A 72089-nucleotide genomic window follows, 5' to 3' on the forward strand; every position below is an offset into this window, starting at 1 on the left:
GCTTGTCTTTGCAGTGGCCTACAAAAGCCTTATATAATCTGCCCTCACTTATCTCCTGCTTCTCTCACTAGTTCAAGCCACCTGAACTCTCTGCTCTTTCTGGAAAGTACCCAACATGCTCAAGGCCTTTGACTTGCAGTCTCTCTACCCTGAAGGCTCTTCTCCAGGTTTCTGCAGGAATCTCTCCAAAATTCTTTCAGATGTCCTCTGCCCTTACTACACAATCAAAAATTGCAAACAGCCCGCTCCAATAGTTCCTGTTCCTCTTCCTTACTTAATTTTTTCCATATCTTCTATTACCATCTAATTTGCTATATTTTTAACTTAGTTTTCACCTGTATTCCCCAAAGGGCCTTAAACTCCATGAGGACTGGAATTTTTGCCTATTTCATTCACTTACATATTTCCAGAACCTATGATAGTGTGTGACACAAACTAGGTGCTCAATAACTTTAGGCAGCACATCAACATATTAACAAATGAATGAATGGTGATTCCACAGAGGCAAGACTGTTCAATGATGTGACGACTGTCCACCCTCCAAGCTGTACCTGGGCCCAAACAGAGACAGCTTATTGTAGCCCCCTTACAGCCTGTCTGATCATGAATCAATTTTTATTCTAACAACAAAAAAAATCAGCACCGCTCCCTTGCCTCCTGGTAGTAGCTAGGTCTGGAAAATGTTTCATTTGTCCTGTTCTGGTCAAGCATGTTAAAGTAACTTTCCATACCTGGTAGCATTCAGATAGTACTACCTGTGACTCTTCCCCCTCACCACTTTACCCTGTATAATTCTTTGGCACCTGCTATATAGCATCGAAATCTATTTCATCTTGCAGCTGCCCAAATCATGTCTTGTATATAAGTTTCCCCTAATAAACTCCATTGGTCATCATCAGACTGGAGTGGTCACACTTTTTCTTTGGTCTTTCCCTGCCCTGTGCTTGTGGGTGGAGAATTTCAGTCTTAGGGCTTTTCCCTGGGTCTGTGTGTACAAACAATTCTCCAATGACACTCTGATATTGCTGGCCTTACTAAATGTCTTTCAGAATTGTGGTGGCTATTATTTCTGGATTGTCAGACATACAATTCATTCATTAAGTATGTGCAATATGCAAACACTCTGTTGGAGACATACATCACAAATATGAAACAAGAGAACCCCTTGTCTCAGCTGTGATTTGATCAAGATTATATGAAATTGGAAAAGTCTCAGAAAGTCCAGAAAGCATGAATTTTCAGAAGAGCAACAAATATAAAGTCTTGCTGCATCTTTATAACCAAGGGACCAGTACAATGATCTATTCAGTGTTTTGAGTTTGGCATATTCAGAGTCTGGAAACGTCCTGAGATGATGGTTAAAGTTCACACTGTGTTAAAATGAACACAACTTAATTTAATAACCAGGTACTCAAAAAAAAACCCAACTGAAAAAACTTGTTCCTTGTTTTTCTTTTTTAACAGCAGTGAATTCCTTCCAGTGTTAGTGTTAATTTTTGCAACTGTATCTTGTTAGCACTTTCCTGTCAACTTTTTCTATGATTGTGTCAGTCTGAGGGAGGAAAGCAATGTGGAAGTCAGTTTTTCAAGTGTTGCATCAACTTCAACAGCATTTTTTTCTCAAAGAGATATGTCCTTCTCTTGCTTAAAGTGTCACTAACAGAATAGGTGATGAGTCACGCATTACTTCCCCACCCAGGGGCTAATTCTAATTTTTACTCCAAATTGAGTGTATTTTAATAGACACTTCACAGAGTGTGTTGTCACAGGCTGTGAAAATACTGAAACTGGTTTATCTGGTCTGGGTGGAGAACAAACTTTCTACCTACAATTTGGTTGAACCCATTTGTGCAATAACTGAGTCCTCCCACAAAATAAAACAAGCATTCACTGCAAGTATCTCACTGCAGCTCACAGTGATTAAGGACAGGGTCCTGAAGATTTATTTTCAGAAGGAAAATTCTTTTCAGTAACCTTCCACCCACCTCTCAACCCCACCCCCCACAGCCTAGGCAGTGTTCCTGTGTTTTATTCTCTGAAAACATTTTTTTACAATGCTCAGCATTTGTGATTGTATCTTTCAGCTCAAGAAGGAACTGGATCTCATTCACTACAGTATCCCAACTGCCTGTCACACAGTTCACTGATCCATAAATACATGTACTGACAACCAACTAATTGACAACCTTCTACATGTAATTAACCTATGGAGAAGTCAAAAAGAGCATCAAATTTAATTGAGCACCTGATTCCCATCTTAACTCTACCTTTCCTACTTCGGTGACTCTGGGAAAGTCTGTCAGACTTTCTGAGTTTCTTCTTCCTCATCTGCAAAATAAGGGTGATAATAATATCCTCCTCCTTCAGAAGAGCAAATGTGATTATGGACATGCTTAGTGAATACTCAAAGCACATTAGCCAGAGTCAGTTAAGTAGTGAAACGTTGGTGGATGCAATAAAAGAATTTTATGGTGTCAGAAAACTAAAAACAAAACTACCTTTGACCCAGTGATTCCACTACTTGGAATTATACCCTAAGAACCCTGAAACACCAATTTAAAAAACCTATGCACCCCAATGTTCATAGCAGCACAACTTACACTAGCCAAGTGCAGGAAGCAACCTAAGTGCCCATCAGTAAATGAATGGATCAAAAAACTATGGTACATTTATACAATGGAATTCTATGCAGCAGCAAGAAAGAAAGAGCCCCTACCCTTAGCGACAGCATGGATGGTGAACTCCTTTAACTTGGCCTTATCTGAGAAGCACTTTATCTGCCCTTCCATTCTAAATGACAGCTTTGCTGGATAGAGCAATCTTGGATGTAGGTCCTTGTCTTTCATGACTTGGAATACTTCTTTCCAGCCCCTTCTTACCTGTAAGGCACCTTCTGAGAAATCAGCGGACAGTCTGACAGGAACTCTTTTGTAGGTGACTGCCTTCTTATCTCTTGCTGTTTCTAGGAATCTCTTCTTCATTTAAATCTTGGGTAATGTAATTATGATGTGCCTTGGTGTGTTCCTTCTTGGGTCCAACTTCTTTGGGACTCTATGAGCTTCCTGGATTTCCTGGAAGTCTGTTTCCTTTGCCAGACTGGGGAAGTTCTCCTTTATTATTTGTTCAAATAAGTTTTCCATTCGTGGCTGTTCCTCTTCCCCTTCTGGTACCCCTATAATTCGAATGTTGGAACATTTAAAGATGTCCTGGAGGTTCCTAAGCCTCTTCTCATTTTTTTGAATTCTTGTTTCTTCATACTTTTCTGTTTGGTTGTTTCTTTCTTCCTTCTTGTCCACTCCATTGATTTGAATCCCAGTTTTCTTCCCATCACTATTGGTTCCCTGTGCATTTCCCTTCATTTCACTTAATTTAGCCTTCATTTGTTCCTCTAATTTGTGACTAAAATCAACCAGTTCTGTGAGCATCCTGATCACCAGTGCTTTGAACTGTGCATCTGATAAGTTGGCTATCTCATTGTTGCTTAATTGTATTTGTTCTGAAGCGTTGATCTGTTCTTTCATTTGGGCCATTTTTCTTGATCTTGATGTGCCTGTTATATAGTGAGAGGTGGAGCCTTAGGTGTTCACCAGGGTGGGCCAACCCAGTTGCCTTGTTGTGACACTGTATGTGGCGCAGGTGTCTCAGAGGGAACAATGGTGCTTGCTCAGCTCTCTGTCAGATTTCAGTCCCTTCTGTTGCTTCCCCCAAGCAAACTGGGCCTTCTGGTTCTGATTTCAGTGTGGGTGGGCTTGTGTGCATTCTAGGACCCTGTGGGTCTCTCCAACAAACTCTCCTGTGAGGCTGAAGTCTCTTTTGGTAATGCAACCCCCACAGGTATTTTCAGTTGGTGTTTTGAGGTTTTATTTCCTCCACTATAGAGCTCTGGGTTGTGTGGTCTATCTTGCTCCCCAGTTTCACCTGGTTTATCTGCGTGGGAATGTGTGATCACCCAGTCAACCAGCCGTCTTTCGTGCCTCACTGGGTCTGCCCATTGCCACCCTGAGCCCAGGGTCTGCCAGCTGCTGCCTGTGTGACCAGGATCAGCCTGTTGCCTTCCTGCATGCCTGGAGTCCATCAGCTGCTGCCTTGCACGCTTGTGCCCAGGGTCCCAAAGCCACTGCTTTTTTTTTTTTTTTGCTGTGACCCCTTTCCACCTGGCCACCCAACTTTACCTCTTCTATTAGTCTGGATGAATGTGTCTATTTTAACTCCTTGGTTGTTGGACTTCTGTCCAGTTCAATTTTCTGTCAGTTCTGGTTGTTTTTTTGTTTCTAAATTTTTGTTGTCCTTATTTTGGTTGTGCAAGGAGGCACAGTGTGTCTACCTACACCTCCATCTTTGCTGGAAGTCTTTGATATTTCTTATTTTATCCCTTTTTATTGAATTTATTGAGGTGACACTGGTTAATTAAATTATATGGGTTTAAGGTATACAATTCCACAACACATCATCTGTGCACTGTATTGTGTGTTCACCTCCCTAAATCAAATCTACTTCAATCACCATTTCCCTCCCCACTATCCTCCTCTCCCACTCTGCATCCCCAGCAATCCCCATTCCATGGTAACTTTTTTTATTGGGTCAGTTTTGTGATGATGGTATCTCCCCTGCCAGGTAAGTATTATAGTTGGGTTAGTTTCTAGAAATTCTGCCTGGTGAGTGTTTTTGACAAAACCCTGAGAAGGCAGAACAGTATGTCATTTGGCTAATCCACAGAATTGGTGATTAGATCTGGTCCTATGCCAGGAGGAAACAAAACTTAGGGGTGGATTCATAAACACTAAAAGGTAGGCAGAGTTTGAATACAGGTAAAGCAGTTTAATCCCCAGGCATTAGTCACAGACTTATGGATAAAGGAAAGGGTAGGTTTAACACCTTGAGGAAATGCAGAAAACAGTTAGGTCAGTTAATATGTTTTGAATATGCCCAGCCCCAACCCTGACCTAGGATTTGGCATTCAATGATGAATAATTTGGGATTCCTGATCTCAGGGACCTTGCAGTCAAATAGTCTGGACAAGGTAAGGCTGATGATAAATGTATTCATTTGCTGCCACTTCCACAAATTCCTCCATGCTATAGATAATTTTTTTGCCTCAAACAAACTGACTACAGATTATAAAGATATTGGTGACCACATCCTCTATTATCACATTACTCATCTTATTTTCCACCACAAAGTTCTTTTTTTTATATTGTTGTTCAAGTACAATTGTCTCCATTTTCACCCCATGACACCCACCTTCCCCACCCATCCCTACCTCCCACTCTCAAACCCACGGCCTTTGGCTTTGTCTGTGTGTCCTTCATACATGTTCCTTGATGGCCCTTCCCGATTATCCCCTATTATCCCTCTCCCTCTTCCTCTCCCTCTTCCACTCCAATGACTGTCAGATTGTTCTCTATTTCAATGTCTCTGGTTGTATTTTGCTTGCTTGTTTGTTTTGTTGATTAGGTTCCACTTATAGGTGAGATCATATGGTATTTGTCTTTCACTGCCTGGTTTATTTCACTTAGCATAATGCTCTCCAGTTCTCCACCTCTCACTATATAACAGGCACATCAAGATCAAGAAAAATGGCCCAAAATGGCCCATAAACCCAAAAATGTTTATGTCATGACTGAAAAAAAAGTTACCATGTAGGTGGTGGCCAGGGTCTGGGAGGAGGAAAACACTGGGAGTTGTTGTTTAATGAGTATAAAGTTTTAGTTTTGCAAGATGAAAAAGTTCTGGAGATTGTTTGCACAAAATGTGAATGTATTTAACACTACTGCACTGTGCCCTTAAAAATGGGCGAGAAAGTCCTGGCCTGGTGGCTCAGTTTCCTAGAACATCATCCCATGGGTGGCTCAGGTGGTTAGTGTCATCTCATACACCAAAAAGTTATGGATTCAATTCCAGTCAGGGCACATACCTAGGTTGTGGGTCTAATCCCCAGTGGGGGCACCCATGGGAGGCAACCCATCAATGTCTGTCTGTCTGTCTCTCTCTCTCCCTTCCACTCCTCTCTCTCTCTAAAATCAATAAAAACATAATCCTCAGGTGAGGATTTTAAAAAATGGGTATGACAGCTTTTCCACCTGCTCCTCCCTCCCCCAAATGCCTTTTCAGCTGCACCTGCACCAAGCTCACTCTGAGCTGCAGGCTCCTGCTAAGCCAGTGCCTCTGTCATCTTTTTCCAGCTGCTGTCAGGATCATCTTCCAAGATCTCATCAGCCATGACAAGACGTTCTCCTCAAGGCTGTGCCTTGAGGGACAAGATGTTCTCCTCAAGGCTGTGCCTTGAGGGCAGGTGAAGAGCATCAGTGGGACAGAGGGTAACATTGATGACTTGGTCATTGCTGGCAATGTCTCCACTGAAGGTCCTGAGGGCAAATTTTCCAAAAGCACAGCCATCACTGGTGTTGATATTGTCATGAACCATCCTTTGCTGGAAACAAGCTTCACAAGAAAAGCCTACAGGAGGTACATCAAAGATGACATGAAATCAATCAAAGGGAAACTTGAAGAAGAGAGACCAGCAAGAGCAAAACTTTTTATGACAGGGGCTACAGAACAAATTGAGCATATCCTTGCTAACTTCAAAACTCTTGATCGATGAAAACCTGAATCCAGATGGCATGGTTGCTCTGCGAGAGTACTATGAGGATGGCGCAACCATCCTTTAAGGATGGTTTAAAGAGGGAAAAGAGTTAAGAATCTGGAATTTTGATGACAGCCACCTGTCATCATAGCTGGCTGCTGCTTTTCAGCCACACAACAGGACTGGAACAAACAGGACTGATGTTATCTTGAGCTCTTCATTTATTTTGACCTTAATTTATTGGGGATGGAGGCATTGTTTTTAAGAAAAAGATGTCATGTAGACTGTCTAAAAATAAAATGCATTTAAACGTAAAAAAATGGGTAAGACAGTACACTTTATGTTGTGTGTCCTTTACAATAATTTAAACACTGTAACCATCAGACATCTCTACCATACACTGAAGAAAGAAGGTGAGAATTCCCATGGGATAAAAACATTGCGTTTCATTTATGACAGATTGTGTGAAAGCCTAGAGGTGTTCTTAGCAACTCCAGAATTCTTAAGCACTGATCTGTAAGAAATAGGAATAAAGTGTCATCCAAATATTTCACATTGCCTGATTGAAAAATGAACTTAGAGAATGGGTGTCTGCACTATGAAGTAGTATGCGAAAATTATTAAATCCACAAAATACGTGGATCCAAATAAATTCTGACATTTTCTATGGAGGCAAATTAAAGTAATTGAAGTGAGATTTGTTTCAGCACTTGAAGGGTTTTTTCCCCAGCTTTACTGAGTGTAATAGACATATAACACATTGCCTAGGTCTAAGGTGTACAACCTATTGATTCGATACACTTAACATTGTATTGATAAAATGATTACCACCTCTATCACCGTTTTGTTGTCGCTATTGTTGTTAGAATATTTAGGACCCACTGTCTTAGCAACTTCCAAGGATATACTACAGTCTTATCAACAGTGCTTTGGTTTGAACAGTCTAGTAATTAGAGATTTCTCTAGCAACAACTAAAGACCTGTGGGGAGGACATACACCTTTGATTTTCAGCTCCTAGATTCCGTAGCTCCAAGTTATTTTGCTGAATTCACATGTCCTTTGTCTTATTGCTCAACAGGGCAAGGTTGCCTAGAGTTACATGCCTAATAGAAATAAAGAGGGTTTTCAATATTCACATTTACCTTCTTTAGAAACCCAGATACTATTTTTATCCAATGGCTTTGTCACTTGTCATATTTAAATCATTGCTTAAATGGCAGCAACATTCTAATCACAGCAAAGTGCAATTAATCTGTACTTTGGGGCTTTGTCATGTTCCTCACTCACTTCTGCTTCTTAAAGCATTCAGCATCACTGACCTCACCTTCTTGTAGGCACCACTGCACTCAGACCAGCCACTGACCTCACCTTCTTTAAGAAAAACTTTCTATTGCTCTCTCTCCAGCTGTGGCTCTCTGTTTTTCTTCTTCCATCTCTGACTCTATCCTTCCTGCTTTTCCCACTTGCTTTTCTTCTCTATTCAATGAATGTTTCTGGAGAGATAGCAATGTGCCTGTTACTGCACTCCCAGCAGGAAATAAAATGGATGTGGAGCCCACTCCCTTGAAGTGCTCTGAAAGTAGAGACATTGTATGGATCAAATCATCAGAGTAGCACATGTGGACTTGCAATGACAATCTGTGACAGGGGCACTGGGCTATGGAGAGATCAGGGAAGGCCACTTGGGCCTGAGATCTGAAGGATGAGTAGATGCCTGTGAACTACATGAAGAGGTGAGGCCAAAACCCCAACAATCAGTCTCAGACAGCTTCATCTCTCCAGCATCCTTGATTTGCAGTTTGCTTATTAGTTTACAACCACTTCCATATACCTCGTATTATGGTGATTCTCTGTAGGGGGAGGAACAGGCATTACTAGCCCTTGTGTAATTGAGGGTACGAGGTTCAGAGTCATTAAATGGCAAACCCACCAGACTGACTTTAGGCCTCCAATTTTAAGTCTTTAAAATATTATTCTCTCTTCCTTAGTGACTCATTTCCTTGCTCATGACCCCAACAGAAAACTCTTAGACTTACCTCTCAGGACCCACCTTCAATTCACAGTCATGTTTCACAGTAGCTACTGGATACACTCCAATAATGTCACCTTAATAAAATAGCTCTTCTGCAAATACGGGTTTTGCTTTTAAACTTTCTTGCATTAATTCCAATAATATTGTTCTGCCAAAATCTCAAATTACTGTAGCTTTAGTTTCCAATTTTCTGAGAAGGCAAGTATCCTCTTGTTTGTATTTATCATAGTTTTCTTAACCTAATATTGGACATTTATTTGTCCCAGTGAACTTTATGATTATTTTGTCCAATTGAAAAGGGCATGGGAATCTTGTTTTTATTCTAATGGAAACTATGTGAAATCAATTTTAGGAGAATTGAATTTTTCATGATATAAGATTTTTAATCCAAAAATATGGCTGATTTTTCCAGCAATTGAAATTTTTTGTGTGTTTTAACAAGACAGTAAGAGACTTTCCCCTATATTTTCTATTATTTTTGTCCCCTATATTTTCTATTGTTTTGTTAGAATTATTCCCAGGTAATTTAGTTTTTGTCATGATTTTTTAAAAGATTTTATTTATTTATCTTTAGAGGGGAAGGGAAAGAGAGAAGGAGAGAAATATCAATGTATGGCTGTCTCTCATTCATCTCCTGCTGGGAACTGGCCTGCAACCCAGGCGTGTGCCTTGACCAGGAATCAAACCACAATTGTTTGGTTCACAGACCCGCGCCAATCCACTGAGCTACACCAGCCAGGGCTATAGTTTTTGTCATGATTATGCATAGAAAAATATGGTCCCACATTTATTTTTAGTTGGCTCTTAGTAGAACAGGAAAAAAGCTATTTAAAAAAGATTTTATTTGTTTATTTTTAAGAAGGGGAAGGGTCAAGTCAAGGAACATGTATAAAGGACCCATGGACAAGGACCACAGGGAGGAGGATTGAATGTAGAAGAGGGGATGGGCAGGGCAGGGGAGAGTAATGAGGGGCTTAAGGGGGGACAGCTGTAACTGAACAACAATAAAAATAAATTAATTAATAAATAATAAAAACAGAGCTGCCTTTTGACCCAGTGATTCCACTGCTGGGAATACAGCCTAAAAATCCCAAAACACCTATTCAAAAAAACATATGCACCCCTATGTTCATAGCAGTGCTACTTACAATAATAGCCAGGTGCTGGAAACAGCCTAACTGCCCATCAGTAAATGAATGGATCAAAAACTATGGAGTAAAAGACAGAAAACTGTACTTGAACAATAATTAAATTAAATGTTTTTAAAAACTATGGTACATTTACACAATGGAATACTACACAGCAGAAGGAAGAAAGGAATTCCTGCCCTTTGCAACAGAATGGATGGAACTGGAAAATATTATGCTAAGTGAAATAAGCCAGTTGGTGAAAGGCAAATACCACATGATCTCACCTATAAGAAGAACCTAATGAACAAAATAAACTAACAAACACAATAGAACCAGAGGCATGGAAAGAAGGAACAGACTGACAGGGACCAGAGAGGAATAGGGGGGAGGGGAATAGGGTGAAAAGAAGGGGAAGGTACTAGGCAAGGATCATATATGAATGACCCATGGACATGGACCACAGTGTGGGGAACGACTGGAAGTGGGAAGCAGGCTGGACAGAGGAGGGCAAAGGGAGAGAAATTGAGACAACTGTAAAAGAATAACAATAAAATATTTAATAAAAAATTAAGTTTTAAAAAAGATTATTTCTTTTGAGATAGGGGGAAGGGAGGGAGAAAGAAAAGGGGAGAAACATCAATATGCAAGAGATACATCAATCAGTTGCCTCTTGCACGCCCCCAACTAGGGACCTTGCTTGCAACCCAGATATGTACTCTGACCAAGAATTGAAGAAGCAACCTTCCAGTTTGCATGCCAGTGTTCAATCTACTGCGCCACACCAGCCACGACAAAAAAAAACCTATTGACTTCTGTATATTTATTTAGAATCAATCCACCTTACTGAACTCAAGCAAAGTAGGTTCAGCTGCCTGTGGCAGCCAAAGCCAAAATCGTGAAACAGGTGCTGATGCAAAAGGAAAGAGGCTTTTATTCAAGTGCTGGGACCTGTGAGAATGGTGGGCTCCAGTCCCAAAGACCATCTTGCCTTCCTGCTTAAGCTGTGGTCCTTACAGGGATAGGTAGAGGAGGGCTTTCTTTCTCTACCCAACCATCCTACTAGCTTTTGGTGTGCTTCAGGCCTATCCATTAATCTTTCTAGCCTTTGGCATACTCAATGTAAGAACCTCCCCCTGTACCATCATGTCCAATGTGGGACACTCCCTGACCCTCCCTGATTATCTACAGCATCAAATCCACCCTCTGCCTTTGTAAACTCTGGACCCTTGTAATCTTACAACAGTAAAAGGATGGAGGACTCATCTTCTGTTCGTTCTTCTTGCTGTCAAAGGAAGTAGTCTTACCTATCTATCCCAGGGTCTAGAGATTCCTGCTCTCTATTAAAGGAAGGGGGTCAAGAACAGAGGGAATCCTTTATGCTAGGGAGAAGGATTCTGTCTTCGAAAGACAGCATATATGGTGTCTCAAGTATGGCACTGCTGAACAAGTGAAACTAGTAGACGGCTTCATGTTTCAAGAGATGGTGTTGCAGGTGGACTTCCATAGTGAAACCTTTGGGAGGCTCTGTTCCTTTCATCAAGGAAGAGACAGTTTAAAGACTGACCAGTGTGGCTCAGCTGATTGGGCAACATCTCACTAAGTGAAAGTTCACCACTTTGATCCCCAGTCAGGACACATGCCTGGGTTGCGGGTTCCGTCCCCAGTCTGGGCGCATACAAGAAGCAACTGATTTATGTTTCTCTTTCACATCAATGTCACTCTCCTTTTCTTTCTCCCTCCTTTCCTCTCCCTAAAAATAAATAAATTGAATCTTTTTTTAAGGGGAATTTAAATCTCTTTCAGGTTCAGGTTTCCCTTGAAGTATCAACAGCAGCAAGATCTGAGTCCTGCTCAGGTGGTGCTCACTTTACCCATGTGTGGTGGATCCACGACTCAATTTCTGAGAGCTTCAGGGAAGAGTGTGCTGTCAGCAGGGCATCATAGGTATTGGTCCATTGCTCGGCTAACTTGTGTTCAGGACCTTGACTCTTCCAGGTCCTTATTAAGACTGGAATGAGCATCAGGGCTGGAACAGGTATAAAGGCTCATCAGATGGGTAGACAGACCTATAATGATCAAATTCGTGCAAAGTTGTTAGTGTTTGCTCTAAATGTTGTATATGCTGTTTGTTTTTTGATTCATGTTCTAAATCTACCTAAAATGGAAACTTGGAAGGGTCACCCACAAACTATTTTAAAAGGGCTTAGTGTAAGCCCATTTCAGGGGCATTACCAGAGCAGAGGAAGAGAGAGTACCTAGTCCCACTTCAAATGTGTTCCCTGGCATATTTTTTGCCAGGATCCTCTTTATTTTGTTGTTCACTTTCTCAGTCTTCCCCATAGGCTAAGGTCTCCAAGATGCATGTAGTTTCCATTGAATCTGTAGTGCTTGCTCTATATTCTAGGAGATTTCAGAAGTGAAATTCTGGCAAGTCCAGGTGGAGAATTAAATCCCAGAGAAGTGGCAACCCCCGGGTGGCCCATCCCAACACCTCCTCAACAGTGCAGCTACCGTGAGAACTGCCTCTCCAACATACAGGTAAGCGTACCATAGCAATCCAGTTCAGTAGATTCCCTGCACCCAGCAACCTCAAAATTCCCTTTGCATGCTTAACACCCTCACTCCCTAAGTCCAATAGCCTTTCCTCCCTGCCATACTCCATGGGTGTGGACTACAATGAAAGCATACCTGGACTCAGTGTAGATGCCAACACTCTCTCCCTGGGACAATCCTAAGTCTCCAGTGAGGGCCACCAGTTCAGCCCCTTGTGCCAAGGGCCAAGGCCTCCATCACCCCATCCATGGTGCTGCTGTGTATGCAACCCTGCACTGATCACCCTCCACGTAGCTGCCCATGTGCATACAATTGCCAGCCAGGCTCCACCAAACACTGACCCAACAGATCTGGCCCACTGGAACAAACCCTGTCATTGATTTCCAAGTAAACATGCCAAAGGTCCGAGCCTCAACCTGAGTCCAGGAGTAGGGTGGCCAGGTTCAAGGTAGTGATGGCCTGCAAGGCAACACTTAGGCTATCCAAAAAAAGTGGCCTTACATTTTCCCAGGTGCCTTGCCACCATTACTCTCCAATACTCTCCTCCCTATTTCAACAGGACCAGGACCTGGAGTGATACAAACACTACAGAATGAACCTCCACACCCCCAGCAAGATGTCCCAGGCAGATGTCACTGCCCAGAGACAAGGCAGTCATTCTTCTGTCATGCAAGCCAGTTTAATTTTTATGGGTTGAATGTCAACCACCCAACCTGGGGTTCTGTCAGCCCAAATGGCCTGATCAACTTGCTAACAGATCTTGGGTGGGAAGAGTCCACCCCAGGTCCCTTCAGGCAAGCCAGAAGCAGCTGAAGAGCATGCTCCAGCAGAATCCCTAAACATAATTGATTCTTCTCAGGTGAAAAGGTTATCCATACAAAGTAAATTAACAAAGTAAATCTCAGAGCAACAGTGGGGCAATCCCCACTGGAAGAAAAAAACATATGTAAGTCCTTGATCCCCCAACTGGCATTTCAGACTAGATCGGGCATGTTCAGGGTGGTATGGCCGTAGACCGAACTGGCATTTCAGAGATCTAAGGAAAGCCTGTTCCTTCAAGTGTCAAGACACTCCAGTAACTGATGCTGCAGCTAATCCCCTGGTTAGTTACATATTGCTGCCCAGTTTGAATGGTAAAACATCCCACTTTGGATAGGGATACTCCCTGGCCAAACTGGGTGCCCTCTTGGGGTCTTTGGTGAGGAATGGCATTCCTTTATCACACAGGAGTTTGAATGTTGCCTCTGTGGGCCCTATTTCAGGGGTATCTAGAAGCAGGGATAGTAGGGGAGGGGTGCCGCTGTCCGCAGCAGCAAGGGTGGTCACGAGGTGAGGCGAGGGACTTAAAAGAATGGAGAGGACCATAAGCTCTGCTGGCAAATGGCAACTTTATTCAAGGAACTGCTGGCTTATATGCAGAACTGCAGTGGCCTGAGAACAATGTTGTTTTACAAAAGTTTGTACACTCCCGAAAGCTATCAAGAGGGCAAGATGTTCTCATATCCTGAGAACATTAGCCCAAAGATAACAGTGTCCTCATGACTATCACTTTCTTGGAACATGACGCATATGCCAAGATCTTGTTCTTTCCTTCAAGGCTGAGAAGGAGAAGGTCCGGAAGATGTCAAGATACCCGCCGGCTCCAGGGACCAGAAACCGAGTCCCGTCACCATTTTCACAGTGGGGGCTCTGTCCTTGGTCCCCTGCGGCCTGGCGGGCTCCCACAGAGGGGGAATCTTCCTGATGCTAATCCTAGGATTCCCAGGTTCAGGGCATTAAAGAGACTCATCTCCTCATTTTCCTTTGCTTCCTGTGTCTCACTATCAGGGAGGGGTTTTGAAGCCAACTCCCTTCTCTGCACCATTAACTTATTCCCTTTCTTTTCCAAATCCTTATTATATAAAGACATAAATGCCTGGACATAAGGGATTTTGTCCCATATCCCTGACCACTGCAGAGTGACCAGATTAACAACTGAAGGAAACTACCATAGACAGTAGATCCCTAGAAGTCTCAGAGCAGGCTGCCTAAGGTCAGATGGGGTTAATATCTGACATCACCAGAGGCAGATCTAGAAAGAAAAAACAGTAGTAAACACTAGAGGCTACTGAGATGAAATCCACTATGGTCTTCTCCATGACTAACAATATTTTCTTTCTTGTATAGCTTCTTAACATTCATTTCTTATCCATCAAGTTTGTGCATATTAAGTCACTAGAATTTATACTATAGTTTATTTCTCTCCTTTCTTATAATAGTCTTAATCTCTTTACACCCTTATTAATAGTGGTTCATTTGTGGTTGATACTGAGATTGTAGGGCAGGTGGAGATATTCTTGTGGCTGTGGGTTTGTTCCCTGGGCTTTGTGGTTTTCTTCTGGCAGCACCTGCACAACAGCACACAAGATGTGGTAGATGGAGTGACCCTCAGTCAACCAGCTGGAGGAAAGGACCCACCAAAGAAAAACCCAACAACAATCAAAACCCAAAGACAAACACAGAGCCCACACAAACAGTAACCCAAGAGCATCAAGTTCAGGTGATCAAGGAGACTGCACCACTGAATCTCACAGGTCTTCTACCATAGAAGTTCACACCATAAATTCAGGGAGTCAGAAAAGATCGATTTAAGAAACAGAGACTAACAAGAAGAGTCTTACAAACAATGGGAAGACAAAGAAACAAATCTCAAACAAAAGGAAAGCAGAAATCCTCAGAAAGAATGCTAAATGAAATAGAGGCAAGTCAACTACCAGATATTGCGTTCAAAACAATAGTTATGAGGAAGCTCAGTGAGCTCACAGAGAATTACCACAAACTATAGGGAATCTATGAGGAACTTGCTGCAAACTATATCAACATGAAAGGAAATAGAAACTATCAACAAGAATCGAGAGGAAATGAAGACTACAATCTCTGAATTGAAGAACACAGCAGAAGGAATCAAAAGCAGGCTCAATGAAGCAGAGGATTGAATCAGTAAGATGGAGGACAAGGTAGAAAAAAACTCTCAAAAAGAGCAAGAAAAGGAAAAAAAGACTAAAAAGAACAAAAAGGGGTTAAGGGAACTGCAGGAAAACATGAGATGTAATAATATCCATATAACAGGGATACCAGAAGGAGGAGAGAAATGGATAGAAAATCTGTTTGAAAAACTCATGATGGAAAACTACCCTAATTTGATGAGAGAAAAAGTCACACATATATAGGAAGCACAGAGGGTCCCAATCGAGAGGAATCCAAAGAGGCCCAAACCAAGACACATCATAATTAATATGGCAAAATTCCAAGACAAAGAGAGAATCTTAATGGCAGCAAGGGAGAAACAGGAAGTAATGTACAAGAGAGCCCAAATAAGACTAGCAGCTGACTTCTCAATGGAAACACTCTAAGCCAGAAGAGAATGGCAAGGAATATACCAAGTAATGAAAACCAGAGGCCTGCAACCAAGACTACTCCATGCAGCAAGGTTCTCAATTATGAAGGAAGGTGAAATAATGAGTTTCCCAGACAAATGATGTCTAAAAGAATACACCTCCACCAAATCAGCAAAGCTAAAGGAACTTTAAGAAAAGAAAGAAAAAGAGTGTGAGAGAGAGAGGAACACAGGTAAGAAGGAAGTAAAATAGCAATCAATAAGTACCTATCAATAATAACCTTAAATGTAAATGGATTAAATGCTCCAATCAAAAGACATAGGGCAGCTGAATGGATGAGAAATCATGACCCATGCATATGCTGCCTACAAGAGACCCACCTGAGAACAAAAGACCTACACAGACTGAAAGTGAAGGGCTGGAAAAAAATATTCCAAGCAAATGGATAGGACAGAAGAGCCAGGAGAGCAATACTCATATCAGACAAAACAGACTTTCAAAACAAAGGCCATAAAAAGAGACCCAGAAGATCACTTCACAATACTCAAGGGAACAACCCATCAAGAAGACATAAACATTGTAAATATATATGTGCCCAAGATAGAAGCACCCAAATATATAAGGAAAATCTTGGAGGACTTCAAGGAAGATATTGACAACAACACAATTATAGTAGGGTATTTTAACACTCCACTGTCAAAAATGGATAGGTCTTCCAAACAAAATATCAACAAGGATATTGTGACATCTTCCAAACAAAATATCAGTAAAGATATTGTGGTATTGAACAATGACCTAGATCAAATGGACTTAACTGATACATAGAGAGCCTTTTATTCCAAAGAAGCAAAACATACATTCTTTTCAAATGCACATGGAACATTTTCAAAGATAGACCACATGATAGGACACAAAACAAGCCTCAACAAATTCAAGAAAATTGAGATCATATCAAGAATTTTCTCCGACCACAAGGGCCTGAAACTAGAACCCAATCTCAAGGAACAAAAACAAAACAAAACAAAACAAAAAACCTCACTCAAATTCATGGAGATTGAATAACATGATATTAAACAATGAATGGGTTAATAATTAGATGAAGGAAGAAATGAAAAAGTTTCTGGAGACAAAGGAAAATGAACTCACAATAGTCCAAAACCTATAGGCACAATAAAAGCAGTTCTGAGAGGAAAATCTTAGTGATACAGGCCTACCTAAAAACGATAGAAACATTTCAAATAAACAACCTAACTTTACATCTACAATAACTGGAGGAACAACAACAAGCAAAGCCCAAAGCAAGTAGAAGGAAGGAAATAACCAAGATCAGAGCAGAATTAAACAACAGAGACTAAAAGAAGAATTCTGAGGATCAATAAATCCAGGACCTGGTTCTTTGAAAAGATAAACAAAATCAACAAGCCTTTAAGCAGACTCATCAAGAAAAAGAGAAAGGACCCAAATAAACACAATCAGAAGTGAAAGAGGAGAGATACAACTGATACCATAAAAATACAAAGATTGTAAAAAATTACTACAAAAAAAACTGTATGCCAAGAAATTTGAAAACCTGGGCAAAATGGACAAATTTATTGAAAAGTGTAATCTTCCAAAACTGAATGAAGAAGATGCAGAAAGCCTGAACTGATAACAGCTGACAAAACTGAAGCAGTAATCAAAAAACTCCTGGCACACAAAATCTCAGGACTGGACAGTTCAGAGAGGAATTTTACAAAATATTTAAGGAAGACCTAACCCCATCCTTCACAGACTATTCCAAAAAATCCAAGAAGAGGGAAGACTCCCAAACTCTTTTAATGATGCCAGCATCATCCTAATCCCCAAAACAGATAAAGACACAACAAAGAAAGAAAAGTACAGGCCAATATTGTTGATGAACATAGATGTTAAAATCCTCAAGAAAATATTGGCAAAACGCATTTGGCAATATGTTAAAAAGATCATATACCATGACCAAGTGGAATTCGTCCCAGGGATGCAAGGATGGTCAATATTCGCAAATCACTAAATGTAATATATCACATAAACAAAATGAAACACAAAAATCACATTTCATATCAATAGATGCAGAAAAAGCATTTGATAAGGTATAGTACCCATTTATGGTAAAAGCACTCAGCAAAGTGGGAATAGAGGGAGCATTCCTCAACAAAATAAAGGCTATATATGAGAGACCTACAGCCAACATCATACTCAATGCACAAAAACTTAGAGCTTTCCCACTAAGATCAGTAACAAAACAAGGATGTCTACTTTCACCATTTCTATCCCATATAGTATTGGAAGTCCTACCCACAGCGATCAGACAAAAAAAAAAAAGAAATAAAAGGCATCCAAATTGGAAAGGAAGAAGCAAAATTGTCACTGTTGGCAGATGACATGATAGTATATATAGAAAATCCTATAGACTCCACCAAAAAACTACTTGAGTTATAAGTGAACTTGTCAAAAACAGTAGGATACAAAGTCACTATTCACAAGTCAAAGGCATTTTTGTACACCAACAATGAAATATCAGAAACAGATATCAGGGGGGAAATCTCATTTGATATAGCAATAAGAAAAATAAAGTACCTAAGAATAAACCTAACCAAGGAGGTTAAAAAAAACTGTACTCAGAAAACTACACACACTGAGGGATGAAATTAAGGAAGACACAAACAAATGGAAACATATACATGTTCATGGATTGGAGGAATTAACATCATCAAAATGTCCATACTACCCAAAGCAATTTATATATTCAACACAATCCTTATTAAAATACCAATAACATATTTTACAGATATAGAACAAGCATTTGAAAAATTTACATGGAACCATAAATGACCCTGAATAGCTTCAGCAATTTTGAGAAAGAAAAACAAAGTAGAAGGGATCACCATATCTGACACCAAACTCTATTACAAGGCCATGGTAATCAAAACAGTCTGGCACTGGCATAAGAACAGACACATAGATCAATGCAACAGAATAGAGAGCCCAGAAATAAACTTATGCCTCTGTGGTCAATTAATGTTTGCCAAAGGGGGCAGAAGCATAAAATGGAGCAAAAGTAGCCTCTTTAACAAATGGTGTTAGGAGATCTGGACAGCTACATGCAAAAAAAAAGAAACTTGATCACCCACATACACCACACACAAAAATACACTCAAGATGAATAAAAGACTTAATTATAAGTCACAACACCATTGAAGTCCTAGAGGAGAACATAAAGAGGAAAATCTCAGATAGTCCACACAGCAATATTTTCACAGATATATCCCCTAGAGCAAGGGACATAAAGGAAAAAATAAACAAATGGGACTTCATCAAAATAAAAACCTGTATGGCTAAAAAAAAATCAGCAAAATGAAAAGGGGACCAGCCACAAGGGAAGATATATTTTTCAATACCTCAGACAAAAGTTTGATCTCCAAAACATATAAAGAACTCACACTACTCCACTCCAGGAAGACAGACAATCTAATTAAAAAATGAGAAAAGGACCTGAACAGACATTTTTCCAGAGGACATACAGAGGGCCCAGAGATATATGAAAGGATACTCAGCATCACTGGCCATCAGAGAGATGCAAATTAAAACCACAATTCGATACTACTTCACACTGGTCAGAATGGCCATCATGATGAAATCAATGAACAACAATTGCTGGCAACCTTATGGAGAAAAAGGAACCCTAGTACACTGTTGGTGGGAATGCAGACTGGTTCAACCACTATGGAAAACAGTATGGAATTTCCTCAGAAAACTAAAAATGGATCTGCTTTTTGATCCAGCAATCTCAGTACTGGAATTACACCCTAAGAATCCTGAAACACCAATTCAAAAGAACCTATGCTCCCCAATGTTCATAGCAGCATAATTTACAATAGCCATGTCCTGGGGGCAACCTAAGTGCCCTTCAGTAAATGAGTGGATCAAAAAATATATATTACATTTACATGATGGAACATTACACAACAAAAAGAAAGAAGGAGCTCCTACCCTTTGCAATAGCATGGATGGAACTGGAGAGCATTCTGCTAAGTGAAATAAGTCAGGTGGTGAAAGACAAATACCATATGATCTCACCTATAAGTGGAACCTAATCAACAAAACAAACAAGCAAGCAAAATATAACCAGAGACATTGAAATTAAGAACAATCTGACAGTAACCAAAGGGGAGGTGGGAGAAGATAATGAAGGGAAAAGGGGGAAGGTTTTTCAGAAACATGTATAAAGGACACATGAACCAAGCCAAAGTAGGGTAAGATCAAAGGTGGGAAGTGGGGATGGCCAGAATGGGGTGGAGGGAAATGGAGACAACTGTACTTGAACAGCAATAAAAAAAAGTGTGGAAAAAAGATTAGATGGAATTTTTGTACTACTTTGTATTTTTACTAAAAGTGAATTTTTATAAAGTAAATAAACAGAACTAATTACAATATAGCTTTTATGTCAATGATTATTAACATAAATAAAACCGAAAAATATTTAAATAGCTGTGCCAAGAGAATAGATAGCCCTCATTATTGGACATTTGATATTGATAGAAAAACCCAAAACCTTAGGTTTGAATTTTGTTTTTTCTATTCAGTGACTTCCAATTTAAGATAATTCCATTGAATACCATGTTTAAATGTGTTGAAATGTAAATGTGTTATTTTATTCCATTAGATTAAAGTTCAACATAGTGGGGGAAAAGCTTTGAATATGGTATATCTTAATCAATGTCTTATATCACTCACAAATTTTGTAACTTTTAAATTGCTCTGTTTCTTCAACTACCAACCCATGATTGTAATAGTGTCTACTTTTGGAGGTTTTCTTGAGTATTAATTAAAACACTTTAAATAGTACCTAACATATTAGTAGCACTCAGCCTTTGTTCATTGCTATTTTTATTTCATTGTTATTATATAGTATCCAAGTATCAGAGGACAATGTATCATTAAGATATTGTATCATTAATAAATTGTTACTATACTGTATCATTAAAATTATATTTTCTATTGTTTTTTGTCTTTTAAATAGTCTTTTGCCATTTAAATAATTTGCTCTTTTATCTATACTTAGAATTATTTTAGAAATAGTAGCTGCTGAATTTTAGTGTTGTTTGAACATCTACTGATATTTTCCTAATTTTATCAATGTAAAGGATTATGTTAATGAATATTGAACCATTCTTACAGTTTTGGAATAAATATTGCTTATTGTTTTTCATTGTTTACATTATAATTGTAATTAAAAATTACAAGTCATCTGGCCCTGGCTGATGTAGCTCAGTGGATTGAGCATGGGCCTGAGAAGCAAAGGGTCGCTGGTTCGATTCCCAGTCAGGGCACATGCCTGGGTTGCAGGCCAGGTCCCCAGTGGGGGACCCATGAGAGGCAACCACACATTGATGTTTCTCTCCCACTCTTTCTCCTTCCTGTCCCCTCTCTCTAAAAATAAGTAAATAAAATATTTTTTTAAAAAATTACAAGTCATCTGAACATTTTTTCTTAAATTTTTGCAGTAAAATTATATTGGCTTGGAAACATAAATTTAGAAGATTTTTCAATGGCTTGGAGTAGCTAAGCCTGTGTTTCTAACCAGCTCCCAGCTGATGGTGATGCTATCAGTCTGTGGACACACTTTGGATAGTAAGGGTTCAAATAACTTAACATTGGAAATATCAGACCTTTAGAGGTAAACTAAAATTCAGCTTCGGGGTCATTTGGCTTTAGAGTCTTCTGATTTTTAACATACAATCGCCTCATCATTGATCTATTAATATTTTCCCTCTCTTCTTGGGTCTTTTTTATTTTTTTTAAGATTTTATTTATTTATTTTTAGCGAGAAGAAGGGAGGAAGAGAGGGAAAGAAACATCAGTGTGTGGTTGCCTCTTGTGTGCCCCAGCCTGAGGACCTGGTCCACAACCCAGGCATGTGCAGGGACTGGGAATCGAACTGACGACCCTTTGGTTTGCAGGGTGGCATTTGATCCACTGAGCCACACTAGTCAGGGCTTCTTAGGTCTTTTTTAATAGTTTGTATTTTGCCAGAAAAATATACATTTCCTGTAGGTTTTCGTAGTCATTGCGGTAGAGTTTTCTATAGTGAGTCTCATAAATCTTTTCTCACGTGCATGGGATTAGGATTCTTTTCTCATTCCTAACCTTTTTTATTTTTTATTTTTCCCTTTTCAACATTGTAAATTATCTATTTTATATAAATATATATAGTTTATTAGTCTATTCAATAAACTTTTAGAGTTATTTTCACTAGATTTTGACTTATTTATCTTTTTTACTATTTTTAAATTATTTTATCATCGTTCAAGTACAATTGTCTGCATTTACCCCCTACTCCACCCCCACCACTCCCTCCCACCCCAACCAGACCCACCTCTCTCCCTTGCTTCCACCCCCACCTCTTGGCTTTGTCCATGTGTCTTTTATAAATGTTCCTGAAAACCCTTCCCCGCATTATTTCCTCCCACCTCCCCTCTGGGTACTGTCAGACTGTTCTTAATTTCAGTGTCTCTGGTAATATTTTGCTTGCTTTTTGCTTTTGTTAATTAGGTTCCACTTATAGGTGAGATCATGTGGTATTTGTTCCTCACCACCTGGCTCATTTATTATTTTCATCCTTTCTGTTACTTTCCTATATCATTAGTTTAAACCTTTACCTCTCTTGGTTTCAATTTCCTGATTCTTTAAAAATGTTTTAAGATGAATAATCAGTTTCTTTAATTTTGGGTTTCTCTTAGAGCTCTAAATATTAATCTTAGTGCCACTTTCAGGGCCCTGTATGTCTCAATGAGATGTGGTTTCCTTTTCATTGGTTTCATGAGAATTATAACTTCCCTTTTACTGCCTCTTTGATCCAAGACTTGCCTAGGAGTTTGTTTCTTAATTTCTAACTATTTATGGGTTTTAGATCACCTCTTATCATGTATTTATAATTTTCCATTTTATGAAAAACTATTTTCTTTATTTGTGGGTCATACAGGTCCTTATATGTACTGTATAAAGTTATTTCATTATGTTATTCAGTTCAACTGAATAATGTTTTGACTTGTACAACTTTTGTATTATTTTTTTGGTCTCAAGATTTTCCCCCTGGTTTTATTAAAATATAATTGTCCTACAATCAGTGTATCGATTTAAAGTGCACAGCACAATTAACGTTTTTTGACTTTACTTCTGGCTAATTGTGAAAAGGTATTTTGAAATCTCTCATTATAATTGTATATTTATAAATTTTCCCTGCCTATGTGTATTTGGCTGCTAAAGTAAACATTTCTCAATATATTTTATTTATTTATTTTTAGGCAGAGGGGAAAGGAAGAAGAAAGAGAGGGAGAGAAATATCAATGTGTGGTTGCCTCTCATATGCCCCCTACTGAGGACCTGGCCCACAACCCAGGCATGCGCCCTGACTGGGAATCAAACCAGCAACCCTGTGGTTCTCAGGCCAGCACTCAATCCACTGAGCCACACCAGCTAAAGTAGACATTTTTTGATGTCCACTTTATAACTGTTACACCTTCTTAATGATTATCTGTGCCTTTTATATAAGGATGTTCCTTAAACTCAAAGTGCCTTTAGCCCGCGTTTCCACCTTGCCTGATAGTGATGTTGCCACACCTGCTTTCACTTGTTTTTCATTTGCTCAATATTTCTTTACCAATCACTTTATTTTTACCCTTTGGTTGTCATCTTGTTTTAAGTACTAATCAATATGTCTAATGAGCCACATCTTCACATTAATGTTTTTCTAACATTTTAAGCCTTAGCTTTCTAACATTGAGTTTATCATTTTATCCCTAAAACTTTCCTATTATTTTCCATCTTAATTGTGATGGGAAACTTGTTTTGCTATTTGTTCTGAATAGAGCATCTAGATATACTTCTGCTAGGTCATCCCCTCTTCTCCACCACACCCCCAAGCCCAGCCTAGGAGCTCTGAGTGGCATTTTCCCCTGTCTTCTTCAGGAAGACATGGGACTGAAGCCTGGTCAGTTAGACACCACATTCTAGCCTTATGGACTCAAACAGGACGAATGCAATGCAACTGGACTCAAAAAGATGGTAGCTCTTTCAGAAGAGGCACATCAGAGCACAGACGTGAAACCAGACTGCCTGAGCAAAAATGCTGGCTCTGTCTCTTATTGGTTACTTTTGGCTAGTTACTTAATATATCTCAGTTTTCCTACCTACCTCATCCTTGTGAGAATTACAAGTGTAAAAATTTAGAACAGTAGTAAGCAAATATGGGTGTTAATTATTGTTAGTTTTTTCTTTTGCCCCAGAATCTGGGAGGAGAAGCCAGGAGCTGTTGGCAACCACTACAGGGCACCTGAAGCCAGAAAAGGGACAACTCAGCATGAAGGAGAGTGGAGCCAAGAGAAGGAAAGACCTGGGCCCTGATCACAGAGCTGAGTCCTGGGGAAAATTGGTCTTCAAGCTGCTTGTACCAAGGATTTTTCAGACATGAGGCAATAAACCCCATTTTTGCCTAACATTCACTTTGGTCAGAAAGAATTGTAAGTGATATGCAACTGTCAAGCAACGTCCTGGGCTAAAAATTTGGAAAACATTTCATTCTTTCCTCTCCCTCACTGTCCACATCCTGTGTGACAAGCTGCACATTCTACTTCTTCAATTTCTTTCCACTTCCGTAACTCAGGAGAGAAAAATGAACATTGATATTTGCTGAGTACTTGTTATATATTTATAGACTGAACTAGGACAGTTCACTTTTCAACCCGGACAACACTCTTATGAAGAACCTGAAACACACAGGCAGCAACTAATTAGTCCAAGGTCATTCAGTGAGGCAGTGGTAATTCCAACTGAAGAGGCCGCAGGACACCACTATGCCATATTGTGTTGATAAACATTTGCTTAGTGTGATAACAGAAGATTACTAGACTCACTGTACTTAGTAAGGTACATAAATGTCTAATAACTGTGTTGGACACAGTTTGAAACTAATGTCATATTGTATGTCAAATGCAATGGAAAAATAAATACATAAATGAAGGCATGCTTGATGAGGGAGAAAAAACAAAAACAAAATTTTAAAAAAGTGTTTGCCGAATGGATAACCTCAGGAACAACACTTAAGAGAACTTGCTCCAGGAAGTACTCCACTTGGCACAGGCTGATGGCTCCTTAGTCCTTTTTGAAAAGGGCAATGTGTTTACAGCCATACCACCCTGAAGGTGCCTGATCATGTCTGAAAAGGGCAATGACCCTAAAGTATTCTGGTCAATGTCAGGAGTCACACATACTAGTCCTGACCACTTTCCTCTGGGAATTGGTCCTCAACCACAATCTCCCACCTTCATAAACAAGTCCTTCTGTACACACATCTAATCAAGGAGAAAATAAAACAGTTTTGGTGATATGAATCATTCAATTTTTTTTTTTTGCAAAGCACTTGGGAGCATTAAATGAACTCCCCTCCATGTGGCTTCAAGCTACCAGGACACAGGCCCCGCCAACACCCTTCATCTTGTCCTCAGCTCTTCTGCTGAAGAATTGGGCCTACATTAGGACACACTGCTTTGGGAGCTTCCCCTTCCCCAGAACTTTGTAGTAGCCTGATCGCACCACATCAGTGGTAGGAGCAGCTCCAGTCTTGGTTTTGGCAGCATTTACCCATCTGCTCACTGACCAAGGGCCACAGTTGATCAAGGTTGAGAGTGGGGCAGAAGCTGTGGTTCCTCTTTAAGTGGTAATATCTCATACCAACTTTCTCAGAGTTACCTGGACAATATTTGCTGAAGTTGATCCTGCAGTAATGCAAGCCACCAGCATTACCTCGGCCTCCCTGTGTTTGCCAATGTGGCTGTGTCCGTGGCTCATGTGGCCCTGAATTTTCCAGATCTTCCTCAGTCTGGATGGCATGTTGGTGGCTGAGATACAAAAGAGCCAGTCATTTAAATGTTGTGTTCCAACACATGAAAGAAAATACAAATTGTTAGAGTCACACTGAAAGAATGACATTTTAAGATCAACTAAACTAACAAATTTTTTGTCAGCAACCAGAAACAATTAAGGTTGTTATATACACTATTGTGAGTCTGTGTGCCTAACGATTCAAGTGACTCATTTCCCTCTGTTCCCTCTGCCCAGTTCCTAAGACCTGCCATTTTCTATCATGGTTTTCTGTTGAACCCATCCTCTTGCTTTCCACCCCTGCTCGGGCCCTCTCCATCCTTCACTCTCTGTGAAATCACTCCTGGAGAGAGCTACTGATTTCAGTCTTGCCTTCTAGAATCCAGGTCCCACAGGCAGGTGGAACCTGGCACCAGGCAGGTGGCTCCAAAATGCCCTTGACCATGTCTCTGCCCTGCCACTAACCTTTCAATATCTTTCCTTGTTTGTGCCACACGGCTCTTTTGAACAGAAACCCCAAAAACCTGGCAAGAGGAAGTTTGCGTATCTCTGTAGCACTTTTGAGAAATAAGACTAGCTTCCCGATTCTTACTTTAAACCTGTCTCAAGAATCTTAAATGCCTTAGGAAGTAAATGAACTATAGAAGAAATCCTAACTAAATGTACAAGTCTTGAACCTTGATAAAATGTTTTGTTTCCCAATCCTGAAGAAATCTTGCTGTCTTTGGGAGCAATATTGTCAGCCAAATGTCACATAAAATAAATGCAATGAGATAAAATGCAGCATCCACATTCTTAAATACAAAAACATTGCCCCCCCCTCCCGCCCCAGGCAGAAAAGATAGCTCTGGCAAGATTTCTTTCCTCCAGTCCCGCCTCCTAACTTTCCCCACCCCTAATCCCACCCTTGGTGGTTAAAACCCTAGGCTGAAGCAACAGAGCAGCTAGTTCAGTGTTCCTGAGCCTTCCAGAGGTTGACCTGGCTACTGCCCTCTGCAGTTAACCTCTGGGTGGTAAGTATTTTTGCAATACAGAATGCCTTTTCCATTTTGCAAATCTTTTGTCTTTCTCTCCTATCCTCTTTCAAAAGAAATTTATTTTAAAAATAATCAGTTATAGAGCCAATAAAATCTTACCATGTAACTAACATAAGCCAAGGCAGAATTCAATGGTAGGGGTTGATCTAGGGTAATCTTTAAAAACCCACATATCTGCAACATGTGATTGTCTGTTAAATTTAATTTGGCAGTAGTGATTATTAAATCTGTGAATATCTGACTTTTTATTTTAAAATGCACCACTAGAATATACATTTTTAAGAAGAAAAACATGTTCTTAATCATTAAAGAAGAAATCATTTGTGTCACCATTATGACTGGCATGTTTAAACAGAATATTCTAAAAGTCCTTCTAGGAAGTTACTCTCTTTTTTTGTAATGAGTTTCAAGATTTTCTGTTGGAATTGGTTTTGCCAGTGGGGAGAAAGCACCATTCCTGTTTCAATCATTTTGAGGTTTATTATTGTTTTATTATCAAAAGTCAATTCTGAATGTCTCTGTTTTTCTATAACAAAAACAATTTTTTTGAAATCATCATGATCTGGCCACTTGTTGTATTTCCTGATTTATAACTGGGTTGCTATTGGCAGTATTACCAAGGCAGCTGTCAGTATTTTCACTGTTGAGGGAATGACTAATTTTTCTCACTTTTATGGTTTAAAGAAAGCGAGGTGGGGGGTGGGGGTTTGGGAGGTAGGAAGAAGCTTCTTTTCCTCCCTTTAACTTCCAGGTCCCTAAGGCAAATGCATTTGTTTAAAATAGCATCTAAAAAGGAGGTGGGGTTGAGAGGTGGCACTTCTAATGTCTGCATATCTAATTTAAAGACTCCAAAATTGTGTGTATGGGATTTACAGTTTCTATGATGTACATTTGTTCATTCATTGTTTTTTAACACCTATTGAGCATCTACTCTGTTCCAGGCACCGTACTATGTTAAAAAGATGAGTGGCCAGCACCTGTAGAGCTCAGACTCAGGTAGAAACCAGGGACCTGAAAACAGCTCACCTTAAAAACCCAGTCCCTGGTTGCAGGAACATGCAAGAAGCAACCGATGGATGTTCCTCTCATTCATCAGTGTTGCTCTCCTTCTCTCTCTCCTTCCTTTCCCCTCCCTCTAAAATTTGTAAATATAAGTAAATACGTATATAACCAGTACCAACTAGACATCTTCAGATGACTTAATTACATGTGATTGCTACACGTGGGTGCTACTGGTCCATAACCCTCAATAAATAAATAAGTGTAAAGAAGTCCAATATCACCATGATTATTTCCATCAAGGATTACATTTATTTGGGGAGGGAGATTAATATTTTTTCAAAATATTTACTACCAGTTTTATCAGTGCCCTAAGTCAGTGCTTGGTTTACCTCCTGAGAGTTAATCAACTCTAAGAGCACTTGAGTATGTTAACAAAATGCAGAGGAAACCTGGAGGCCTGAGCAGGCACCATGGTTGTCCATAAGTTTTACTGAAAAATTAGCACTTAAGACGCATTGAAACTCACTTGAGTTTTACCTGGGGGAGAGAAAATGAAGACAAATATGTATGAATTTACCGGCTGCCCCTCTTACCATATAGACCCTGTTCTGGAAGAGTTCCTCTGGACACTTTTGGGAAAAAGGAATATTTTATAAGCAAGTGTTTGTATAGGCTGCTGCCTTTTTCCTAAATTAAATTTGTCATCACTTTAAGTGTTTTATGGTGACCAGATAATTGTATTTCCGTTGATGTTTTGAGCTTCATTTACATCAACTAGAGCACTCACAAATGGTTTTGCTATCTCTTATGAAATATTGAACGGGAGTTACTCAAGTTACAGACTCCACCCAAATTCAACATTCTGGACATTATGATAATTGATTTTATGGTTAAGGGCTGGCACTGCCTTAACCCTCTTTATTTCCATCACCAGTACAGTTTGGAGACAGGACTAGAAGGGACTCTTTCCCTACACACAATAAAACAGACTTTAAAATCATTTAACACAGTTGACTACTTACATAAAATTAAAATAAAATAAAGCCCTTTTGAGATGTTTTGTACCAAAATGGGTGCAGCCATTAACTATATTAAATCACCAGGTAAGTGTTCTTCAACCCATATGACTCTAAGGACTGGTAATTCCTACTCAAATTTAAGTTAAGCAAAATTTAAAATACAATGCTGTACTTCATTGGTTTTCTGGTTCTTTTACCCAGGATAGTACCTCTGAGACATCTACAGGCCTGCTATATTGTTATTATGACCAGATACCAGATATGCTAAGCATGGGTAGAGTTGGTGATACCCCTGGGTGTTCCTCTCTGCTGAGCTCCTACTGGAGACAAAAAGTTCCAAGAAAGATATGAAGGGAGAAACAGAATAAAGGCAAGACTTAAGTCTGAGGAATAAATATCTGCCTAAGTGAGGAATCTGATTTTCATTGAGGGTTTTCAGAATAGCAGCATATAAATTGAAACTTGTAAGGTAACCCAAAAGACTCATTCACTCAACCAATAGTATTTCAACCTTTAATTCTGCAAACAAATATAAAGGGTAGGATGAGCAAGAAGAACTCAAATTAAACTTTCTTAGAAAGGCTCTTTCTGCCCCTTCACACCAGCTCACAGTCATGATAAGGGTCTCAATAAATCAGATAGTAATTGTGAGCTGAAGCACAATGACTGGATACCGCTTCTCTTTAAAAGAGATATTGAATAAATACTTGCTCCCCAATTATAACAAACAGCAAGAGAAGCATCCTTCCCTGCACTGTAGGAGAAATGGTTTTATTGCCACCTTTGACAGTATCCTTATGAAAACATGACCTTGCACACAAAGTATTTATTTTATTAGTCTAAATGGAAGGACATATACCACTAGTGTTGATGGTGCTTTCGTTTGTATGGTTGACTCACTAGAGGTTTCTTCTTCTGATATTTTTATGACTTTTTTAGACTGTCTTCATTGATCATGTTATTTCAGCTAGAATTTTTAAATTATACATGTTTGGAGTGAAAATTTAAGTGGTGGGGGAAACTAGATTTATGTAACAAACTTAAGCTCCGTTGTATTAAAGGAAGTCTGTCTAAAATGATGTTAGTACTCAAAACATCATTTTAGACAGACTTCCTTTAATACAATGATTCTCAATCCTCACTGCACCTTGGAATCCAGGGAAGCATTAAAAATATTAACTCCAAGTCCATGAATCCCTTCCAACCAGACCAATGGATCCAAATCCAAATGGAGAAAGGTGAACTCATTTCATGACCTAAGGTGCCGTATTGCAATTCTTTTATCTCTGTTGACCAGGAAGTTACACTACTTAAAATTAGACTCCACAGTGTTTCACTGAGTGCTTGTTGTCACAATGAATGAGTTTTGTTAACAGCTGATATAAAAGCTGTCTAGACTCTATGGTATGGAAGTAAGGGACTTTGATCAGCCACACCTAATTCCTAGGTGCCTGCACAAAATATACTGCTTAACAAAACACTATCAGCGTGTTTTAAATGGGTCATTTCAATATCTGTGGTTGCCTGTGTTGGTCAATTTATTTTTCTAAATTTCCCCACTGGCCACCTGCTAAGAGTTTTAGAACTGGTTTCTGAGGAAAAAAACAAAGGCTTCCTTCAGGTATGCCTCTAGCTCACCTCCACGTTGAATTAGGCTAGCCTTTCATTAGTTCCCCATCCACGCTACTAGAGTGCCCTTCGGTTGGGCTGTGCTGTCCTGGTTGCAACTTTGAACTTTTATAACAATGCATTTGCCTTATGTGTCTTTTCTTCTGCATACCTGTTCCTGTGTATAAGAAGCAGCCCTAGTTGGGAATCTGAACTCAGGTTCTTGCCCAAAACTTTTCATATTGCCTCTCTGCTACCCAATTTGTATCAAACCTCCGCCGGTGAAAATATTATTCATGAAGGATTGTCCAAGAATATTCATCCATGTGTTTCTCTGAATAATCTAAATAATCTGAGTTTTAATCTTGAATCCTCCCAGATTATCAGAGAGGGACGTACTTAGTTGGGATCATTTTAGCTCCCCATAGATTGCTTTGGGTGATTGTACTCCAGCCTTGGGCTTCAACTCTACAATTAAAAAAACGAGTTCAGGAAAATCACTGTTCTCTTTATTGTAGAGGAATTGTTAAAGGCCTTGACCATTCCATGTTGCACATTGTTTTGAGGGCCTTAAGGAGAAATTTCTCTGGGTCTCAATCTGTTTTCACTTTATGGACTTGGTCAATCTCCTAAATGTTTGTGCTCCATCTTCACTTTGCCTGGCAGGAAGTTCAGAGCCTAATTTGCAGCTTAGATGTCTAACACTGTAGGTTAAGGCATGCACTAAATTTGTTCCAGGCTTTATTTTCCCTGTGTTTATTTTTTTCATTTTTCATTTCGTATCCTGTTACTATATACATGCATTTGTAAACTGTTCAAATCCTCTTAACAAGATGACAGCATGAATCAATGTTTCTCAGTCTTGACACTATTGGGCCAAATAATTCCTTATTGGCAGGAATAAGCGGGTAGGAGTTAGAGGGAGGAGGCATTCTTGGTGTCTACCTACTAGAGGCCAGTGCCAGTTCCTCTCACCTGCTACTTCAAGTTGTGACAACCAAAATGTCACCAGATGTCACCAGAAATTACCAGATGTCCTCTGGAAGAAAATCACCCTGACTAAAAATCACTAGTATAAATTATTAAATAAGCTGATATTATCATCTAGAAAAGGAGAGTTTTCTTCAACTCTTAGGGTCCCTGGCAGGGTCTAAAAATTAAACTGACAAAGACAGATTAACAGGAGAAAAGGCTACAAATTTTACAGAATTTTTGCATGAGCATGGGAGCCTTCATAAGACAGTGAAAGACCTGAAGTGACTGGGGCAAGAAGCTTTTCTACCTCTTAGATAAAGAAACAAGAAATCTGTAAAGAATTTACAAGACAAGGCATTTGTCCTGAGGGTACTAAATGGCAAAGAAATAACATGATTTGCTTATTCACATCCCTGAATTTCCTGTCTCTTGTGATAAGGATGCCTTCCTCCTTTTTGGTTCAAGGACAATTCCTTTCACAGAAGAGGTTTATTTCTTGCTTTCAGGGAAGAAGGGTAAGGGGAGGGAGGTCAGAGTGACTTTCCTGCCTCTGCTTTTTTCTCAGACTCCCTCATCTTAAGATATTCAACATGCCAAGGTGCCACATTTTAAGGTAGCGTGTCCTAAAACTCTTCAAGGGCTTAGTATTTTTTAGGCTATGTGCAGGTCACTTCTTTGGGGACATAAAGATAAAAAGCCAAGTCATTTCCACCAGAAAAAAAACAACCAAGAAGCTAAAAAGAAAGAAAGAAAGCGTCTTAGAACACGCATATCTAAATCTTGTATCTGAAGTTAGTATAGTCATGTGCCACATAACATTTCAGTCAACAATGGACTGCATATATGACAGCGGTACCATAAGATTATAACAGAGCTGAAAATTTTTTGTCACTTAGTGTGTTGCTTAGAACTGTAGCACAACACATTACTCACATGTTCGTGGTGATACTGATATAAACAAACCTGTGCTGCCTGTCGTATAGAACTACAGTACATACAATGGTGTACAGGACATAGTACTTGACTGATAACAAAGATAAATGACTGTGTTATTGGTTTATACAGGGCCCAGCACTAATAATACCCCATTTATATTACAAAAAGTTTTTAAAGCATATAGTTCTATAACATAACAATATCACACTCAAGCATAACATATGACATTTTAGGTGAAATGTTCAAATTAAAACTATAAATTATTGCACCCATATTATTATCTTAGCAACCACACTCAAGCAGGCATTACTTCTGCTGGACCCTGTATATTATTTACTATGCTACACTTTTTATCATTATTTTAGAGTGTATCCTGTCTATTTATAACACAAATGTTTGCTGTAATACAGTATGCTGTGTTATGCCAGCATCCTCATTACATCTCCTGTTCACCACATCTCTTAATTTCATCATTTTTCTCTTGTATTTGATTTAACCTCACATTGTTTTGTACAGTTACATGCTTTACAGGCTTATAGCCTAGGAGCAATAAGCTATACATGCTATAGAGTCTAGGTGTGCAGTAGACTATCCCCCAAGGACCTTGTAAATGCACTTGATGATGTTCAGTGACATCGCCTAATGATGCATTTCTCAGAGCATACCCTCATTGCTAAGCAGCGCATGCCGGTATAGCTTCTTGTAGTTTTCTCAATAACCCTGGAAGAAGGAAGGTAAGATACTATCATTGTCATTTAGAGCAAAGGCACCGAAGTAGCCAAGTATCAATGCTATGTTTAGAGCCCAAGTAGTTTTTTAGAGCCTAACCTCAAGCTCAGTAGTTTTCCCACCACATCATAAAAGTGATTAGCAAGAGAAAGGCGAGAGGCAAATCCAATTTGGAGGATTAGAAATGGCTTCCTGGAGAAGGTAGCATTTGAGATGAGATGTTAGCAGGTAAAGAGAGAAACAGGAGGCAGGAACTCACAGCAGGAACGGTGTAGAGGGAATGTCTTAAGAGCAGTGAAGAATCTTGTCTGACCAATGAGGGGGGAAAATGGTAATCAAAGGACTAGAAAAATAGAGTGGGTCATGTAAGCAAGTTCCTAGTTCAAGCCTAGAGGGCTTGGGTGTGAGAAGGTAGTTTTCCCCTCAAACGATATATGCCTAACACCAGTTTAACACACTATAAGATAAAAGTAGAGAAGCTTAGTGACTTAGGTCACCAGAGAGATTATTGATAGCAGAACGACAATGGAGAGATGGAAGGACCCAATTTATGATGTGTTGTTTATCCCTACCTTGACCCCAAATTAAACATTTTAGTGAACCAAGATCCCTTTACTTTCTTGGTGAAAGGAGCATTATTGGACTTCCCTGGTGTCAGATTCTCAGTCTTGCACTACCAAAAACACAAATACTACAAAGAGATCTTCTCATTTAAGCATTATCAGGCATGAGTATAGTTTTTAACATGATGTAAAATGTGTTTCAAGTGACACTTTCTAATAGAAATAATTTCACCCAAATTAGGAAATGCCATACTTCCAACTACGCATTAATCATATTTAAATTTCCTCATAAGATTAACCAGAGAAAAAACAAACAGAAGTTTCATGACATGCATATCTCATATAGACACCCAGGGAAATGACTGACTCTCAGAGGTGGCTTAGAATACAGGCTTCAGTACCATCTTCAGGCTAAAGAGAGAAGTGGGGGCAATTCCGGGGAGGTGACCAAGGACACAAGAGTAAGGTTTGTTATGCAGTTTTTAGTCTGGCACCTTCTCCATTGCTAAGAGTTTCTTGAGATTTAGAGTCATCCTTCTCTTCCTGGAGCTACAGAGAGAGAGACAGCCTGAGGAAGGAAGATTTCTTTCATGTGTGAATATCTCTGTGGTCAGAGTTCCTCCTAGGTCTGCTGTTTCTCAAAATAACCAGATCACAGTTCCCCTTGTGCCAAAGAGATATATGTTGAGATGGCATTTTCTGGTCTACACCATAGCTAGGCAGGAGGAACTGAGTATGATACAGAGGCTGAAGATTTCTGTAATGACATCCAGAGGTGCTGGAGAGAAGGCAGGGGACAGCTGCCTCCAGATGCATACTCAGACCAAGAACAGGTCCGTGGTGGGATTTCGGGTGCTGGAGAAAAAAACGGCAAATATTTTTTTTAAAGTAGGGTCTACTCTCTGACAGAAGGACAAGGTGTAATGCAACTGTAATGAGAAAGTATTGTAAGACTGACAAACAGAGCAGGCAACTCCATAGAATATAAAAGAATTATCATAGGATAATTCACTCACAGGAATTTGGGCTCAGAGCAGAAACTACACAATGCAGAAGTCTACCCGGATTTTTCTCCTCTAGAGGCTTATGCTGCATTTCTTTTTTAATAGTATAACTCAGGTACTAATGATTGACAAGACAAAGGGACAGGGAGCAAACCTCCTGTTATTGTAATAGATGATTATTTATAATCAATACTATTCCCAGTATGATATTTATCTCAGTTGTCATGCCATCCCAGCCATTATTACTAACAAAAAATTTACAGCTACAGTGTAAGGAACCCACATAATGAACTAGGAAGCTCTGCTATGCCTGCTATGGACAGTGAAGTGGGTCAAAGGACACAATGTGAAACTTAAAAACTAAAATGAAATCTGGGACACAGAGATGAAGTTAATTTTGCTCACATCAGCATATTATACAGCTTACTCAATGACTTTATTCATTTTCTTGTTCCAGAAACAGATTGCTTATAACCCATGGGATTATTTGATAGAAAGCCGAATGCCAGGGAAGGTGGACACAGGAGAAAAGAAGCGATACAAATAGAGGGAATTAAGAGCATTGGAAAGGCCAAGGTGAATGATAGGGGTCTTGCCTGATTCCATCAGGACAGCTCCAACTGGTTGAAAGCAAGACAGCCATGGAGGACCTGGGCTAGTCTGTAAAACTCCTTCCAAAACGACAGCAGACTTGGTAGAATGAGAGAGTGTGGACCTTAGCTTTCACTCACTTGGCTTTGACCCTGGGTGAGAGCTGCTTAACTTTCTCGAGCATGGGATTTCACCACAGCAGAAAAGATTGAGAACAGAATTTTTTAGAATGGAAACTGACAGTAGAAACTGCTCAAGAAATTTCAGTTTTTCTTCCTTTTTCCAGTAATAAACAATCTTGTGTTCCCAGAGGAAATACAGTAATTTAGATAGACATCAATTATTGCTGACATTTGGGTTCTTTGACCTCTGGAGGAATGAGATAGAGTTTCCTGTGCAAGCTAAGGAAGCTGCATTGTTTTGGCTTCTCCCCACCACTTCCCATTCCTGTAAATGTGGAAGCAGTGGGTAAGTGCTCCCACATCAGTATCTCATACAAAAGTCATTCCCCCTGCCCTCCAGATAAAATACAGAACCTCCAGTGAAATTTGAATTTCAAATAAAGAATGGACAATTTTCAAGTATAGGTATGTCTAAAATTTTGCATGAGACAGTTATTCAAATTTAACTAAATATCCTGTATTTCTTTTTCCTAAACATGGCAACTCTATTTAATCATTTAAACATAATTTCTTTTCTTCTCAGTCTTAAACCTCTGTTTCTGTTTCCTAGGTTCTTTAACAATCTATAGGTAAAAAAAAGACATTAGCATTACCGATACTGGCAAGGATGTGGAGCAACTGGAACTGTCATACATTACTGATGGCAGCGTAAATTGGTACCACCACTTCAATATACTGTTAGCACTATTTATTAACCCTAGGACCCAGCAATTTCACCACAATTATAGACATAACAAATATATACATAGTCCACCAGAAGATATGTATAAGAATATTCACAGCACCACTATGCTATTCATAATAGTCTAAACTGGAAGTAACACAATGGTAGAATGGATGAATAATTGTGATATATATTATATGGCAATAAGAATGAATAAATTATTGCCACATCCAACACGGTTGAATCTCACAATCATACTTTTGAACAAAAGCCAGGCACAGGAAAATAAATCTTGTACATCATTATATATACACACATACAGGCAAAATGAATCTCTGGTGTTACAAGACAGGGTAGAGGTTGCCTTTGGGCAGAGAGCTGGGCTCCCTAGGAGGCTAAGGAGGGCTCCTGGGATGCTGGCAACATCCTGGTTCTTGAATCAGGTTGTGTTTACACAAAATGTTCACTTTGTGAAAGTTCATCAATCGCACTTACAGTTTCTGCTGTATATTGTACAACATATACAGGGTGGGCAAAAGTGGGTCCATAGTTGTGATACAAATAAATAATATAATAATTAATGAATAGTAATACAAGAATAAACTCTGTGTTTTGTGTACTCACAATGGTAAATCTACTTTTGCCACACCCAGCACATTGCACTTCAATTAAAAGTTTACTTGAAAAGGAGAATAACAGTAGAACTGGATAGATTAAACTGTTGACCTGGGAGCAGTGAGCTGAAGAAAAAGAGGGAGGTTAAAAGCTGGGTGGACCTAGCAGGACTTGCCACACAGAAGAGGCGTTTCAGAACAGAATGTGAATGAATCTATGGGGATACTGGAATCATGTAATGATTCCTGAGTCCCAGCCCTTGATTTTGTACATTTCTGAACTCAGAAGCAATATGTTAGTTTTCATTCCTCAGAGGAACTGCTTTTCAGGCCTACTGTAGACATGACTTAATGCATCTGCTGGGAAACTGAATTAGACAACCTTCAGGATCCCTCCTAATGCTCATGTTTCATGGTGCTCACGTTTGATGTTCTCTAAACCATGCTTTCTCAACTCAGCACATTTGGGGCTAGAAAATTCATTGTTGTAGGGGCTGTTTTGTGCTTTGCAAGATAGTTAAGCAACATCCTTGGCTAGATCCCACTACATCACAATAGCATTTCATCCCCAGTTATGACCAAAAATGTCTCCAGACATTGCCAAATGTCTCCTGGAAATTAAAATTATCTCTGTTTCAGAACCAGTCCTCTAAATCTGTACTGTGGAATTCTAGGATAAGTTTTTGAGTGACTGGCTTCAGGATATTAAAAATAATATATAAACATATAAACAAATACAAAAAAAGAAAGCAAAGTCACAAACCATGCACCTTCCAATAGTCCCAAAATTTACCTGAGAAGGGACACTCTAGGTAGGTGCTTACCTCTTATTCCTGAAGAGGGCTTGCTCATTTCAGGTGGCCAAGAACTGTGATTCATGCTCGGTGGAGTTCAGAGGAAAGAAAAATAAAGGCTTTGGAGTCCCATAGAATTGAATTCAAGTTCCAGCCTTGACACTCTGTCACTTTGGACATGTGACTTATTTTCTGTCTTTTTCCCTTTCTTCTGTAGCCTTGTAAAAGAACTACCTACATCTCACAATACCTAAGAGTATAAAGGAAGTAAGTGTGGGCAGAGGGATAGTACTGTGTTTCCCTCTGGGGCCAAGTACTCTCTTTTATTTAATGAATATTCATAAAGCACTTAGCTTATACCAAACACCACTTTAAGGGCTTTTCAAATATTGACTCATTTAATCCTTCTGACAACTTTATGAGCTATGTACTATTAATACCCCATTTCACAGATAAGGAAACTGAGGCACAGGAAAGAGAGAAGGAAGAGGAGGAGGGGCCACACTCAATGTTTCAGACAAGCCTCATTTTCTCATCTGTAAATTAAAGAGGTTGAACTACCAATAATGATTTTTCCTTGCCCTTGGCACTTAACCTCTTGTCTGCAGTAAAAAGAGTCTTACCAGCCTTAATCCCCTGAGAGCTCTGGTCTGCTGTGAATATTCAGTAGAGATCAGTGTTACCTGGAGATCAAACATAAAAATGCTAGGAAAAGTATATGGTTTATACAAGGGTAATCCACTGTCCCACTGGCAACATATCATGCTCAGGTTTTTTCCATCAGCTTTCACTGCCACTTAGACTTTCTCTGGTGTATATAAGGCAATTTACAGTTTTCAAAGTATCTTACATGATCTTATTTGAACCTCCCAAAGACTAGCAATGACTAAATCCAAGTCTCCTGATTTCTACCCCATTGATCATCTTATCACCACACTCTCATTTGCCTTCTGGGTGCTGTGTTCCCAGGTGCTTTTCCATACCATTAAATCAGGCATAGGCCCTGCTACTTAGCAACATTTAGTTTAAAATACACACAACGGTGCATATGTCAGATCATTGACACGTTACAAGAAACATAGTGCCTAATAGACATAGTTTATTGACATAATCTCATAACATTAACACAAGTCAATAGAAAAGGCATACTATATTTATTTTATTTATTTTTTTATTTTAATAATTTATTTAACTTTTGTTCAAGTACAGTTTTCTTTCTTGTATTCCCAGCCCTGCACCCCCCCAGTGCTCCCCACCCCCCTCCCATCTCCGCCCCCCGTCTTAGTTATTGTCCATGTGTCTTTCATACTTATTCATGTGAGTCCACCCCCTTTTACTCTGTGCTTCTCTCCCCTCTACCCTCTGGACCCTGTCAGCACGTTCTGTATTTCACTGTCTTTGGTTACATTTTGGTTACATACAGAGGATCCAGAGACACATGAAAAGATGCTCAATATCTCTAGCTACCAGAGAGATGCAAATTAAAACCACAATGAGATACCACTTAACACCAGTCAGAATGGCTATCATAAACAAAGAAACAAACAAGTGCTGGAGAGGTTGTGGGGAAAAGGGGACCCTAGTCCACTGTTGGTGGGATTGCAGACTGGTACAACCACTATGGAAAGCAGTATGGAATTTTCTAAGAAAACTAAAAATGGACGTGCCTTTTGACCCAGCAATTCCACTGCTAGGAGTATATCCTAAGAACCCTGAAGCACCAATCCAAAAGAACCTATGCACCCCGATGTTCATAGCAGCACAATTTACAATAGCCAAGAGTTGGAAGCAACCTAAATGCCCATCGGTCGATGACTGGATCAAAAAACTATGGTACATTTACACAATGGAATTCTATGCTGCAGAAAGGAAGAAGGAGCTCCTACCCTTTGCAACATCATGGATGGAGCTGGAAAGCATTATGCTGAGCGAAATAAGCCAGGCAGTGAAAGACAAATACCATATGATATCACCTTTAACAGGAAAGCATACTATATTTATTTTAAAGATGTCGAAACTGAAGCTCAGAGAAGTTAGTTTACTTGTCCAAGGATACACAGAGGGTAGAAAATAGATTTGAAGCCAGGTTTTTAAAAAATTATTGTTAAAGTACATTTGTCTCCATTTCCCCCCCACCAATCCCCACACCCCAGCCATTCCCATCTCCCACCCTCGATCCTACCCCACTTTGTCCATGTGTCCTTTCCTGAAAACCCTTCCTTCTTTTTACCCCCATTATCTTCTCCCACCTCCCCTCTGGTCAGTGTCAGTTTGTTCTTAATTTCAATGCCTCTGGTTATATTTTGCTTGAGTGTTTGTTTTGTTGATTAGGTTCCACTTATAGGTGAGATCATATGGTATTTGTCTTTCACCACATGAAGCCAGGTGTTTTGTTTTGTTTTGTTTTTAAGTATTTTTTGCAATATTTTGTTTTTATTTATTTATTTTTTGTAATCATCAAATACTTTTTTATTGTTCTTCAAGTACAGTTTTCTGCCTTTTCCTCTACCCTCCCCACCACCCCAGCCCTCTCCAACTCCCTCCCCTGTTTCCAGCCCCTCTTGTTATTGTCCGTATGTCCTTTATACTTGCTCCTGTAAACCCTTCACCCTTTTCCCTCATTATCCCCTCCCCTCTCCCCCCTGATCACTGTCAGCCTGTTCTCAATTTCAATGTCTTTGGCTATACTTTCCTTGCTTGTTTGTTTTGTTGATTAGGTTCCTGTTAATGGTGAGATTATATGGCATTTGTCTTTCACTGCCTGGCTTATTCCACTTAAAGTAATGCTCTCAGTTCCATTCACGCTGTAAAAAAGGGTAGGAGCTCCCTCTTTCTTTCTGCTGCATAGAATTCCATTGTGTAAATGTACCATAGTTTTTTGATCCATTCATTTACTGACGGGCACTTAGGTTGCTTCCAACACTCAGCTATTGTAAATTGTGCTGCTATGAAAACTGGGGTGCATAGGTTCTTTTGGATTGGTGTTTCAGGGTTCTTAGCCAGGTTTGTTTATATCCATGGCTCCTAATTACAATCTAGGCTCCGGTTAGTCATTGTGAACCAGACACCTTCAGCATTGGCACTACCTGGGAGCTTGTTGTTTTTTTTCTTAAATATATTTTATTGATTATGCTATTACAGTTGTCCCATTTTTCCCCTTCACTCCCCTTCACCCTGTACACACCTCCCATCCACATTCCCCCCTTTTAGTTCATGTCCATGTGTCATACATATAAGTTCTTTGGCTTCTACATTTCCCATAATATTCTTACCCTCCCCTTGTCTATTTTCTACCTATCATTTATGCTACTTACTCTGTGTACCTTTTCCCCATCTCTCCCCCTCTCACCCCACTGTTGATAACCCTCCATGTGATCTCCATTTCTGTGATTCTGTTCCTGTTCTGGCTGTTTGCTTAGTATTTGTTGTTGTTGTCGTTGTTGTTTTAGGTGTGGTTGTTAATAATTGTGAGTTTGCTGTCATTTTACTATACATGTTTTTTATCTTCTTTTTCTTAGGTAAGTCCCTTTAACATTTCATATAATCAGGGCTTGGTGATGATGAACTCCTTGAACTTGACCTTATCCGAGAAGCACTTTATCTGCCCTTCCATTCTAAATGAAAGCTTTGCTGGATAGAGCAATCTTGGATGTAGGTCTTTGGATTTCATGACTTGGGATACCTCTTTTCAACTCCTTCTTGCCTGCAAGGTCTCTTTTGAGAAATCAGCTGACAGTTTTATAGGAACTCTTTTGTAGGTAACTGCCTCCTTTTCTCTTGCTGATTCTAGGATTCTCTCTTTCATTTTAATCTTGGGTAATGTAATTATGATGTGCCTTGGTGTGTTCTTCCTTGGGTCCAACTTCTTTGGGACTCTATGAGCTTCCTGGACTTCCTGGAAGTCTGTTTTCTTTGCCAGACTAGGGAAGTTCTCCTTTATTATCTGTTCAAATAAGTTTTCCACTTGTTGCTCTTCCTCTTCCCCTTCTGGTGCCCCTATAATTCAGATGTTGGAATGTTTAAAGATGTCCTGAAGGTTCCCAAGCCTCTCCTCATTTTTTAAAATTCTTACTTCTTCATTCTTTTTTGATTGGATGTTTCTTTCTTCCTTCTGGTCTACTCCCTTGATTTGAGTACCAGTTTCCTTCCCATGATTATTGATTCCCTGTACATTTTCCCTTATTTCACTTAGCATAGCCTTCATTTTTTCATCTAATTTGTGACTAGACAATCACAGTTCGATTCCCAGTCAGGGCACATGCCTGGGTTGCAGGCCAGTTCCCAGCAGGGGCCATTTCCCAGCAGGAGCCATTTCCCAGCAGGGGATGCACGAGAAGCAATCATACATTGATGTTTCTCTTCCTCTCCTTCCCTTCCCCTCTAAAAATAAATAAATAAATATTTAATTTGTGACCAAATTTAACCAATTCTGTGAGCATCCTAATTACTCTTGTTTTGAACTATGCATCTGATACGTTGGCTACCTCTTTGTTGCTTAGTTGTATTTTTTCTGAAGCCTTGGTCTGTTCTTTCATTGGGCCATTTTTGTTTGGACTTGATGCACCTGTTATGTAGTAAGGGGCGGGGACGCAGGTGTTCACCAGGGCAGGGTAACCCAAATGGCTGGGTTGTGATGCTGTGTGTGGGGAAGGGGTCCAAGAGGGAACAATGGTGCTTGTTCAGCCCTCTGCTGGATTTCAGTCACTGTTCCCACTCCTCACAAGCAAATTGGGCCCTTCTTATGCTGAGTCCCATGCGGATGGGTTTGTGTACATTCTAGGACCCTGTGGCTCTCTCCAACAAACTTTCCTGTGAGGCAAAGAGTTTCTCCCACTTCTTCAACCCCCCACAGGTTTGAGGCTTTATTTCCTTGTGCTGGGACCCTGGGTTGTGATTTCTGCTCCCCCTTTGTTTTACCTGGTTTATCTGTGCCTGAATGTGGGACTGCCCAGTCCACCAGCTGCTGCCTTGCTGGGTCTGCCAGCCGCCACCTTGCCTTAAGCCCTCTTCATCCCAGCTTACCAACTCCACTCCTCCTACCAGTCTGGATGAATACATCTTCTTTAACTCTTTGATTGTAGGACTTCCATGCAGTTCGATTTTCTGTCAGCTCTGATTGTTTTTTTGTTTAAATATTGTTGTCCCTTTTTTGGTTGTGCGAGGAGGCACAGTGTGTCTACATACACCTCCATCTTGGCCATAAGTCCCCTGGGAGCTTGTTAAAAAAGCAAATCTCAGGTCTCTCTTAGGACATACTGAATCAGGCTCTACATTATAAAAGAATACTTAGGTAGGCCCTGGATACATTTTAATTTAAGAACCTCTGATCTCAGTTGCATCTCATATAGATCTATCCATGATATATGGAAGTACAAAATCTATTAAAAAAACACATGTGCATCCATACACACATACATTGTAGGGAATTAAGGGACTTATAAGCATGTGGCATGAGTCTCTGTGTTAGATTAGGAGTTGAATTAATTGAACTAACAGATATGCAGTATGTACTAGGATAGTTGTGATTTACATATATAGCAATTATAGTATATGCCCATTATTGGATTTATATGAGAACTCCTTATTCTCAAAAAATACTCACTAAGTTTTTTTTTTTACATCAAACAGCAAATTTTACCTTTATTCCAAACTACTCAATGCTCAGGTATATGTGGCCAGTGCTGTACAAACAGTTATGAAAGGTATGAAGGACCGAAAGAATATTTAAAATACAATCTGAGCCCTGAAGTAAGTTTTAGCTCTGGGGTCTCTTGAAAAGGACTCTAGCATGGTTTTACATTTTACTACATTGGCTGAGCTGATTGTGATTGGACCTACGTATTTTTTTCCTAAAGCATTGTTTTCTTAAAGAAGTAATTTCCTTTTAGCCTCTTGGTACATTTTTATTTCTTTAATGGTACACACACACACACATGCAGCAGCAGTAACTCTGTATATTTTGACTATACTGATTTTCCCAGTGTATTTTTTCAAGATAACGAATAATTAAACCTTGAGGTTGGAGGTATATTCGTAACAGTCAGGCTTGAACAACTGTACATTGCATGTACAATTTATTCTTATCAATAACTATTTATCAGATAGCAGATTGAGTTCACATCATGTGCCAGCTCTGATCAAATGGTATGAGCTTTCTACACAGTCAGAAAATGTCATATGCACAAAGTGACAGAGTGGGAAGACCGCAACTTGAATTCAATTCTATGGGACTCCAAAGTCTTTTTTCTTCTTCCCACTGCAGTCCACCAATTGAGAATTACAATTGTCTAGGATTCTAAGATATGTCCAGTGAAAATAGATTCTATATACAATCTGGGATCAATTAGCAATGTCTGCTGTGGTCATAGGAATGAGCTGCTGATGTGCACCAGGCTACACAGTGTCATCCCTACACTTCAACCATACCTCCTGCTCCAAAAAGCTTATGTCTCTACTGTTCATGCATTTCCAGGCTTTCTTTCCTGTACGCATTTCCCAACACTATTTCCATACCTGTTTTCTGTGCCAAAACAAGAATCACATGACCTTCAATTAGACGTACAGCTTCTCCAGAACTGGATAGCAATTCTATTGCTAGTTCTGCTAGTTTGGAAAACAAAAAACGACAGCAACAAAGGCAAAAATTAAAACACAATTTAATTGTTCACAGAGCATGTGCTTGAACTTCTCCAGCTCAGAACCTTGGACCAGAAGCTTCCTCACACTTCCCTGTGGCAAACAAGATTTTCAGTACAGACTTGTTTGAACTGAAATTAAATCCTACCACTTCCCCTTTGGGTTACACCTGTCCTTCCGAGGTTGTGCAGTGTCTCTGAAGTTTTAGTTCTTTTATTATACTACTGTAAATTCCCATCTAATGGGCTCTCAGTTTCTATTTATTCAAATTTCTGTTACACCCCCTTTGGCTTTGTAACTATACCCAATACCAAAAGGAAGCCAGGCTTGTTGAATGTATATATTTTGAATACAATTATGCTTTTCTCTTTTTCTCCTCTTTTGATTTGGTTCCCAGAGGAATCAGTGTCTGGAATAGGAGTTGAAAAAAACACGTTTTAGATTTAAAAGCAGTCAGATTAGGCAAAACAGCTGTTATGACCTCCTTTACCAATCTAACTTTTTGTATCAACCCCTCTCCCTTAAGAAGCACTTGGGTGCTTATTGCCCTAGCTGGTGTAGCTCAGTGGATTGAGTGCAGGCCCAAAAACCAAAGGGTTGCTGGTTCGATTCCCAGTCAGGGCACATGACTTGGTTGCAGGCCAAGTCCCAGGTCCCAGGTCCGGGGTGCATGAGAGGCAACCACACATTAATGCTTCTCTCCCTCTCTTTCTCCCTCCCTTCCCCTCTCTATAAAAATAAATAAATAAAAATCTTTAAAAAGAAGAAGCACTTAGGTGCTTATTAAACATGCAGATTTCTCAATCCCTTTCCAGGCCTATTAAATCCAAATTTCTAGGAATGTTAAACTCTTAACAACATTCTCAGGTGATTCTAACCCACACTAAAATTTGAAAAATAAAAGGAACATTTGTAATTATAATCAAGTTTTCTATTGTACTTATATAAGTCATACAATACATGTTAGTTAGCAATGTGACAGTAGTTTTTCTGAGACAACATGTCTATGGACAGAAACCAGTAGAAAATACCTGTTATGTAGAATTTTAAATAAGACTCCATTACAACCAGAGCTACAAAATTTGTATATTCCTATACAAAAAGTTCAAAATTTGTGCCTTATCCTGCACAAGTTTAAATTCACTTGGTTAGGCAAGGCAGTACTATCCATTTTCACAACTTGTAACCAGCACCTCTGCTAATTCATTCTCTCCACAAAATTCTATTGCATGTACACTGCATGCCAGGCACTGTCGTAGGATTCTCTGGTCAGCCCTTTACTACTTTTTCCTGTTGGTTAATCATCTCTGCTTCTCCATGTAGCCATATGTCTTCCTGCATTATCAATAAAAACATTATTGCCCTCCCAATTAAGCAGAGAGGAGGAAGACCAAAATCTATTAACCAACGCCTTGCAGTTTCAAACAAGATTCCTGGTGTGATCTGACCATAATTATTATAGCCTTCTCAAGCTGGCTGGGTTCCCCTTGGTGTCATAAAGCAAATTCTTGATAAAAAGTATCAGAGGCACCTTTCCAGGGCAGTTCAAAGTGCCTTGGCTTTTATTATTCAGGAACTTCCAATCCTTTTTGTGCCAACTCAGCTGTTGGTGGAAATCTACTGATAACGGCCACAAATCTCAGAGAAGACATCAATCCAGAAGAGGATCAAGGCAAGGGAAAAACTAAAAACATGAATTAGGAAGGACTGAGAAACTGAAATGGCATATAAACATAGCCACAAGAGCTGGCTGTATCAGAATTGCCTCTTAAAAATTTTACACAGCCAGGGTCCACCCCAGGCTAATCAATCAGAAGCAAGAATCTGTCTTTTTTTTTAAATATATTTTATTGATTATACCATTACAGTTGTTCTATTCCCCCCTTCATTCCCCTCCATCCGCACACTCCCTCCCCCACCATTCTCCCCCCTTAGTTTATAACCACGTGTCTCAAGTTCTTTGGATTCTATATTTCCCCCACTGTTCTCACCCTCCCCCCCATCTATTTTCTACCTACCATCTATGCTATTTTCTGTGCCTTCTCCCCCCTTCTCCTCCTCCCACACCCCTGTTTCTAACCCTCCATGTGTTCTTCATTTCTATGGTTCCACTCCTGATCTAGCTGTCCTCTTGGTTTGCTTTTGTTTTAGGTGTGGTTGTTAATAACTGTGTGTTTGCTGTCCTTTCACTGTTCATATTTTTCATCTTCTTTTTCTTATATAAGTCCCTTTAGCATTTCATATAATAAGGGCTTGGTGATGATGAACTCCTTGAACTTGACCTTATCTGAGAAGCACTTTATCTGTCCTTCCATTCTAAATGAAAGTTTTGCTGGATAAAGCAATCTTGGCTGTAGGTCTTTGGATTTCATGACTTGGAATACTTCTTTCCAGCCCCTTCTTGCCTGTAAGGTCTCTTTTGAGAAATCCGCTGACAGTCTGATGGGTACTCCTTTGTAGGTGACTGTCCCCTTATCCCTTGCTGCTTCTAGGATTCTCTCCTTCATTTTGGTCTTGGCTAATGTAATTATGATGTGCCTTGGTGTGTTCCTTCTTGGGTCCAACTTCTTTGGCACTCTCTGAGCTTCCTGGATTTCCTGGAAGTCTATTTCCTTTGCCAGACTGGGGAAGTTCTCCTTTATTATTTGTTCAAATAAGTTTTCCACTCGTGGCTGTTTCTTTCCCCCTTCTGGTACCCCTATAATCCGGATGTTGGAACGTTTAAAGATGTCCTGGAGGTTCCTAAGCCTCTCCTCATTTTTTTGAATTCTCATTTCTTCATTCCTTTCTGGTGGGATGTTTTGTTCTTCCTTCTGGTCCATTCCATTGATTTGAGTCCCCGTTTCCTTTCCATCACTATTGGTTTCCTGTGCATCTCCCTTCATTTCAATTAGTTTAGCCTTCATATGTTCCTCTAATTTGTGACTATAATCTACCAGTTCTGTGAGCATCCTGATAAATAGTGTCTTGAATTGTGCTTCTGAGAGGCTGGCAATTTCTCGGTCGCTTAGAGTTATTGGCTCTGGGACTTTGAGTTCTTCTTGTGCCATCTTTCGGGTTGTTCGTGCCTGTTCCATAGCAGGAACAGAGCCCTAAAGTGTTCACTAGAACAGGGCAACTAAGTCGCTGGGTTGTGACGCTGTATGTGGGGGCGGGGTCAAAGAGGGACAATGGCTCTCACTGGTATTGCAGGGCAACTAAGTCGCTGGGTTGTGACGCTATATGTGGGGGCGGGGTCAAAGAGGGACTCTGGCGTCCCGTCTGCCGCCTGCCGCCACGGCCCTCACCGGTGCCGCAGTTGCTGCCGTCACCGGGCCCACGCATTTCGTCCCACTGCTCGCGAGTGTGCCACCGCCATCAGCCCTCGCCCCCTGGGGCCTGCGTGGTCTGTCTCACTGTGCACGAATATGTGCCCGCGGTCTGCCCCGCACCCCAACTGGTTCCCATCTGCCTTCGCGCCTGGGTCGGGGGCCCTGTCCTGCCCGAACATGCTCGCTGCTGGCTCTGCCCCTCTTACCGTCCCCGTTGAACGGTTAGATGTAGTCGGACTTCCGTATAATTCAATTTTCTGTCCTTTGGTTGTGTCTTTGTTTCTCCAAACCTTTGTTGTATTCAAACTTGGTTGTGGGAGAAGGCATAGTGTTTCCACCTATGCCTCCATCTTGGCGGAAGTCAAGAATCTGTCTTTTTTACCAAGCACTAAAGATGAACCTAGTGCATAGCCAGGATAGAGAAGAAGTGTGTTGATAGAACCTCTGACTGGGGTCACCCCTGGCAAGATGGTGGAGGAAAACTGGAGGCAGCATAGCTCACTGATTATGTGTGGTGAGGGAGTTGACTTGCAACTGAACTGGTCAAGGGAAGTGTTGAAAGTGAGCAGGGACCAAGGACCAAGACTACAGAGCACAGCCATATAGTCAGACTGAAAATAGTAAAGAAGAAAGTTTTAACATTGGCAATTGGGAAACCAAGCACATTTCCTCTCTTGAGAGTACTGACTGAGTAGGAGCTCATGAGACTTCACCTGATTACTGGATGAAATATAAAAAGTCTAGGTGCCACTTTGTTTGAGAGACACTATCTCCTGGTGGTTTCACAACCAGTGGATTGTTCCACGGAAACCTGAAGCCTCTTTTTTCAGATTCTGACCTGATACCTTCACAAAGGGAAATTGAATGTTGTATTTTTTAAGTAATCTAGGTTTTCTGTAAAACTTTAGCTTTCAAGACATCACTAACAATTACATAATGAATGCTGATGTTAGTTAGAAGCATCTGTTTAACAACAATTTTATGGAAAAGTAGAGAACTCTGTCTCAGAGTTCTCTTAAGGAACAACTGAGATAATGCCTGTGGAATAGCTTTGTAAAAATTGATTATAATTGCTTTTAAATAGAAACACTTCAAACACAAAATAGACATCTTTTAGGATGGTTGCCTTGAAAACAGAAAAAATATATATCATATTGTTGATGAGTGACAAGGGGAAAAAACAACAGAAAGCCTAAGAAAAGAACTTTCATTCTCTTCCCCTTATGGTTTTAATTTCCAGATTTCAACAACAGCCTGAAAAGGTAATGCTAAGTTAGTTGGGTGTGAACACCCTTAATTAGGAGAGGTGTGATGAAATGTCTTCTCAACTGGTATCTACATTATATCTCACCAATACAGTTAAGTGTTTAATGCTTTTTTGGTTTTGTTTTTACAGGAAGTTCTCCTTTGAAGTTATCCTTAAAAATGAATCCAGTTGTTTCACAGCCAAGATATGGTGCAGGAGGTTCAATGGCTAGTGACTGGCAAACTGGCGAATGTGACTGCTGTGATGACATAGGGATTTGTAAGTGCATGTAGTAATTCCTTTCTCCTTGACTACCTGTAATAATGCAGATTACTAACATAATAGAAATTGTTTATCCTATAACTGAGTTCCATGGTTTACTCTAACTCAGAAGTCACAAGCTGGAAACCTGTGGTGGACTTACTCATTGGATGATGTGTTTTGTTTGTCCTATACATAATGAGCCTTCTTGATGTACTAATTTTAACATAGTAGAAAACATCAAAAAATCAGATTTTACACAAAAGTCTAGCTTTCCAATCTACATTTCCAGCTTCTCTTGAAAAAATTTGGAAAATCAGGAAAGATGAGTCCTCACTCTCACATGGCAGAGGTGAGCTGCTACTGTTAGTCAACCCCATTAAAAAGGATATTCACAATGTAGTTTGCCATGCTTATGTCCACCATCCATCATTCAGGGATTTTTCTAACCTATTTCATTCATTTATTTTCCCTGCCTGGCCTTGAGTTTGTGATCCTTGTTTATACCAATTGATCACCTCTTTTTAAATTTTTCACCTCTTTAGTATCATCACGTTCTTGACATGTTTCTCCAGTTGGTTGTTTGTGTCTTTCTTTTCCTACAGTGTTGACTCTCTTTTTTCTGGCTCCAGTGATACTCTTGTGGCTGTTCTGTTTCAGGAAGCACTGTGGGTTTTTTATTTTACTGACTTCTGATTCTTTTACACTACCAAACACACTTTTGTGTGAGAAAAATTTTCTTATTTCAGAGTCTATTGCCATATGAGTTGCAGATACTCTCTGTGTGGTGCATTTTTCCAGTATCTTTGAGAAACAGCCCCTCCTCTTTTTGTTTTTCTTACTTTCATACATATGATGGAAGTCCCAAGATCACTGGAGATAGCCCTTTGCTTAAAACAATAAATCAAAAATAATAATAAAACAGACTTTCTTATCTTATCGAGGGTATAGCAGTACCAATACTCCACCCAAGAGCTTTCCAAAATAGACTGTTACTCAGAGAATGTTAGAAAAGTTTGTTGTTTGTTGCTATTTTATTAGGCCCTTTTTGTGTCTCAGAGATTCTTTAAAGTGAGATTCCAGTTAGATTTATATGCTTTTGATGCCAATATCCCTTTACTTCTGTTTGCCTCTACCCTCACAGTGATAATAGGGCTCTACATTTTGCCTATACGAACATATAGAATCTATTCCCTATTGTTTTTCTCATGTGGGCACTAATGATTTCTCCATTCACTCATTTCTCACCTTTAACACCCTCCCATGGTTTTCAGAAGGCTTTTCAGAATTCTGATGCCACAAGCTTCCCATGTAGGCATGACCCAAATGTAAACAAGGGCAGGGAAGAAAGGTAATTCTCACATGCTCAGATTGGCAGGGTGAAAACTTTTACAATTAACTCTGACCTAATATGATGACATGCAGATTTTTTCTGACTACCAAAAACTGGGGTCCAGAAGCAAGACATAAAGACCCAGATGACCACACTGCTGTCTCAGAGGGTTCATTAAGGCCATTTCCTGAGCTACCATCTACTTGAGGTTTAGTGGAAACTGATAACTTTCACTAATTCTCCTGTGTGGTCTCACCCTCTCTCAGGCCTCTGTGGGACTTTCTTCCCTCTGTGTCTGTCATGTCAGATTGCCTCTGACATGAATGAATGCTGCCTGTGTGGGGCAAGTGTCGCCATGAGGACCATGTATCGAACCCGATATGGCATCCCGGTGAGTCACCCAAGGGTCCACTGTGAGATGGTAGCCCAGATACCCAAGGGCTTCCTTTCAGTCTGACAGATTTCTATGATTGCTCCTCCTCACCTTCATACCCTAACCCAGTCTTTTCTCCACTACCATCCTAAATTTTGAAGTGATTTACAGGAGCATTGTGGTTATGTATACTTTAGAATATATTAGTAATAAAATCTTTTATTGATCCAATAGATGTGTCTCTGAAAAAGTTGCTAAGGGTGACCAGCACAAGACCCTTAGCCTCTCCTGGCTTTACTCAGACAGGACCCTGCACTTCTGTAGGGTGGGTGATAATTTTTCATAAAGCCTTGAGTAAAAATGAATGTGTGGTAGATCCTCTCAGAGCTGCACATTTGCCTCATTGGTAAGTCATTAGCTAGGTTTCATTTATTAAAAAGCCATATTAAGCACATAGAACCTTGTTAAATCATAAGCTGGTGTTCATTTATTCAACAGGGATTTATGGAGTACATATAACATGCCAATTACTATTGCAGATGCTAGAGACACATCAGTGAATAAAGGAAATCAAAATCCCTGTCTTCATGGACCACACATTTTTTTTGTTTTTAAGGCTTTTTAAACATAATTTCAGATTTAATGAAAAGTTTCAAAAATGGTACAAAGAATTCCTCAATACCCTTTGCCCAGGTTTCCCAAATATTAAAAATTGGCCACACTTTATTTTTCTCTTTATCTATTTTTTTCTGAATTATTTGAGGGTGGATTGCAAACTTGATGCACTGTTACCTCTATTTCACTATATTTTTTATTTTATTTATTGATTTTTAGAGAGAACTGAAGGGAGAGAGAGAGTGAAACGGAGAAACATTGATTTGTTGTTCCCCTTATTTATTGCATTCTTTGGTTGATTCTTGTATGTTCCCTGACCAGGTTTTGAACCTGCAACCTTGGTGTATCAGGACAATACTCTAATCAACTGAGCAACTCAATCAGGACTATTTTAGTGTATTTCTTAAAAACAAGGACATTGTCACCCTGGCTGGTGTAGCCTAGTGGATTGAGCACCAGCCTATGGACCAAAAAGTTGCTGGTTCGATTCCCAGTCAGGGCATATGCCTGGGCTTCGGGCCAGGTTCCCTGGTAGTGCTCAACATATAGTAATCACTCAATAAATAAATATTTTTGAATAAACAAGAAATAAAGAAATAATTCGGTCAGTGAAAAACAAACTCTGATTCTTACTTATATGTAGAATCTAATGGAAAAAAACAAACAAACTAATCAGCAAAATAGAACCAGAGACGTGGAAACATGGAACAAACTGACAGCTGTACAAGGAGAGGGAAAAGGTAGGGACTAGTTGAAAGAAGGTGAAAGGATTAATCAAAGAACATACATGAATGACCCATGGACATGGACAACAGTGTGGGGACTGACTGTGAGAATGGGGAGCAGACTGGGTGGAGGAGGTCAAAGGGGGAAAATTGGGACAACTGTAATAGCATAAACAATAAAATATTTAAATTAAACAAAAAAAGTCCTGGCTGGTGTAGCTCAGAGGATTGAGCGTGGGCCTGCGAACCACATGATCACGGTTCGATTCCCAGTCAGGGCACATGCCTGGGTTGCAGGCCAGTTCCCAGCAGGAGACACACCAGAGGCAACCATACATTGATACTTCTCTCCTTCCCTTCCTCTCTAAAGATAAATAAATAAAGTCTTTTAAAAAAATAAAAACAAAAACAAGAAAATTTTTAAAAAATTAAGAAGATAATGCATTGAAAAGGCTTAACACAGAGCCTGTCAAGTAATAAGTGCTGAATAAATAACTGCTACTATTTTTGTTCTTATCTCAGATAATGAGTCAGCTGTTTTCTCAGAACAGGAATGCGTTCAGGACTCTGGCCTCATGTGTCCAATGTGCTTGCTCAGTGCCTGGCTTTCTCAGCACTCCCTGTGGCTCTTGAGTGTGCTCCTCATAAGGCAGCATAATACATAGGAGTTCTTCACTTTGTGACTGAACCATGAACTTCCTGAAACTATAGGCAAATTGTCATGTGTATGTAGTGAGGTGTAGGGATGTAAGGTGAGGTCCCAAAGCAGTCCCTGATGAAAAAATGGTATAGGAAAAGGGGCACTTAGCTATGTGCTGCAGATAAAGGTTCTGAGAACAGCTCAATAAATAGCTAACTTTTTTGACTCTCTAGTAAATTATTTGGCAGCATTGGTTTTCTCATCTGTCATGAGAAAGTTATAGAAGATGATTCTAAGGTCACTTTCTAGGTCTAGAATTCTATGATATAGAATGTTTTCTTGGCAAACATTAAATAAATATATTTATAGATGGTGTGTCTCTGTTCTTCCTCTTTTAACAGAGCTTGACAGTGCTAAGTAATTCCCAGGACTAATTTGTGTAATGCAAGCTTTCCACTTTGTTTCCCTTTTACATCTATGCAAACTTTTGAGGGTCTGCTACATTGCAGGCTCTGACTGATTTGCTCCTCCCTTCATGGGCACAGCCAAGACAGCATTGAATCTTCTAGGCAGGCAGTGGCACAACCTCTACAGGAGAGAAGGAGAAAGAAAAGAAACAACTGCTGATTACCATGTGCTAGGATAGGATTTTGACATATATTTGCTCATTTGCTACTTACAAACTCTTTGTGGTGCAAGAATTGTCATCTCTACTTTATAGATATGGAAACCAGAAATAAGACAGATTTATAGTCACAGAGAACAGAAATATTGGGAGTTGGGCTCAGTTTATTCTAACTCCAAGCATCTGGTTTTTCCCACTTTATCATCCTGCTTTCCTGAATAGATGTGCAGTCAATCATGTGCCACATATCTTTCATTTTCAGCTCAGTCAATGATTCTGAAAATAGTACCCAAAGCAAGACTTTTTTTTAACCAGTGAAGTACTAGTCCAGTGTAACCAAATAGAGTGGTGAATGCATAATCTTTATTTCTTGCACCCATTTCCCTGGAATGGCATTTGTATTCTGGTCACAGCATTTGTACCCCTTATTAACTTCAGCATGACACAAACTTACAGTTCATTTGCTTTCTCTTTGAAAAACTAATTTTTTTCTTCTCCCTAGTTTCTATATCTATATTATTAAAGAGACTTATAATCACGGTGTGTTTTCCACAGATTTCTCTAGGTTTCTTAGCAAATAATAGCAAGATTTTTCCCCCTAAAAACTGCCTGAGGTAAAAGACAGGCATGGACATAATAGAATAGAAAAGTAATTAGAACCTATTAAGAAGATGGAGGCATAGGTGGAAACACTGTGCCTTCTTCTCCCACAACCAAGTTTGAATACAACAAAGGTTTGGAGAAACAAAGACACAACCAAAGGACAGAAAATTGAATTATACAGAAGTCCGACTACATCTAACCGTTCAACGGGGACGGTAAGAGGGGCAGAGCCAGCAGCGAGCATGTTCGGGCAGGACAGGGCCCCCGACCCAGGCGCGAAGGCAGATGGGAACCAGTTGGGGTGCGGGGCAGACCGCGGGCACATATTCGTGCACAGTGAGACAGACCACGCAGGCCCCAGGGGGCGAGGGCTGATGGCGGTGGCACACTCGCGAGCAGTGGGACGAAATGCGTGGGCCCGGTGACGGCAGCAACTGCGGCACCGGTGAGGGCCGTGGCGGCAGGCGGCAGACGGGACGCCAGAGTCCCTCTTTGACCCCGCCCCCACATATAGCGTCACAACCCAGCGACTTAGTTGCCCTGCAATACCAGTGAGAGCCATTGTCCCTCTTTGACCCCGCCCCCACATACAGCGTCACAACCCAGCGACTTAGTTGCCCTGTTCTAGTGAACACTTTAGGGCTCTGTTCCTGCTATGGAACAGGCACGAACAACCCGAAAGATGGCACAAGAAGAACTCAAAGTCCCAGAGCCAATAACTCTAAGCGACCGAGAAATTGCCAGCCTCTCAGAAGCACAATTCAAGACACTATTTATCAGGATGCTCACAGAACTGGTAGATTATAGTCACAAATTAGAGGAACATATGAAGGCTAAACTAATTGAAATGAAGGGAGATGCACAGGAAACCAATAGTGATGGAAAGGAAACGGGGACTCAAATCAATGGAATGGACCAGAAGGAAGAACAAAACATCCCACCAGAAAGGAATGAAGAAATGAGAATTCAAAAAAATGAGGAGAGGCTTAGGAACCTCCAGGACATCTTTAAACGTTCCAACATCCGAATTATAGGGGTACCAGAAGGGGGAAAGAAACAGCCACGAGTGGAAAACGTATTTGAACAAATAATAAAGGAGAACTTCCCCAGTCTGGCAAAGGAAATAGACTTCCAGGAAATCCAGGAAGCTCAGAGAGTGCCAAAGAAGTTGGACCCAAGAAGGAACACACCAAGGCACATCATAATTACATTAGCCAAGACCAAAATGAAGGAGAGAATCCTAGAAGCATCAAGGGATAAGGGGACAGTCACCTACAAAGGAGTACCCATCAGACTGTCAGCGGATTTCTCAAAAGAGACCTTACAGGCAAGAAGGGGCTGGAAAGAAGTATTCCAAGTCATGAAATCCAAAGACCTACAGCCAAGATTGCTTTATCCAGCAAAACTTTCATTTAGAATGGAAGGACAGATAAAGTGCTTCTCAGATAAGGTCAAGTTCAAGGAGTTCATCATCACCAAGCCCTTATTATATGAAATGCTAAAGGGACTTATATAAGAAAAAGAAGATGAAAAATATGAACAGTGAAAGGACAGCAAACACACAGTTATTAACAACCACACCTAAAACAAAAGCAAACCAAGAGGACAGCTAGATCAGGAGTGGAACCATAGAAATGAAGAACACATGGAGGGTTAGAAACAGGGGTGTGGGAGGGGGAGAAGGGGGGAGAAGGCACAGAAAATAGCATAGATGGTAGGTAGAAAAATAGAAAGGGGGGAGGGCGAGAACAGTGGGGGAAATATAGAATCCAAAGAACTTGAGACACGTGGTTATAAACTAAGGGGGGGAGAATGGTGGGGGAGGGAGGGTGTGGGTGGAGGGGAATGAAGGGGGGGAATAGAACTACTGTAATGGTATAATCAATAAAATATATTTAAAAAAAGAAAAGGAGCCGAGATTGATTTTGAATGTTAATTATCCCGGATTAACGATGGCTGAAGTAACATAATTAATTAAAATGGACAGCATATATTAAAATAAAATTTTCTGCCATATTAAAAAAAAGGACCTATTAAAAGAGAATGTTTTCTTTTTGTGACATATAATATGTATTCAATAAGGGTAGTTTAATGGAAGTTTAAAAGATAAAAAGAATGAAAAGTAAATGATGAATTAAAGACTGAAAAACACAAGTCCTATGAGGAAGGTTTAAAGGAATTTGAATTACCTATTAGGGAAAAAGAGAAGGCCGTGAGATTGAATTGTCTACAGACTAAATATCCATTCTTCCATCCAATGAGGGCCTTAACATTAGAAGAATTTTAACTTGCTATTCATTTGTCCACTTTTCGTCCCACATGCTTACTCTGTTAGATGAGAATAAAAAATCACTGTAGAAATAAATTTTTTTCATAAAAAATAGAATACTTATAATCTCAACATTTAGGAGCTCTTAACCCTTATAAACTGAATCTACTATAGATAGATAGATAGATAGATAGATAGATAGATAGATAGATATGTATAGAGAGAGAGAGAGAGAAAGAGAGTAGATTCAGTGTGTATACACACACTGAATCTACAATGCATAGAGAATAGATTCAGTGTATGTGTGTATACACACTGAATCTACTCTCTTTCTCTGCTCACACTATAAATTAGGAATTGTATTTATTCAACATTTAAAAAAATAGTGCTATCAAAAAATGCAGCTCAAAATTATTTCAATCCATCAAGACACACTGTCATAGAACCTGGTTGTCAGACTAGAGCCCCTTGGGTCACCCAATGCCTCCTGCACAAAGCAGGACTCTTCAGGGGCATCTCTTCCAGAGGTGAGAGCGTTGAGAGCTCTCAGGGTCGTTGAGAGCCAGATTAGACCTTTCTACAGAGAGAGCCCTCAAACTTTTCAAAGTAGCCCATTCTATGGCTTTTCCAAACATCATTCATTCCCTTCATTCTTCTTTTCCCCATGATTATATATCCCTCCCTCACTTTGGACTTCCTTCATTGCATGACATAAGAGAAGCCAATGCAAATGGCCAGAGGGGTACATGATGTGGCTCAGTCCGGCACTGCTCACAAACTGTAGAAAACTTAGTGCATTACACAACTGGCTTTAAAGGGAACCATTCCAACCCCCAACTGTATGGCTCAGTTGTTTGGCCATCATCCCACAAAGGGAAGCATCACCAGTTCGATTCCTGGTGTACAAGACACAACCAGTTGATGTTTTTCTTGATCTTTTTCTCTCCCTTCTCCTCTCTCTAGAAATAAATAAAATCTTTGAGGAAAAAAATAAAATAGGGAGAACCATTCCAGAACAGATGAGAAAGGACCAGGGTGATAGTTGTAACCTACAAATGATTTGAAATGGTGTAAGACATAAAGGGTCCCCTGGCTTGAGAAAAGAAAGACTGAGCTCTGCCAATGTGCTGTGTGATCTTAGTGAGCTCTTTAACTTCTCTGAGTCATCAGAAAAGTGGAGATAATGCCACAAAATTCTCATGATAAACAAATGATGAAATGTATGTTTAAGGAGGTTAGAAAACCTATACAAATGCAGGGAATTGTGTAATTATATCTACAAGCTACATGTTGACTTGTCTGTCTGTTTTTAACAGGGATCCATTTGCAGAGATTTCCTGTGGCTGGCATGTTTCCCTCAGTGTGCCCTGTGTCAACTCAAGCGAGATATTGAAAAAAGAAAAGCAATGAATGCTTTCTAAAAGATGCTTGGTATGTTGTGAAAATTCTTTGATTTTTGAATATCAAAACAAAATTTTAAAGACATCTTTTATTTCCTTGGAACTCTCTCACAGATACAAATAGAGGGAAAATGATTTCTTAATTGCCAGCCTACCCCAATCAGTTGGTAGTCAGCTTTCTGGAGCCTGAATCGAGAGGACTAAGCCTGGTTCAATAGGAAAGAATTCCACAACTTTGCAAAGATGTCTGCCACAACAGGAGTGGCCATGTGCTATTCCACATGGACACACCATCTTAGGTCCACTATAATTTAAGGTAGTAGAGACATGTGTGAGACCAGATGTTCACTGTAGGCCTAGATCTCAGGTCCACCACCAACAGTAACCAACTGGGATGTCATGCTACATGTGCCTGTGTAATGCACCTAGTCATACGTTCTTATCAATGCCATGATGTTAAAATAATACTTTTCTCCAAAGTGACGGGAAGCTATTTTAGTCTATAAATTAAGTGTGGACAATTCACCAAGTTATTCAGGATTTCCAAAGCCCCCACTATAAAGATTAATTACTGACATTTTAGTGACTGTCTTCTCAGAGTTGGCCTAAGCTCTCCAGATTACATTTCCTCCTGCTTCTCTCAGGCAAGAGGACAAGGGCTCAGTCCTATCTTTTGTTCTTTTCTGTAAATCCCCATCAAATTTATAATTAAAGTTTAGTTTTCATGCAGACACAGCTATTCTCTGAAAAAGTCCCATCTCCCAAGAGGCTTTTGAGAGCGTTTGATCAGGATGGTGCATTTATGTGTATGATTGGTTGACTTTGGTACAATCTGTCTCTCTGTAAGCTATTTTTGCCATGTGCAGCAGAAAATAATGTCTTCTTCATGAGCCATGCTTTAGTATGTTGCATACTAAAAGTACCATTTTAATACCATTTTAGTGTCCTAGTATTTGCCTTCTATTGGTTCAAATGGCTTTCATCAATGACTCAAATGCTTAACTCACTTTGAAACAAAGTCAAAATGGGGAGTTTTCTTATCAGTCTCTTTTACTCCTTATACTCTGCCTCCTAAGAATTGACTGTGACCTCTTTTGCCAAAGAATGTTGCTTGTCTAAAGGCATATGTTAGCAACTTGACTCAGAATTTGATGTCAAAGTAGCCCTGGGAATTATAATGTGGCAGTTGACTGGTTTAGTCATCCAGTCAATGAAAAATATTGTTTTACGTTCTGTTCCCCTTAGATACTGTTACCTTCACATGTTTGATGATTTGTTGCTATTTGGTAACAGAATTTAGCACTGACAAACTTACAGAGTATTCCATTGGTTCACTCAACCACCTAGCAATAGTGCCAACACACAGTAGACACTTAATAAGCACTGAGGATGAATAAATGAATGCAATCTGCAAGCAAGGAAGCAAATTGAGGCCCTAACCTAGAAAAGTCATCTGAATTGCAGCTGGTAGTTGTGACTCTTCCCAATAGATTGTACTGAACCAAGGGCCATTGTTTGATGTCAATTTTTAAATATGTAGCAACTTGGCAGTAGGTTAGGGATGGAATAGTGGTTTTAATATTTGAAACAAGATAGTGTAAAGAAAGATAGAAACAACGAATCCTAATCCTTTCACTCATTTATTTTTTTCTGATTCTTACAGGTAAAATTTACATTGTGGTGAAAGAAAAGGATGGAATAAAATACTGCATCTACTAAGTGCTATCTCATCTCAAATATTAGAAACTAATTCAACTAACCATATGATTTCAAATAGCTTCAAAACATTTTAATTTCCAGTTTATTTTGAAAGAAATATGTTTCTAATGCTGTTCTCTAAGATAATTGGCATTAAACAATAATTCCCTCAACAACCTTTGTGTCTTTTAGTATTGTTTTATAGGAAATTACAATATGCTTCTGTTAAAAATAAACCAAAGTTTGTCAAATGTTAAAGCTGAATGATAGGCAGATGGAGATTCTTCATTCTACTTTTCTACTTTTCCAATGTGTGAAAATGTTCACCATAAAGTTTTTTTAAATGTTGTCAAGTAAAACACTTTTATTTATTTTTTTAAGATTTTATTTATTTATCCTTAGATGGGAAGGGCAGGAGAGAAATATCAATGTATGGTTGCCTCTCGTGAGTCCCCTGCTGGGAACTGGCCTGCAATCCAGGCATGTGCCCTGACTGGGAATCAACCCTCAACCTTTTGGTTCGCAGACTGAACTACACCAGCCAGGGCTTTAATTTATTTTTTTAAAGTAAGACATCAATTAATATACAAACAAAGAGGTGCCCTTGAATTTATCCACTCAACTGGGACTGGAGACTTTTTGGAGAGCTTCTCTCATTTGAGAGAGTGGGAGTAATGATTTCTGCTGGGGATACCCTTCTGCTACAAAAGGGTAACTGTTTGGGGGAAATGAAACTATTGGATTCAATCACTGTCCTCTCTACCTTTGGACAGTGGTAATGTCCAGATAAATAAGTGGATGGGGTACAGCGCTAGACACAAGAAAACTTTCTTGTTTTGTGTCCTTCTGAGCACAAAAGTGAACTCACTTTTAATGGTTTGGATCACTAACAGTTAAGTTCCAAGGATTGACTCTGTACTAAAAACCACTTCCAGGAAACTGACCTCTTACAAATTACCTGAATTCCTTAGAAAATAAACTATCTTCTGGCATTCTAAAGGAAATGGCTGTCATCTCATCCTAGAGTCATTTTGTTAAGGACATGCTGACTTGCACTGCCTTCTCAAAAGTTCAGCCAAGAATATCAATCAGTTCATGGCAGGATGAGAGGTGGGGGTGGAGGGAAACAGGCTCTGTGTACTATTCATGGCATTGTGATCTGGAAACACAGAGCAGGTTAGCACAGAAGACTGTTAACTCCCTGAGACAGGATAATGTTTTCTCCATTTCTTTAACCTCTTCAGAGCTTGAGAGATAATTTTACACATAGGAAGCATTCCACAAATAATTCATTCAATAACTATTTATTGAATGCCTACTACAGGCCTCTCTGTGCCTTGGTCTATGAACTTGTAAAATGGGGGTGATAACTGTACCTACCTCATAGGGTTTGTATAAAGATAAAATTAAGATACTACATAAAGTGCTTTAGATACTACACAAAGTAAGTGCCCAAGAAAAGTAATTCTGCTCTGTGACCATCTCTGTCATTTGCCAGGCATTATTTGAAGCTCTGGGGGCTGTGGTAGTTAAAAAATAAAACAAAGGGACTTCCAGCCAAGATGGAGGCGTAGGTGGAAACACTGTGCCCCCTCCCACAACTAAGTTTAAAGACAGCAAAGTTTTACTAACAAAAACACAGCCAAAACAGTGAAAATTGCACTGTACAGAAGTCTAACAACAACGAACCTTTCAGCCAGACTGGTAAAAGGGGCGGAGTCAGCTGCGGAGCAGGGTCAGGCTGGAAAGACTGTTCTGTCCCACTGACCCAGGAGCAGAGGCAGAGGTGGTTGGTGGATACCAAGCATAGGGTGGCAACAGGCAGACCCAGTGAGGACACAGGGTGGCTGGCTGACCACGGTCACACATTGGTGTGCAGATAAACCAAGCAAAGAAGCGAACAGTGAGACAGACCACTTAGGCTAGGGCCCCAGTGACCAGAATTAGAGCCTGAAAGCACCAACTAGAAAGATTTTCTCAGGCTCCAGGGGCCGGGAGAGGCTCCCAGGCTCAGAGAGTTCGTTGGAGAGACCCACAGGGTCCTGAAGAGTACAAGGCCCACACACCCAGGAACCAGCACCAGAGGGGCCCAATTTGCTTGTGGGAAGCTGCAGAGGGGACCGAAATCTGAGAGAGAGCGGAGCAAAGTAGAGAAAAGTGCCATTTTTCTCCTCTCTGACCCTGCCCCCACATAGAGCATCACAATCCAGCAACTGGGTCACCCGGCCCTGGTGAACACCTAAGTCTCCACCCCTCATACATAACAGGTATGAACAGACCAAACATTATGACTCAAGAACAGCTCAAAGCCCCAGAGCCTATAATTCTAAGTGACCAAGAAATAGCCAGCCTTTCAGATGCACAGTTCAAAACACTGGTGATCAGGATGCTCACAGAATTGGTTGACTTTAGCCACAAATTAGAGGAACATATGAAGGCTAAACTGATTGAAATGAAGGGAAATGCACAGGAAACCAATAGTGATGGAAAGGAAACTGGGACTCAAATCAAGGGAGTGGACCAGAAGGAAGAAAGAAACAACCAAACAGAAAAGAAGGAAGAAGCAAGAATTCGAAAACATGAGGAGAGGCTTAGGAACTTCCAGGATATCTTTAAACATTCCAACATCCGAATTATAGGCGTACCAGAAGGGGAAGAGGAATAGCCACGAGTGGGAAACTTATTTGAACAAATAATAAAGGAGAACTTCCCCAGTCTGGCAAAGAAAATGGACTTCCAGGAAATCCAGGAAGCTCAGAGAGTCCCCAAGAAGGTGGACCCAAGAAGGAACACACCAAGGCACATCATAATTACATTAGCCAAGATTAAAATGAAGGAGAGAATTCTAGAAGCAGTAAGAGATAAGGAGACAGTCACCTGCAAAGGAGTGCCCATCAGACTGCCAGCTGATTTCTCAAAAGAGACCTTACAGGCAAGAAGGGGCTGGAAAGAAGTATTCCAAGTCCCGAAATCCAAAGACCTACATCCAAGATTGCTCTATCCATCAAAGCTTTCATTTAGAATGGGAGGGCAGATAAAGTGCTTCTCAGATAAGGTCAAGTTCAAGGAGTTCATCATCACCAAGCCCTTATTATATGAAATGTTAAAGGGACTTATCTAAGAAAAAGAAGGTAAAAAATATGAACAGTGAAAGGACAGCAAACTCACAGTTACTAACAACCACACCTAAAACAAAAGCAAACTAAGAGGACAGCTAGATCAGGAGTGGAAACAGAAATGGAGATCACATGGAAGGTTAGCAACAGGGGAGTGGGAGAAGGAGAAGGTACAGAGAATAAGTAGCATAGATGGTAGGTAGAAAATAGACAGGGGGGAGGGCAGGAATACTATGGGAAATACAGAATCTAAAGAACTTGAGACATGTGGTCATAAACTAAAGGGGGGAATGATGGAGGAGGGGTGTGCAGGGTGGAGGGGAGTGAAGGGGGGAATGGGACAACTGTAATGGCATAATCAATAAAATGTATTTTTAAAAAATAAATAAAACAAAGGCTTAAATTCAAAAGCTGTTGTTGAAGGACTGATTAGTATTTACTAACCAACATTTTCTGTGAAATATTTCCCTTTATACTTCTCATTAAATCACTCTTCTCTACTCACTTCCTACACAATCCCACCTCTCAAGTCATTAAAGAAAATCAAAGAAGCACGTAAACTCTCATGAGATTCATAGATGAGTTATTTCCCTAGAATGTAAGTATTTGCTTGGGTAGCTTGGGCTAGGGATCAGCCACTTTTTGAAGAGAGGGAGTACCCCAGCTCCAACAGAGCTTGGCGGTGATGGCTCTGCTCAAGCCAGCATCTCCTGAGTGTGTTCTCTGTGCTGTGTAGCCCGGAGGTCACCAGGGAGGATATCATGTGGCTTCTGCCTTCAAGAGCTCAGAGGGAAGCCCAGGCTGATGACCCCAGCCTTAGCCTAAGCTGTCTCCACTGCCAGAATTCAAGCAAACTTTCAAATATATGATGACCTGGAGCTGCCTCCAAATGACTTGCATGAGGATTGAAGAAATATTGTTTCCCGAACCTCACCCTGCCCGAAAATACTCAGGAAGAGGGAGAGGGTGAGAATCTGCATTTCTAACACAATTACCTGGTGACAGAGACACACCAAAGTTTGAATATCAATGCTTATTAGGATAGCAGAACCTTAATCCAACTTGTGTTTACTCTTATATTATCTATAGGCTTTAACATTGTGGTTTTACTCCAATCTCTGAGTTATCAAGCCTTATATGAATTACACTGGTGTCAGTTGTGATTATAAAAACTACTCTGCTTTTTAGTTCTGGCCAAGATGGAGGCATAGGTAGATACACTTTGCCTCCTCACACAACCAAAAGGACAACAACAAATTGGAAAAAAAAACCTACCAAAATATTGAACTGTATGGAAGTCAAACAACCAAGAGGTTAAAGAAGAAACTTCACCCAGACCAGTAGGAGGAACAGAGATTGGCAGCCAGGGTGATGAGGATTTCCAGTAAGGCAGCAGCTGGAGGACTGAGCAGTCCCACATTCACATGCAGATAAACCAGGAGGAACAACTGAGGAATGAGAGACCGCACAACCCAGGGTTCCAGCTCTGGGAAATAATGACTCAAAGCCTCTGACTGAAAACACCTGTGGGGGTTGAGGCAGCAGTGGGAGAAACTCCCAGCCTCACAGGAGAGTTCATTGGAGAGACCCACAGGGTCCTAGTATGTAAACAAAACCACCCACCTGGGAATCAGCGCCAGAAGGGCCCAATTTGATTGTGGGTAGAAAATGAAGTGACTGAAAGCCTGCCAAGAGCTGAACAAGTGGCATTGTTCCCTCTTGGACCCCTCCCCCACATACAGCACCACAGTGCAGTTATGTGGGTTGGCCTGACCTGGCAAATACCTAACACTTTACCCCTTACAATGTGACAGGTATGCCAAGACAAAAAAATATATGGCCCAAATGAAAGAACAGATCAAAACAGATCAAAGCCCCTAAAATAGAAATAAGCGATGAGGAGATAGTCAATCTATCAGATGCAGAGTTCAAAACACTGGTAATCAGGGTGCTCACAGAAATGGTTGAGTGTGGTCACAAAATCGAGGAAGAAGTGAAGGCTATGCTAAGTGAAATAAAGAAAAATATACAGGGAACCAACAGTTACAAGAAGGAAACCTGGACTCAAACCAATTATTTGGACCAGAAGGAAGAAATAAACATTCTACCAGAACAGGCTGGGATGGGAGTAAAAGACAGAAAACTGTACTTGAACAATTAAATTTAAAAAAAAAAAAAACCGGGCCACGACCCGGCCTCCGGCCAGGCGCACCCTCCTCCAGCTGCAGGAAACCCTGGGAGCAGCCCCGCAGCCCCGGAGCCAAGAAGGAGGCCCTCCCCGGTCACCTGCTCCTCCTGCCTCTCGCTGCCTCCCCCACCTGTCAGGTTAACCTTTGCTGGTTGCCGCTCTGGCCACGGTCCGGGCTTAGGGCACAACCTGGGGCATTTCAAGTCCTTTTCTAGACTTGCACCAGCTGCTTTCACAAGGGTTTCGGCCAGACCAGGGTCGGGGTGGCTGTGCTTGCAAAGCTGGGGCCCCTGAACCAGGACGCCTGGGCATGGAGAGAAGTGCCCTTTGCGCCACACGCAGCCTGCATCCCCGGTAGCCCCACATCTCCCCCCCACAACCCGTGCACCACCACGTGCTCCCCTCTGGTCTGGGGATGCGTTTCAGTTCCCGAGGTCCCTGGAAGAGGATACCGTGAACGAACAGCAGCTCCTGCGCCAGAGGAACCCATGGGACCAGGTGTGGCCACCTGCCTGAGGAGAAGAGGCGTGCTCTCCTGACAGCTGGTCCACCTGCACTGAAGGACTTTAGAAGAAAAGGCAGAAGATGGCTATCAACTAGTGGGGAACTCAGAAATGGCCGCGGGCGGGGGGGGAGGGCACGGAAGGTGGAGGGTGCCCCTGGGGGAGGGGAAGGACGGTAGATGATCCGCTGGTGTAGTCAGGAGGTAGTCACATAATTAGGTCATTCTTCCCGCACAATGATGACGCAATTGACCTACAATTAGTGGCGAGCAGTCTGGGCTGTTTTTCCAGTGGAGCGGTGTTACCTGTGACTTCACCCACTTTTCTCGGGGACCAAGCAGTGTGGAAATGGCCAGATCTGAAAGACAACCCATCCTGCTACCACCTGCCCACCTGCCCCACCTGCCAGGCCCCTGATGTCAGCCAGGGTAGCAGGAGTGGAGATCAAATCTCCTTAAAGGTCATTCCCTGTAGAACGTTCTAGAACTATATTCGGTTTTGTCGTGAAAAAAAAAAAAACGAAGAAAGAAAAAAAAGAATTCAAAAAATGTGGAGAGTTTGTGGAACCTCCAGGAAACTTTAAACATTCCAATACCTGAATCATAGGGGTGCCAAAGGAAAAGAGGAAGACAAAGACATTGAAAACTTGTTCAAAAAAATAATGAAGGAGAACTTCCCCAATCTGGCAAAGGAAATAGACTTCCAGGAAGTCTAGGAAGTTCAGAGAGTCCCAAAGAAGTTGGTTCTAAGGAAGCACACACCAAGGCACATCCTAATTACATTACCCAAGATTGAAGATAAAAAGAGAATCTTAAAAGCAATAAAAGAAAAGCAGAGAGTTACCTACAAAGGAGTTACCATTAGACTATCAGCTGATTTCTCCAAAGAAATCTGGCAGGCAAGAAGGGGCTGGAAAGAAGTATTCAAAGTCATGAAATGCAAGGACCTACATCCAGGATTATCCTATCCAGCAAAGTTATCATTTAGAATGGAAGGGCAGATAAAGTGCTTCCCAGATAAGGTCAAGTTAAAGGAGTTCATCATCACCAAGCCCTTATTATATGAAATGTTAAAGGGATGTATCTAAGAAAAAGAAGAAAATCAAAACTATGAACAGTAAAATGACAACAAATTCACAACTATCAACAACTGAACCTAAAAAAAAATAAGCAAACAACTAGGACAGGAATGAAATCACAGAAATGGAGATCACATGGAGGGTTATCAGTGGGGAGGGGCCAAGGGGTAGAATGGAGGAAAATATACAGGGAATAAGAAGCATAAATGGTAGGTACAAAACAGACAGTGAGAGGTTAAGAATAGTGCAGGAAACGGAGAAGCCAAATAACATATGTACAATCCATGGATGTGAACTAAGGTGGGGGAATGCTGGGGGATGGGGGAGTACAGGGCAGAGAGGAATAAAAGGGAGAAAAAAATGGGACAACTATAACAGCATAATCAATAAAATACATTTTAAAGAATAAAATAAAACCTACTCTGCTTTTGGCTTTTCAAGCATTTACTAGAGGATAATTTTAAAGTTTCATGTCATCCACCAACATCCAAGTCAAAAGTATTATGCTTTAATTTTTTGCAAGTTATGAATATTAATATGCTTCCCATCATTCCAGTTTCTTATATATTTCTACAAAAATAAACCCTCAAAATAGCTTTATACACCATATTATATATTCATGCATAACAAATTTTCTCATATTTAGTAACTTAAAACAACAACGATCATATTTTGTATCTCTTGGATTTTGTGAATCAGGAATTGTAGCAGGACCAATTGCTTGTCTCTGCTCTTCAGTCCAAATATTCAAATGCCACAGACTGGACCATCTGAAGCTCATTCATTCACATACCTAGTGGTTGATGCTAGCTTGTTGGCTAAGAGTTTTGCTGGTACTGTTGGCCAGAGTAGCCACATGTAGCTTCTCTATGTAGCTTGAGCTTCATCAGAACATGGTGGTGGGTTCCAAGGACAAGCATGGCAGTGTGACAGGGGTGGAGGGATCCTTTGACAACTGATAGTGGAAGTCATATAGCATCAGCTCACTTGCTGCTCTGTTGGCAAGACAGTCACGAGCCTCCAGCCAAATTCAAAGAGAGAGAACATAGACTACTACATGTCTCAGTGATAATAGTTTCAGTTGCACTGCAAGAAGAGTATATGGGATAGGACAAATAATGGGTGGCCATCTTTGGGGGAAAAACGCTACATTCATGTAATGGGTAATAGGAAGTTGTAATAAGATATTCCCAGCACGTGTTGATCCTTGAGCACTGACATATAGCTAATAAGGTTAGTGATCTAGAAATATGTGACTGAGACAATTAGAAGCTAGCTTAGACTCCATCTAGGGTAAGACCCTTCCAGTGTGATATCAGAACATCCTGTCTGCACTTACCACATGGAATTGAAATTGCTCTGCTGTTTGTCTGTCTTCCCTGAAAGAGCAACCAAAGTTGGGATTGTTCACCTTTAGATCCTCAGTGCTCTGTGATGCCCACCTACATGCCTCATACTCACCACCCAGCACAGTGCTGGGTGACCCAAGAAGCTGATTCACACAGGCTCAAGGCCTCTCCAGCAAAGGCAGGGGCACAGTGAGAGACCTAAGAGAGAGCAAGATGCTCCTAATTATTTATCTTCAATTCGGCAAACTAATAAATAAAAAATCTATTTGAATTTCCACACATATGTAAATGATATGTCATTTCAAAAATAAGCATTTATTTTGTTTTTTATTTAATTCTTATTCAAGTACAGTTTTCTGTTTTATATTCCCTGCCCTGCCCCCCCCCCCAGTGCTCCCCACCTCCCTCCCATTTTATTTTGAACTGCATATGATAGGACAGGAAAACCATGATCTTCTCAAGTCTTAAGAATGTCTAAGATTCTATATGGGTCTGCCTGCAACTCTTTTCCCACTATTAAACTCTTTAGCCTGTGCAGCTACTTCCACGCCTGTGGAATGAATGTGGAGCATGGAGCCTTCCTTGACACTGCTTTGTGCCTTTATTCCCTTCTACCACTGTAGCTATAGCATTATAGGTGTGTCATGCTTGCCCAAAACATTGGCCCACTACTACAAGGAGTTATAATGGGTAAAGAAAAAAAAAGAAATTACTAAAGCAAAGTATATAAAATACTTTGAAAGAAACAATAATGGGTGTGCATATTTGGGTTTACTGTACATGTCAAATTTTGTTGGAAACAAATAGAATATTGTGTATTTAAAAATAATTTAGTATCTTTAAATATTCAGAAAGTCTTCCAGATGCACTGATAAATTTTTAAAGGCACAAAATAGCATGCAGTAAACATGTGTAAGAAAAAAAACAGTACCAAGAAAAACAGGCTCATAGTGTGCATCTACTACCTCTGAAGGATGCAAAAGAGGCTGCCATCAATGAACATCTTCTCAAAGGGGACAGAGTAGCTGTGGGACCACAGAAGAATGGAGACTTACTTTTCACTGTATGCTCTTTTCACTGTATGCTCTTATAGATTTTGAATTTTGTACCACTTAACGTATTATTTTTTCCAATTCGATAAAACAATATTTAGAAAAGAAAAATGAAAGTGGTCAGTAAATAATCAAAGAGAAATAGAATTCACATAATCAGCAGAATTAAACAATCAAGGCCTTGTCAGCAAGAAAACAGTGCCTGGGTCAGCAAGGTACCCAGCTCCAGCACGAGTCACAGAGGATATTTGAAATTTTTCAGGTGAGAGGGACAGCTTAGCGGGTATTTTGGGAAGAATCTATGCAGAAGTCATATAATAAAACCATGTGAGGGAGATGTTCTAGTAGGGGATGTTAACAGAAAGGAATACACTGTATGGAGAACTGATGGTAGCAGGATTGACTTGGTCAAGACCAGGGAAATCGTCCTGAGGAAGATGAAGATTGAGCTGAAATCTAGAGGACGGTTAGGAAATCCTCAGGAGGGTCCGGCTGCCAAAGGCGCTGTGGAGGGGGAATGCAACTCAGCGCACTCCAGCGCACACAGGCAGGGCTCGCCGACGCCACCAATTTATCCTGATTCAGCAGCGATCGGAATGTTCAATTCTCACTTTATCCAAGCTAAACCCTCCTTCACAGGGTTAAACCATGGGGCAGGGGTACCAATTTGTTTATCGGGGGTAAGACGTTTGGTGCAAATTGTATGAAGCTAGGACTTCTCCATTACTATTACTACAAAGAAGAGAATCAGTTTTGTCCAGAGTTACACAGCCAGTGAGTGAGGAGTATTTCTGGTGCTCATTTAATTGCAGGTACGTTTTCATTCAGGTTCTGGCTCCAGTTCCCTTGGCTCCATTCAGTCCTCCCCCATTAGTCTTCTGTCTACATCTCAGCAAAACTGATGGAGAAGCTGTGAACTTAGGCCAGCAGTTGGACAGCTTGGATTTTAGCATTTTAAAAAATATTTCTGGAGCTTCTAGGTAAAACCAAGAGACTGGGAGGACAGTCATCAGAAGACACGAGAGAGTTCAACTTTCTAGAAGATGGAAAGAGGATGGAGGAATGGTAATTGAAGAAAAATAGCAGAAACTCTACTTGTAGAGGAAGCCCCTCAAAAAAGTGGGGAGGTCCTCTTTCCTGTAAAATCCTGGAGGCTCTTGTTTCAGCAATGCTGAAAACAATGGAAAATGGAATTAAGACATGCACTGGCATCAGAAGCAATAACTGAAAGAAAGAATATGAGATTTCTTTGTGCTGAAGGACATGTATCATTTGAGTGAAAGGGCCCACAAAGGACCCAGCATGATGAAAGAGGAAAAGTCTACAACTAGATGCCTCACCATGAAATTTCAAAAACACCAGCATAAAGAAGAAAATGCTAAAAGCTTTAAAACATATCTTATCCAAAGGAATGAGAATAAGATTGACTTCTCATCAGTCATACCAGCTGATGGAAGACCATGGAGCAATATTTTCAAATTTCTCAAGGCAATTTATTGACAAGAGTAAACATAAGAGGCCCTGACCAGTGTGACTCAGTTGTTTGGAAATCATCCCACAAAACAACAGGTCACTGGTTCAATTCCCAACCATGGCACATGCCTAGGTTGTGGGTTGTAGAAACAGGAGGCAACAAATGGACTTTTCTTTTGCATCGATGTTCTTCTCCCTCTCTTTTTCCATCCTTCCCCCTCTCTCTAAAAGTAAATAAATAAAATATTTTAAAAGAATACACATAACATATAAACAAGGCTTAAAAGTAATTATAAAATGAACATCCATGAACCCACCACTCTGCAAAAGATATTTTATATCCCAATGCATATGATACACCTGGAGACCCTACTCTGATTTTGCCCCCTCTTTCCCTACAAAAAGTTATCTAAGTTGGGCACTAATAATTTCCTTGATTTCCTTGAGAATTTCACCACATATGTATGTATTGTTGACCAATATAATTTTGGCTTTGAAATCTATATTTTAATAATCTGTATTCTGTATATAAAGTTTCTATAAATATCTTTATACCACATGTACTCTTCTGGCTTGCTTTTTCTACTCATTGTATTTTTGGGCTCGCCCATGTTGATACAAACAGATGAGGTTCATCCACTTTCACTTCATTGTAATATTATATGTCTGAGTTTAATATAATAATATTAGCTTACTGTTGGCTGGTTGACTGGTAGATTTTTATCTATTCCTTGACTTTTAAAATTTCTGTGTATTATGGCCTGGCAAATCTTGATAAGAAATTATAGCTAAATTTATGTGTTTATTTTTTTCATTATTTCTTTTTCTTTTTTTTAAAGATTTTATTTATTTGTCTTTAGAGAGGAAGGGAAGGAGAGAAGGAGAGAAATATCAATGTATGGTTGCTTCTTGTGAGTCCCCCGCTGGGAACTGGCTTGCAACGCAGGCATGTGCCCTGACTGGGAATTGAACCGCGATTGTGTGGTTCGCAGGCCCGCGCTCAATCCACTGAGCTATACCAGCCAGGCCTTTATGTGTTTATTTTTAAAATTTGATCTGATAATTTTTGTTTTAACTGGTATATTTAATGTGATTATTAATACATTTGGGGGAATCTACCATCTTATTTTCTGCTTTCTATTTTTTTCTCTATCTTCCCCCCCTTTTTTTTACCTTCTTTTGCATTTGAGACACTCTTATCTCATCCTTTCCCCACCCCACAGAGGAAAACGTATTTTAAACATAGAATTCTAAATCTAATTAAAATATAAAAGTGTGAGGAGTCAAACTATTTTCAGACATAGAAAAACTCCAAAAATGCACTTCCCAACACCCACTGTCTTAGGAAGTCCCATTCAATATGATATAGCCAAATGAGAGGGTAAACTAAGAAAGATGACTTGGAATCCAAAAACCTTGGAGAAAAATAAAGGAAAGTTTCAGATGGCTAGAAGCACAGCAGGTCTAGAGAACGTATGGTTGTACTTATATGTAGAATCTAATGAACAAAATAAACAAAATAGAAGCAGACTCACACATGCAGAGAACAGACTGGCAGCTGTCAGAGGGAAAGAGGGCAAGGGACTGAGTGAAAGATGAAAAGGGAGGAAGCAAAAAAAAAACCTCATGTACACAGACAACAGTATGGTAGTTACCAGGGTGAAGGATAGGTGGAAGAGGGTAAGGGACGATAAATGGTGACAAAAGGAGACTAGACTTTGGATGGTGAGCAATGCAATGCACATCAATGCAATGTGCAGATAATGTATTGCAGAACTGTACCCTTGAAACTATTAATTTTATTGACTAATGTAACCCCAAAAAATTCAATAAAAAAGAAGAGAACAATCCATCCAAATTGGAGCAAGAAGGTAGAGATTTCAGATAAGAGCTATCAGGAAAAACAAAATTTCAAAGATCTGCTACCTTTGGCAAGCCATTTAACTTCTCTGCCTGGCAGTTATATCACTCATAAAATAAGGTTAATAATAGAGCTTTCTCATAGGACTAAGTTGGTTAATAATTGTAGAGCAACTAGAAAAGTATCCAGCAACTAGTGAGGGCATATTAAATTGATAAAGAAAATGCAGCTTTGTTATGCTTTTAACAATAGTTACAATCATGTTAATACTGCTTTTTGAACTATTTAGATTCAACCATTAGGGAAAGTACAAATTATTTAATTATGGCTACAGAACTGAGGGTAAGCTTTATCAACTTTCAAAATACAAAAGTAAAAATAGAGATTGCAGAAGTTGGTAGGTAGAACTGGAGAAGAGAAAAGAAGGAAATCATAAGGACACT

General features: G+C 40.1%; 1 protein-coding gene, 1 long non-coding RNA gene and 1 pseudogene across 2 annotated transcripts; 2 read left to right on the plus strand and 1 right to left on the minus strand.

The window, feature by feature from the left end:
* The first annotated feature begins 11590 nt into the window (after positions 1-11590).
* On the plus strand, positions 11591-24345 carry LOC118979548 (uncharacterized). Its single transcript, XR_005064938.1, has 3 exons — positions 11591-11690; positions 12151-12284; positions 23980-24345. It is a non-coding gene; the product is annotated as an uncharacterized LOC118979548 (long non-coding RNA).
* A 760-nt stretch (positions 24346-25105) lies between these two features.
* LOC118979553 (60S ribosomal protein L27a-like) lies at positions 25106-25582 on the minus strand (annotated as a pseudogene).
* A 924-nt stretch (positions 25583-26506) lies between these two features.
* PLAC8 (placenta associated 8) lies at positions 26507-59373 on the plus strand. Its single transcript, XM_037035641.1, has 5 exons — positions 26507-26586; positions 48635-48763; positions 50345-50469; positions 57245-57359; positions 58992-59373. Exons 2-4 carry the CDS (start codon positions 48664-48666, stop codon positions 57347-57349), a joined length of 330 nt encoding a protein of 109 aa, XP_036891536.1. The 5' UTR covers positions 26507-26586; positions 48635-48663; the 3' UTR covers positions 57350-57359; positions 58992-59373.
* The last annotated feature ends 12716 nt before the right edge of the window (positions 59374-72089 follow it).

The sequence above is a fragment of the Sturnira hondurensis genome, unplaced genomic scaffold (genome assembly GCF_014824575.4).
Source record: "Sturnira hondurensis isolate 20B ecotype Veracruz unplaced genomic scaffold, ASM1482457v3 Scaffold0022542, whole genome shotgun sequence".
In the NCBI taxonomy this organism is placed as follows: Eukaryota; Metazoa; Chordata; class Mammalia; order Chiroptera; family Phyllostomidae; genus Sturnira; species Sturnira hondurensis.

What these genes read in the sequence shown, in the direction of transcription:
- PLAC8 (XM_037035641.1), top strand. Translation starts at nt 48,664, where the DNA reads ATGAATCCAGTTGTTTCACAGCCAAGATATGGTGCAGGAGGTTCAATG. An exon ending in CTGTGATGACATAGGGATTT is followed by an intron (nt 48,764 to 50,344) that starts GTAAGTGCATGT and finishes ACCCTCTCTCAG; the next exon opens with GCCTCTGTGGGACTTTCTTC. An exon ending in GAACCCGATATGGCATCCCG is followed by an intron (nt 50,470 to 57,244) that starts GTGAGTCACCCA and finishes TGTTTTTAACAG; the next exon opens with GGATCCATTTGCAGAGATTT.